Source organism: Bidens hawaiensis, unplaced genomic scaffold (assembly GCF_021521415.1).
Source record: "Bidens hawaiensis isolate Kalapana, Puna unplaced genomic scaffold, B.hawaiensis_p1.1 tig00012786_1, whole genome shotgun sequence".
Classification (NCBI taxonomy): Eukaryota; Viridiplantae; Streptophyta; class Magnoliopsida; order Asterales; family Asteraceae; genus Bidens; species Bidens hawaiensis.
In genome coordinates this window covers 462,583-534,671 of record NW_027492062.1, presented here as the reverse complement: position 1 = coordinate 534,671, position 72,089 = coordinate 462,583, and the positions used below count along the sequence as shown (strand labels likewise).

Here is a 72,089-nt window from a genome sequence, read left to right as displayed (position 1 = left end):
AGATATTATGAGGGTCTAGTCCCTAACATCTCAGATATTATGAGGGTCTGGTCCCGAACATCTCAGATATTATAAGGGTCTGGTCCCTTCTGTCTCGAATAACCATACCTTTATCATACGTGCATACTTTACATATCTTCTAGTTATAAATATATACACATACTCGTTCATACAATCATTATGTAACAATACATTCAATACACAATCATACACGTATCTTACACTTACCAACCAAGTAAGTGTATTATCTACCACATAGGAGTATGCACACAGCCCCGAAAATATAACAGTTAAAGGGGCTAGAACTCACCTGGAGTCGGTTTCTCTCGCTGTTAACGGTAATGCCCTTCCTTAGTTGTGCACGGCTAACTGTACAACACATTAAGCGTGTCAATTATTACTATTACTTCCTACATCTAAGTTAATGAAACCCTCAACTAACGGGGGTCCGGGGGCAGCGCCCTTGGTAGCGGGGTCTAGGGGTGGCAGCCCCTAGTAGGGTCCAAAGGGGGCAGAGCCCCTGGCTGGGGTTGAGCTGCTAGGTCAGTCGGAAAAATTTTATTTTCATTAACAGTTCTTTAACAAAAATGCATCAGAAAATGAATTTCATGAAATTTCGCATGGAAGAATTTATCTTCGCATGGAATTTCGCTTCGCTTGACTTTTTCGCTTCGCATGACTTTTTCGCTTCGCGTGACTTTTTCGCTTCGCATGGCTGTGCGATGCGAAATCGACTTATGCGAAAATATCTCCTTTTCTTCATTTTTGCCATTTAAGCCAAATTACTCCATGACTCTTCCTTACGACCGGATTTTACCCCTTTTTATGGGTTTTGAGTTATACCAACTTTGTATACCCGTGTTTTATGAGGTCCGAACATCACCTTTTTGTCCTATATCATACCTATGAGGTTATAACTCACCAAATTTATGTTTTTCTTACATCTTACAACCCGATCTATCGTTCTATCAGTTTGCATGTCGAATTCGACAATAATACTTAACCTTTTTAACCAAAACTCACCTTTTTCTTCGGTTTAGGTTCGGAACTGAACACTACGTAGATCTGGACGTGTTCTTGTTGTTTGAAGACACTTGAACACCAAGATCTTCCTTGCTTTATCCCGGATTCGGATTCGAGTCTTGAGAGAAGATGTGTGTTCTAGTGTGTGTGTGTGAAAGGAAGGAAATGGTGAAAGGGTGGAGGGGTTGGGTTTATATAGGGGGCTTACGGGCCCTACAACCCACTCACAATTCCAATTCCAAATATTATCCAAACACTTAACACACAACTAATTTAACGACACACAGTTTATAACAAAACTCTCTGTTATTTATTAATTAACAAAAGTCGGGTGTTACAAGAACCCCCAGGTTTCTGCGTCCAAGGATTGGGAAGAGGCGTGTTGGCGCCAGAATGCCTCACTCGAAGCCGCACGCACTCAAACCCGTGCCCGCGAGGCTGACCTTGCGAAGACAGAGGAGGCGAAACAGGCCTTAGAGGCTCGTCTCGTCTCCCAGGAAGAGACCATCGATGCGCTCCGAGCTGCTGCTGCAAACAAGGACCAGCTGATTGAGGACCTGCACAAGGAAAATGTCCGTTTTCTTGGTGAGCAAGGTACTCTGAGGTTGGAAGCTGAGCATGCGTCCGCCGATCGACGTGGTTGATGGCGAAGGGTCTTACCAAGGTAATGGTTTAATCACAAGTACATTCCTGTGTTATCTATTGGTCTCATGATTTTACCTATATAGGTTATCTCGCACATTCATGGAGGATCCACCTTAGGAGACTGTCTCGCCGATCTTCTTGGCACGTCAAGCGACTCGGGGCGTAAGGCAGGCTTCCAGGAGGGCGTAACCTTTGCCAGGGAAGGCCGCTCCATGGAGGAGTTTGAACTTCATGGAGAGGATGTGGATGGGAAATATGATGCGCAGATGGATGCCTTTGATGATTTGCATTTTTCCATCCAGGAAGCTATCCAAGATTTTGCTAAAGCATCGGGTGGCGTTCAACAACTCCGTGACTATCTTCGTGAAGAATAATTGTTGTATATATTTTTTCTTTTGTTTCTTTAATCCCTTTTTTGAATGTATATATGACATGGATTTTACATTTTGTCTTGTATGATTACAATATAAATGTGTGTAAGCTAAATCTGTCATGTATCCAAAATATAGGATTAGGACAATTATTGACACGCAGGCCTATCCGCACAGGAACTAACATTCTAAAAATTTAAACACGAGTAACTGTGCATCAACTATATTTGCATTAATCATTAGTTCAGGATAAACGAAATTTGGTACGCAGACCGAAATAGAAAGGGCACGCAGGCCAGTGGAGAGGCACGCAGGCCTAAAAGACAATTACGTAGTTTAGATATAGCACCTTCATAGTTGTGCAACATTCCAAGTCCTGGGAATAGGAATACCGTCCATTTTTTTCAATTTGTATGCACCCTTTCCCAATACTTCATCAATTTCGTAAGGGCCTTCCCAAGTTGGTGCTAACTTTCCTGGTGATTCAGCATTCGATGCTTCGTTACTTCAGAAGACATAGTCTCCCTTCCGGAATTCGTATATCTTTACTCGCGCATCATAATATTTTTGGAGTTGGCTCTTGTATTTGTTTTCACGTATAGCGGCCAACTCTCTTCTTTCTTCTAAGAGATCCAGGTTTAACCGGAGCTCTTTTTCATTATCAGCAATCAAAAGCATTCGTGCGGATGGGACACCAATTTCAGCCGGAATTACTGCTTCCGTGCCATAAGTTAAGTTGAATGGTGTCTCGGAGTTGCTCGTCTTTTTACTGGTGCGGTGTGCCCACAGCACATGGGGCAATTCTTCAACCCACCCAGTTCGTTTGGTTCCCAGTCTGGCTTTGATGCCTTTTATGATGCTTCGATTGGCTCGTTCGACTTGTCCATTGGCTTGTGGGTGGGCAACTGATGTGAACACTTGCTTTATTTGCAACTCAGATAACCATTCCTGGAGGCTGCTATCCGCGAACATTGTCCCATTATCGCTGACTAACGTCTGGGGGAGGCCAAAATGACAGATAATATATTCCCATAAGAATTTCTTCACATTCGTTGCCGTTATATGGGCCAGTGGTTTGGCCTCCACCCACTTTGTGAAATAATCTATAGCGACCAACAGGAACTTTACTCGTCCTGGAGCCTTGGGGAATGGTCCCATGATGTCTATGGCCCACTTTTGAAAAGGCTATGCTCCAATGACTGGGACGAGTTCGTTTTGTGGCCGCAATGTTCGCGGTGCATGTCTCTGGCAGGCGTCACATTTTTGGATCTCTTTGAGTGCGTCCGTATGCATGCCTGGCCAGTAGTATCCCGTGTTCATAATTTTTGCCACTACCATTCTTGGTCCGGCGTGTAACCCGCAGATGCCTTCGTGGATTTCTTGAATTACATAATTGGCATCTTCGGCGTCTACACACCAGATCAGCGGACCAAGGAACGATTTCCGGAATAAGATTCCATCATGAACTTGGTAGCATAGTGCCTTGTGGCGAATCTTTCAAGCCTCTGCTTTATCCTCCGGGAGGATGCCAGAGGAAAAGTAAGCCTTGATTGGTTCCATCCAAGATGTTGCTCCGGTTTGGATGACCAAAACTTGGTGCTGAGGAACGGACGAAGCATCCAGAACCTCAATTCTAACGTCTCTGCCCATGTGTTCGAAGCTGGTGGATGCCAGTTTGCTTAAGGCATCCGCGGGTCGATTCTCACTTCTTTTGATGTGCACTACTTTACATGAAGTGAATTGTTGCATAAGGTCTTTAGCTTGGGACAGATATGAGGCCATGACATCATTCTTTGCCTCATAAGTCCCTGAGACATGTCCTGCAATAAGCATAGAATCGACCCGAGCCTCTAGAAATTTCACGCCCAGCTTCTTTGCAATCCGCAGCCCGGCCAAGAATGCCTTGTACTCAGCTTCATTGTTTGTACTCTTGAAGTTTAACTTGATGGCATAATTAAAATCTTGGTCGTCTGGGTTGATTAACTTCAGACTCGCGCCTGATCCCTCCCCGCTTGATGCTCCGTCCGTAAACAGAATCCATTGTTGACTTTCATCGGAGGGGATCGAGGGTGTTGTTCGAACAAGCATTCCTGGACTTTGCTTGTGGGTACCTCTGTGACAAAGTCTGCCAAGACTTGGCCTTTGATCGCGGGTTTAGGTTTGTATTCGATGGAGTGTTCACCTAGTTCGATTGCCCATTTGGCTAATCTCTCGGATAACTCAGGTTTGGCCAACACATTCTTCAGCTTGTAGTCTGTCAAAACTTGTATTGGGTGGCCATGGAAGTACCTTTTTAACCTCCGTGCCGCATAAACCAACGCCAGCACCAGCTTTTCAAGCATCGAATATCGATTTTCGGCATCCACTAGCATTCTGCTGACATAGTATATTGGCGTTTGGATGGCTTTACGATCTGTCAGGAGAACTGCCCCAATTGCAATATCCGAAGCAGATAGGTACAATATGAGAGGTTCTCCTTCTCGGGGTGCGGTCAATGTTGGAAGCTCCATAAGGCATCTTTTTACTTCTAGGAACGTTGTTTCTGCTTTCGGTGTCCATTTGAAATGTGCCTTTTTAAGGCAATTTCGTAACGTTGACACGAATGGGTAAGATTTAGCCGCATGATTTGCCAGGAATCTGTTTAGAGCCACTAATCTTCCATTCAACATTCGGACCTCTTATAGCGAAGACGGGGAGGGCATCCGGACAATGGCCTGTACCTTCTCCGGGTTTGCCTTGAATCCCTCCCTAGTGAAAATTACACCCATAAACTTTCCTTCCTCCATGCCGAAAGAGCATTTCGAAGGGTTAAGTTTCATGTTTATCTTCGTGAGTGTGGAGAAAACGTCTTCGATGTCTCGAAGTATTTGAAATTCCTCCACACTCTTGATGACCAGGTCATCCATGTACACTTCCAGGTTCTTCCCGATCTGACCCCGGAAAGTGTTGTCCATCAAACGCTGATACATGGCTCCAGCGTTTTTTAATCTGAATGGCATCATCTTGTAGCAGAATGTGCCCTGGTCGGTTCGAGAAAAGCAGTTTTATCTTCATCGCGGGCCGCCATACGTATCTGGTGGTAACCCTTGTAAGCGTCTAGAAAACACTTGAATTTGAAGGGTGCCACTGCGTCTACTTTGAGGTCGATCTCTGGAAGCGGGTAACAGTCTTTGGGGCAAGCCTTGTTCAGGTCCTTAAAGTCAATGCACATCCGCCATGAACCGTTGCTTTTAGGGACCATCACCGGGTTCGCGACCCAAGTTTAGTACTGAATTTCACGGATAATCCCTGCGTGCAACAGATCCTTCACTTGCTCGTTCATGGCTTTCATCTGTTCGGGACCCATCTTTCTCTTTTTTTGAACGATCGGTGTATACGCCGGGTTGACCCGCAGCCGATGTTCTAAGATATCCCGCGAAATGCCTGTCATATCTGAAGGCTTCCAGGCAAAGATATCTGTGTTTTTTATCAATAATTGTTTCAGAAAGACACGTACTATTTCTGAGATAGTTGCCCCAATTTTGACAGTTTGTTCCGGGTATTCTGGATTGACAACACATTTCTCAGGTTCCGTTTGTAGTGCCTTCTTGGGTACCTTTGCGGGCTTTGATCCCTCTGTTTTGTAGCAATGTTAGTTGACCCGGATAATTGCTATCCCTGTCCACGTGGGGACACCCACTGCACCGTGCGCTGTGGAAGGATTAGCGTTGAAGTCGCCAATTGCATCCCGCCCCAGGATTATGTCATGTCTGGATCTCGCGGGTAGGACGAGGAACTCGACGTCCTCGATCCTTGTATGAATCCCGTCACTCAGTGTGGCTGGGAATGTTATGACACCTTTGGGGTGCATAACCTCGTACCCGAACCCTGATACTGGGCCGTGCACGAGCTTCAACTTGGCTTTATCTTCCTCATCTAACTGCTCGAAACACTGTTCGTACATTATGTTGGACGTACTCCCAGTATCGAAGAAACGTACTACGACCGATAATGACCGAATAGAGCTGTCTGATGTTCGGGTATTTTGTATATATATTAGTGTGTTAATTATGTAGTTTTGTTTGGTATATTATTGGAACTTTAGTACCTCATACGTGCTTTAGTATTTCAGGTCATTGATCGTTAAAGATGCTAAATTGGAGACGTGTACGAGCATGGAATGATATCTCGGGAATACCGGAGCATAAATTGAAGTCTTAGGAAGTGTTAGAAGGATTCGGGAGGATTTTGGATGAGAAACCTAAAGCCGATGCTAAACTGAACAAGATGGGTTCACAAAAAGCGATCAGGAAGTAAAACGAGCATATCCTAGGCTAGAAAATGAATTTTTGGTTTCTAGGACGAGAGGAATCCAAATATGAAGTTATCTTGGACCATCTCGTTTCCTAGACCATCGCGCTACGCGACGGTCCCCATAGACGGGAAAGTTAGGGTTTTTGTTTAAAACATGTTTTGACGATCTTAATGGATATTATTCAGTTTCCAGAGTTTTTTTAGAGAAGGAGAGCAACCTACCATCACTTCCATTCATCTCAAGGCCATCTACATGTTCTATAACATCATAACCGAAGACCGAGAGATGCCGAGACGCGGCTAGACCCTTCGAGTCATACCCGGGATGTATAGTTTGTAATCTTTCAGTTATTTTCTCATGTACTAGAACGATTGATTGTAATTATCTTGATGTTAATCTATGAGTATTGACGTCTAGTATTATTGTGCACAACGTCAGTTTAGGTTTATTTCGATCAGAACGATTAGTGTGCCAGTTGCTATGATAATTGCTTATAGGATTGTTTTGACCTGTTAATTGTGAGAAAGCATACGTTTGCCCTTAGTTGAGTCACACTGGCAGGGACCTTTTGATAAACAGTGTCGTGTTAGCGAGCTTGGATGCCTAAAGTTTAACCGGTTAGTCAGTCTGTAGTTGACACAAGATAGTTTATCTGTTATGTGCATGAGTTTGCTTACTTGAATTCTCGGGTGTGATTTGCTTTATTTGATTGATTGAATACTTGATTATTTGTTTGTTTACTATAAAACCAAACCGTTTGCTAGTGTGATCAGCACTTTACTTGAATTACTTCATAATGCTAGGAATTGATTTCACTTCACACTGACCACATAATCCTCGTGTTTGACACCCTACTTACCCTAGCTTGCTTAGGTGATTGGGACACTGAATTAATTGTTTTCGACTAGATAGAGACAGTCTAGCATCAAAATGGCGCCGTTGCCGGGGAGTTAGTGTGCTTAGTGTTTTTGTGATTAATTGATTTCTTTGTTTATTTGGTTTAATTTAGTTGTTATTTTTATTTTTAGTTTAGTTTTATTTTCCCATTTTACGCGGGGTGTGTTATTTGTGCAGGTAATAGGTTTATGCACACCCGCCATTCAGGAAGAAATTCTTCGCTGATTTACGAGCCAGAAATCAAACGGTTAGCTCGGCAGAACCGAGCTCAGATCAGACAGTCAGACATGGAAAGTCAGAACCAAAACCATAATCAAAACCAAAACCCACCACCCGAGATCAATGTTTTCCAACCCGAGCCTAACCCACCAAATAATTAAAATTCACCAAATAATGACCTACCACCACCAATAAACACCAATCCACAAACACAAAATACAGCCTGACAATCCAGAAACCGAAACCTTGACAGACCCAGGCCATCAGCCCCAAACAATACCCCTCGTCACCGACAACCGATTATACGGGATTCTGATCATGTCAGTATTCATATTGAAGACGAAGAAGAGGGAGATGAGGAGGAACAAGAACCGAGGAATGATGATAGTAACGGGGATGAATGGCGAGTTAGAAGGAATGACGACTTTGAGCCGAGAAACGCAGATAAGGAGGTTGAGGAACCGGTTAGGGTGAGAGGTAATAGGTGGAGGAACAGAAATCTAGACAGAGATGGTGTTGGAAGATATCTGGAGGAATGAAGACATCCGATTCATGTTAACCGGGGAGGTTTTGACGAACTGAGGGCCAGACGAAGGAATTTTGGGCCTCCGGTTCGGGGTGTACACAGTGGGTTTAGACCGGCTATCTCAGATGGTGCCTCACCGTTTGTCCCAAAGGTTCACGTACAGGGACAACCGACATTTAAATCTCGTCCGTCCTACATCAACATAGTTCCCCACTTTCACGGACTGGGATCTAAAGACTCGTATTCACATTTATCAAATTTTTCAGCTATTTGCGGGTCTATCGGTGACGGTACGTATGATCAGGATGAGGTTCGGTTGCGGTTGTTCCAGTTTTCACTAAAAGACAAAGCCAAACACTGGTTCAACTCGCTACCGATGCACAGTATTGAGAACTGGGGTGATATGCAACAAGTTTTCCTTAACGAGTATTATTCACAGTCGAAGACCATCGAGGCCCGAATGGAGATTAGACACTTTTCACAGTTACCGGGTGAGTTGTTTCACGAGGCCTTTACTTGTTACAAGGAAATGATTAGGAAGTGCCCGCACCATCAGATTGAGTTGTGGGAACTGGTTAAGTATTTTGTAGACGGGTTGACGTATGAAGACAGAAAACATTTGAAAGCCTCTTGTAACAGTCAGTTGTTGAATCAACCCGAGGAAGATGACTGGGAGTTTTTGGAGTTTATGTGTGAAGATTCCAAGTCAGAGGAAGCTGCAGATCGAAGACAAAAACACGGAGCTACCCGGTCGGTTAAATCAGCCACGAGCGAGTCAGAGAGAATTGCTGAGTTAGAACGAGAACTTGCGGGTTATCGAAAATAGAAAAAGAAAGAGGTTGGTAAAGTCGGGGTGAAATTCTCGGTTTGTTCAGATTGTGGGGAGTTGAGGCATAAGGTTGAAGATTGCCCCGGGTTTGATGATGACGAGTATAGTCAGTTACGCGTACGGGGATTCCAAGGGCCAAGGGTTCAATTTGAACACTTATCACCCGGGCCGAAGGAATCACCCGAATTTCAAATACGGGAACTCGTCGAGTCAGTCGAACCCGAACTTTCAGGGGTTTAGTCAGAACCGACAGCAGAACAGCTACCGCCAGGGCAGTTATCAGCAGGGTTTATACAATCAGAATAGCAGTCCGGAGTATAACAGAGATGGTTACCGGGGTAACAGTTCATTGGTTAATCAGAATCAGGACCAGAATAACAATAATTCAGATGAGTCGGTACATTCGAAGTTAGATACGTTGTTGAAGTTGGTGACAGATAATCAGAAAGAGACTCAGAAGGTCAACTCGCAGCAGATGTGGCGAGATTACAGAAAAACGTGGGTTAGTTACCGAGCGATACCACAGTAAACCCGCAACACTTCAGTTCAAGTTCAAAAAAAGGAAACAATGTGCACATCAATGCGGTAAGTCTTTTATTTCATTTTGAAATTACTAGTGTTGAAGTTGATTCACCACAGTTTGTTGAGGGGGTGGTGAAAGAGTTTAGTGATGAGAATGATTTTGTTGGTCAAAATAAAACAATTTTCCAAAATGAATCGAAACTAAAAACGAATGAAATGTCTTTTTGTGAAAATTGTACTTGTGAAAAATGTTTAAATGGTAAATTCTACCAAGAGCAAAGATGAGGAGGTGGAGGATAATACCACCTCAAGTAAACTCCAAGACCCGGGAGTGTCATTTTTATCAATTCAAATTGGGGAGTTTAAAACTGATCTGGCACTTCTAGATCTTAGAGCATATGTTAGTGTCATGCCTGGAAGTTTATATGATCAGTATGAGTTCGGCCCGTTAGAAAGTGTAAACACCACCGTGGTGTTGGCGGATCAAACTCATACACTCCCTCGGGGCATGGTTACTAATGTAATGGTGCAGGTGGATGGATTTAGCTACCCAGTTGACTTCCTTGTACTTGATTATGCGAAAAGGAATATTAAACAATCTGAAGTCATACTGGGTAGGCCATTCCTTGCCACAACATATGCGGTAATTGATTGTGCTACGGGAGTTTTGGGAATTAAATGTGGGAACCGTGATAAGCGGTTATTATTATTTGAAAATGCTACTAACCCTTTTATTGACAAGTGTGAATCCTTGAGCAAGGATCACACACAAGAGAAATGTTTTGTGATTGATAGGAATGAGCTGAAGGGTAGCATGGAGGTGAAAGAACATAATGAGATATTGCATGGAGTTAGAGATGGTGAGGAAGTAACAACAAGAAAGGGAAAGAAGAAGAAAATGAAAGAGGTAAAGAAACCACCTGAATGTGATGCGAAATGGAGGTTGGCAAGGCTTGGGCCGGATTATGGTGTGTCAAAAAGTTGGAAGCAACCTCTTGAGGAGGACCGTGCAAGTAATGAAACGGCTGCACGGGAACGGGTCAGCCGCCCACCTTGAATGCCAAAAAAATTGTCAACACGGTGGTAATTGTACATTTTGTATATTTTTAGTTTGCATTTTTTTTACTAATTGTATTTCAAGCGTACCATCATAGCAAAAGCTAAGTGTGGAGATACCACAAGGAAAAAGTTGGGATTTTGATGTGTGCGGTAAAGTTATGTCAGAAAACGAGGTTTCAGTTAAGCTACCTAAAGTGCTTTTGTGTTCTTTTTTGTTGTGGTTAATCCAGGTACGTGCATATTTTGTTGTATTGGAACTTTGTGGGTGTAGTTCACTATAAACTCTCACGAGACCTCACTCGTCCAACCGGGCTACCGGGGGGTTTAAAGGGCTTGTTGCATACGCTAAATGCAACCGTGATTCCTACGAAAGTGAGTTAGGTCTTTTAACATTGTAACTCATTTAACAAAATTATTATGAAACTTAACTAATTTGGCTCGGTAATAATTTTTAATAAAATGAACTACCACTTCATTTTTTGCAAAATTCTTAAAAGACCTATGTCTTACACACGGTGAGAAGCTTGCTTCTACACGTTTTGAGATTTTGTAGATTCAGTTTTAGTCTTTGGAGAAGACGAGTTTTCACGAGGGTTTGCGAGCCATTTTTTAGTATTGTCTTATCAGTCATATCAGGTGATTTTAGTTTCATAATCTATTTTGTTATTTTAGTTTACGTGTTGAGAGTGTAATTGTAGATTTTGTGTTAGAACTATCACATTAGAGCCCGATTTTTAAATTGTTAAACATTCAATTTCAACCCGTCCCTCAAATGTTCGTTATTTGTTTTAAAATTTTAACATTGAGGATAATGTCAACCTCAAGTGTGGGGATGGGAGAAAATTGAAAAGTTTTAGCCCAATAGTACCTCGAAGAGTGTTCAGAAACCAAAGTTGTTAACTGTTAATTATTGCTATTAATGCCAAGTTAAAGGTTTTTGGTCATGGTTGGTTTTTCAACTTCTCGATAGTTTTCCTGACAAATGTTTTTAAAATGAGAAGTTGAAAATGGAATCGTTTAGGCGGGGATAACGAGTCAATGGGACGGGTATACATGTTTCATATCGGAAGCCTTTATTTCCAAACATATTGTGAGATTAGCCCCTATACTTAATACACATATTATATAATAGATAGAAAAAACATGTCTTGGCATTGACTGAGGGAAACCAGTATGTTTTACAGAATTAGAACTTGCTTGTCACATGCTTTTCGAAATCTTAATACCACCACCTGTATGGAGATTAGGACTTTAGAAAACCCGTTCCGTACATATTTTCCTCACTAAATAAATTCCTTACCCGACATTATCCTCTAGGAGCCCGTTTGGACCTTATCCTTTTTCGTTTGCTAAACTGAACATTACACACCATTTTAGCCTTGGCCTTTATTTTATATTAACTAGTGTGATGAAATCCAATTCGTTATCGAGTTGTATCCGAGTTGTAAAGTTGTAAAGTTCTGAGTTGTAATTATCAGTTATATCAGTTATTGATGTCTAAAAAAAATTGAATAATCAGCAAAAAGACAAAAAGAAGTTATCTGTTTAGCAGTTGAGTATGTAAATAGCGGTTGATTGTGTATTTAGTTCGTTTGTATTCGTGAGTCTGTATATTGGTTTGTTTATCTGGGTTTCATCCACCTGAGTCACTAAATAAGCCCAATCCGCACCCGAACCTAAGCCTCAGCAAAACCTTAGTCCGAGTCTTTATGCAACCGGTGGTTAATGGGTGGAGATAAGACTGACCTGCAAGCGTATTAAGTTGTAACTCATATTAGGTATTTTGAGGGCAGAGACATATACTAGCACATCTTTTGCTAGTCCAGATATTAAACCGAGAGGAGTGTTGATAGTGTGAGGGGTGTGAACATGTATGCCCTAACAGGAAACAAAGTACACTTGTCTGGGCGATTCTAGAGTTTTATTGTAACATTAACTTTATTTGTGGGTTGTTAATCTAGAAAGTGTCAGTCTGGGAAACTGGGTATGACCTTAAACCTTTCTAGTATTAATGGTGATAATTGATATACCTATGATGGAGGTTGATGTTTGCTTTATAGTTTTGCTTGAGGGAAAGCAAAAGATAAGTGTGGGGATGTGATGTTCGGGTATTTTATATATATATATTAGTGTGTTAATTATGTAGTTTTGTTTAGTATATTGTTAGAACTTTGGTACTTCATACGTGCTTTAGTATTTCAGGTCATTGATCGTTAAAGATGCTAAATTGGAGACGTGTACGAGCATGGAATGATATCTCGGGAATACCAGAGCATAAATTGAAGTCTTAGGAAGTGTTAGAAGGATTCGGGAGGAGTTTGGATGAGAAACCTAAAGCCGATGCTAAACTGAACAAGATGGGTTCACAAAAGGAGATCAGGAAGTAAAACGAGCATATCCTGGGCTAGAAAATGAGTTACGGGACCCATAATATATGAATTTTTGGTTTCTGGGACGAGAGGAATCCAAATATGAAGTTATCTTGGACCATCTCGTTTCCTAGACCATCGCGCTACGCGACGGTCCCCATAGACGGGAAAGTTAGGGTTTTTGTTTAAAACATGTTTTGACGATCCTAATGGATATTATTCAGTTTCCAGAGTTTTTTTAGAGAAGGAGAGCAACCTACCATCACTTCCATTCATCTCAAGGCCATCTACATGTTCTATAACATCATAACCGAAGACCGAGAGATGCCGAGACGCGGCTAGACCCTTCGAGTCATACCCGGGATGTATAGTTTGTAATCTTTCAGTTATTTTCTCATGTACTAGAACGATTGATTGTAATTATCTTGATGTTAATCTATGAGTATTGATGTCTAGTATTATTGTGCACAACGTCAGTTTAGGTTTATTTCGATCAGAACGATTAGTGTGCCAGTTGCTATGATAATTGCTTATAGGATTGTTTTGACCTGTTAATTGTGAGAAAGCATACGTTTGCCCTTAGTTGAGTCACACTGGCAGGGACCTTTTGATAAACAGTGTCGTGTGTTAGCGAGCTTGGATGCCTAAAGTTTAACCGGTTAGTCAGTCTGTAGTTGACACAAGATAGTTTATCTGTTATGTGAATGAGTTTGCTTACTTGAATTCTCGGGTGTGATTTGCTTTATTTGATTGATTGAATACTTGATTATTTGTTTGTTTACTATAAAACCAAACCGTTTGCTAGTGTGATCAGCACTTTACTTGAATTACTTCATAATGCTAGGAATTGATTTCACTTCACACTGACCACATAATCCTCGTGTTTGACACCCTACTTACCCTAGCTTGCTTAGGTGATTGGGACACTGAATTAATTGTTTTCGACTAGATAGAGACAGTCTAGCATCAAAATGGCGCCGTTGCCGGGGAGTTAGTGTGCTTAGTGTTTTTGTGATTAATTGATTTCTTTGTTTATTTGGTTTAATTTAGTTGTTATTTTTATTTTTAGTTTAGTTTTATTTTCCCATTTTACGCGGGGTGTGTTATTTGTGCAGGTAATAGGTTTATGCACACCCGCCATTCAGGAAGAAATTCTTCGCTGATTTACGAGCCAGAAATCAAACGGTTAGCTCGGCAGAACCGAGCTCAGATCAGACAGTCAGACATGGAAAGTCAGAACCAAAACCATAATCAAAACCAAAACCCACCACCCGAGATCAATGTTTTCCAACCCGAGCCTAACCCACCAAATAATTAAAATTCACCAAATAATGACCTACCACCACCAATAAACACCAATCCACAAACACAAAATACAGCCTGACAATCCAGAAACCGAAACCTTGACAGACCCAGGCCATCAGCCCCAAACAATACCCCTCGTCACCGACAACCGATTATACGGGATTCTGATCATGTCAGTATTCATATTGAAGACGAAGAAGAGGGAGATGAGGAGGAACAAGAACCGAGGAATGATGATAGTAACGGGGATGAATGGCGAGTTAGAAGGAATGACGACTTTGAGCCGAGAAACGCAGATAAGGAGTTTGAGGAACCGGTTAGGGTGAGAGGTAATAGGTGGAGGAACAGAAATCTAGACAGAGATGGTGTTGGAAGATATCTGGAGGAATGAAGACATCCGATTCATGTTAACCGGGGAGGTTTTGACGAACTGAGGGCCAGACGAAGGAATTTTGGGCCTCCGGTTCGGGGTGTACACAGTGGGTTTAGACCGGCTATCTCAGATGGTGCCTCACCGTTTGTCCCAAAGGTTCACGTACAGGGACAACCGACATTTAAATCTCGTCCGTCCTACATCAACATAGTTCCCCACTTTCACGGACTGGGATCTAAAGACTCGTATTCACATTTATCAAATTTTTCAGCTATTTGCGGGTCTATCGGTGACGGTACGTATGATCAGGATGAGGTTCGGTTGCGGTTGTTCCAGTTTTCACTAAAAGACAAAGCCAAACACTGGTTCAACTCGCTACCGATGCACAGTATTGAGAACTGGGGTGATATGCAACAAGTTTTCCTTAACGAGTATTATTCACAGTCGAAGACCATCGAGGCCCGAATGGAGATTAGACACTTTTCACAGTTACCGGGTGAGTTGTTTCACGAGGCCTTTACTTGTTACAAGGAAATGATTAGGAAGTGCCCGCACCATCAGATTGAGTTGTGGGAACTGGTTAAGTATTTTGTAGACGGGTTGACGTATGAAGACAGAAAACATTTGAAAGCCTCTTGTAACAGTCAGTTGTTGAATCAACCCGAGGAAGATGACTGGGAGTTTTTGGAGTTTATGTGTGAAGATTCCAAGTCAGAGGAAGCTGCAGATCGAAGACAAAAACACGGAGCTACCCGGTCGGTTAAATCAGCCACGAGCGAGTCAGAGAGAATTGCTGAGTTAGAACGAGAACTTGCGGGTTATCGAAAAGAGAAAAAGAAAGAGGTTGGTAAAGTCGGGGTGAAATTCTCGGTTTGTTCAGATTGTGGGGAGTTGAGGCATAAGGTTGAAGATTGCCCCGGGTTTGATGATGACGAGTATAGTCAGTTACGCGTACGGGGATTCCAAGGGCCAAGGGTTCAATTTGAACACTTATCACCCGGGCCGAAGGAATCACCCGAATTTCAAATACGGGAACTCGTCGAGTCAGTCGAACCCGAACTTTCAGGGGTTTAGTCAGAACTGACAGCAGAACAGCTACCGCCAGGGCAGTTATCAGCAGGGTTTATACAATCAGAATAGCAGTCCGGAGTATAACAGAGATGGTTACCGGGGTAACAGTTCATTGGTTAATCAGAATCAGGACCAGAATAACAATAATTCAGATGAGTCGGTACATTCGAAGTTAGATACGTTGTTGAAGTTGGTGACAGATAATCAGAAAGAGACTCAGAAGGTCAACTCGCAGCAGATGTGGCGAGATTACAGAAAAACGTGGGTCAGTTACCGAGCGATACCACAGTAAACCCGCAACACTTCAGTTCAAGTTCAAAAAAAGGAAACAATGTGCACATCAATGCGGTAAGTCTTTTATTTCATTTTGAAATTACTAGTGTTGAAGTTGATTCACCACAGTTTGTTGAGGGGGTGGTGAAAGAGTTTAGTGATGAGAATGATTTTGTTGGTCAAAATAAAACAATTTTCCAAAATGAATCGAAACTAAAAACGAATGAAATGTCTTTTTGTGAAAATTGTACTTGTGAAAAATGTTTAAATGGTAAATTCGACCAAGAGCAAAGATGAGGAGGTGGAGGATAATACCACCTCAAGTAAACTCCAAGACCCGGGAGTGTCATTTTTATCAATTCAAATTGGGGAGTTTAAAACTGATCTGGCACTTCTAGATCTTAGAGCATATGTTAGTGTCATGCCTGGAAGTTTATATGATCAGTATGAGTTCGGCCCGTTAGAAAGTGTAAACACCACCGTGGTGTTGGCGGATCAAACTCATACACTCCCTCGGGGCATGGTTACTAATGTAATGGTGCAGGTGGATGGATTTAGCTACCCAGTTGACTTCCTTGTACTTGATTATGCGAAAAGGAATATTAAACAATCTGAAGTCATACTGGGTAGGCCATTCCTTGCCACAACATATGCGGTAATTGATTGTGCTACGGGAGTTTTGGGAATTAAATGTGGGAACCGTGATAAGCGGTTATTATTATTTGAAAATGCTACTAACCCTTTTATTGACAAGTGTGAATCCTTGAGCAAGGATCACACACAAGAGAAATGTTTTGTGATTGACAGGAATGAGCTGAAGGGTAGCATGGAGGTGAAAGAACATAATGAGATATTGCATGGAGTTAGAGATGGTGAGGAAGTAACAACAAGAAAGGGAAAGAAGAAGAAAATGAAAGAGGTAAAGAAACCACCTGAATGTGATGCGAAATGGAGGTTGGCAAGGTTTGGGCCGGATTATGGTGTGTCAAAAAGTTGGAAGCAACCTCTTGAGGAGGACCGTGCAAGTAATGAAACGGCTGCACGGGAACGGGTCAGCCGCCCACCTTGAATGCCAAAAAAATTGTCAACACGGTGGTAATTGTACATTTTGTATATTTTTAGTTTGCATTTTTTTTACTAATTGTATTTCAAGCGTACCATCATAGCAAAAGCTAAGTGTGGAGATACCACAAGGAAAAAGTTGGGATTTTGATGTGTGCGGTAAAGTTATGTCAGAAAACGAGGTTTCAGTTAAGCTACCTAAAGTGCTTTTGTGTTCTTTTTTGTTGTGGTTAATCCAGGTACGTGCATATTTTGTTGTATTGGAACTTTGTGGGTGTAGTTCACTATAAACTCTCACGAGACCTCACTCGTCCAACCGGGCTACCGGGGGGTTTAAAGGGCTTGTTGCATACGCTAAATGCAACCGTGATTCCTACGAAAGTGAGTTAGGTCTTTTAACATTTTAACTCATTTAACAAAATTATTATGAAACTTAACTAATTTGGCTCGGTAATAATTTTTAATAAAATGAACTACCACTTCATTTTTTGCAAAATTCTTAAAAGACCTATGTCTTACACACGGTGAGAAGCTTGCTTCTACACGTTTTGAGATTTTGTAGATTCAGTTTTAGTCTTTGGAGAAGACGAGTTTTCACGAGGGTTTGCGAGCCATTTTTTAGTATTGTCTTATCAGTCATATCAGGTGATTTTAGTTTCATAATCTATTTTGTTATTTTAGTTTACGTGTTGAGAGTGTAATTGTAGATTTTGTGTTAGAACTATCACATTAGAGCCCGATTTTTAAATTGTTAAACATTCAATTTCAACCCGTCCCTCAAATGTTCGTTATTTGTTTTAAAATTTTAACATTGAGGACAATGTCAACCTCAAGTGTGGGGATGGGAGAAAATTGAAAAGTTTTAGCCCAATAGTACCTCGAAGAGTGTTCAGAAACCAAAGTTGTTAACTGTTAATTATTGCTATTAATGCCAAGTTAAAGGTTTTTGGTCATGGTTGGTTTTTCAACTTCTCGATAGTTTTCCTGACAAATGTTTTTAAAATGAGAAGTTGAAAATGGAATCGTTTAGGCGGGGATAACGAGTCAATGGGACGGGTATACATGTTTCATATCGGAAGCCTTTATTTCCAAACATATTGTGAGATTAGCCCCTATACTTAATACACATATTATATAATAGATAGAAAAAACATGTCTTGGCATTGACTGAGGGAAACCAGTATGTTTTACAGAATTAGAACTTGCTTGTCACATGCTTTTCGAAATCTTAATACCACCACCTGTATGGAGATTAGGACTTTAGAAAACCCGTTCCGTACGTATTTTCCTCACTAAATAAATTCCTTACCCGACATTATCCTCTAGGAGCCCGTTTGGACCTTATCCTTTTTCGTTTGCTAAACTGAACATTACACACCATTTTAGCCTTGGCCTTTATTTTATATTAACTAGTGTGATGAAATCCAATTCGTTATCGAGTTGTATCCGAGTTGTAAAGTTGTAAAGTTCTGAGTTGTAATTATCAGTTATATCAGTTATTGATGTCTAAAAAAAATTGAATAATCAGCAAAAAGACAAAAAGAAGTTATCTGTTTAGCAGTTGAGTATGTAAATAGCGGTTGATTGTGTATTTAGTTCGTTTGTATTCGTGAGTCTGTATATTGGTTTGTTTATCTGGGTTTCATCCACCTGAGTCACTAAATAAGCCCAATCCGCACCCGAACCTAAGCCTCAGCAAAACCTTAGTCCGAGTCTTTATGCAACCGGTGGTTAATGGGTGGAGATAAGACTGACCTGCAAGCGTATTAAGTTGTAACTCATATTAGGTATTTTGAGGGCAGAGACATATACTAGCACATCTTTTGCTAGTCCAGATATTAAACCGAGAGGAGTGTTGATAGTGTGAGGGGTGTGAACATGTATGCCCTAACAGGAAACAAAGTACACTTGTCTGGGCGATTCTAGAGTTTTATTGTAACATTAACTTTATTTGTGGGTTGTTAATCTAGAAAGTGTCAGTCTGGGAAACTGGGTATGACCTTAAACCTTTCTAGTATTAATGGTGATAATTGATATACCTATGATGGAGGTTGATGTTTGCTTTATAGTTTTGCTTGAGGGAAAGCAAAAGATAAGTGTGGGGATGTGATGTTCGGGTATTTTATATATATATATTAGTGTGTTAATTATGTAGTTTTGTTTAGTATATTGTTAGAACTTTGGTACTTCATACGTGCTTTAGTATTTCAGGTCATTGATCGTTAAAGATGCTAAATTGGAGATGTGTACGAGCATGGAATGATATCTCGGGAATACCAGAGCATAAATTGAAGTCTTAGGAAGTGTTAGAAGGATTCGGGAGGAGTTTGGATGAGAAACCTAAAGCCGATGCTAAACTGAACAAGATGGGTTCACAAAAGGAGATCAGGAAGTAAAACGAGCATATCCTGGGCTAGAAAATGAGTTACGGGACCCATAATATATGAATTTTTGGTTTCTGGGACGAGAGGAATCCAAATATGAAGTTATCTTGGACCATCTCGTTTCCTAGACCATCGCGCTACGCGACGGTCCCCATAGACGGGAAAGTTAGGGTTTTTGTTTAAAACATGTTTTGACGATCCTAATGGATATTATTCAGTTTCCAGAGTTTTTTTAGAGAAGGAGAGCAACCTACCATCACTTCCATTCATCTCAAGGCCATCTACATGTTCTATAACATCATAACCGAAGACCGAGAGATGCCGAGACGCGGCTAGACCCTTCGAGTCATACCCGGGATGTATAGTTTGTAATCTTTCAGTTATTTTCTCATGTACTAGAACGATTGATTGTAATTATCTTGATGTTAATCTATGAGTATTGATGTCTAGTATTATTGTGCACAACGTCAGTTTAGGTTTATTTCGATCAGAACGATTAGTGTGCCAGTTGCTATGATAATTGCTTATAGGATTGTTTTGACCTGTTAATTGTGAGAAAGCATACGTTTGCCCTTAGTTGAGTCACACTGGCAGGGACCTTTTGATAAACAGTGTCGTGTGTTAGCGAGCTTGGATGCCTAAAGTTTAACCGGTTAGTCAGTCTGTAGTTGACACAAGATAGTTTATCTGTTATGTGCATTAGTTTGCTAGTTAGTTTGATTACTTGAATTCTCGGGTGTGATTTGCTTTGTTTGATTGATTGAATACTTGATTATTTGTTCGTTTACTATAAAACCAAACCGTTTGCTAGTGTGATCAGCATTTTACTTGAATTACTTCATAATGCTAGGAATTAATTTCACTTCACACTGACCACATACTCCTCGTGTTCGACACCCTACTTACCCTAGCTTGCTTAGGTGATTAGGACCCTGAATTAATTGTTTTTGACTAGATAGCGACAGTCTAGCATCACTGTCACAATGAGGGGTTGCTTCATGCACGGTCGTCCTTTCATTCTTGGAAAAATTACGGGCTCGCTTTTCCACTCATCTTTATCCACCTCCATCCGCTTGGACTTCTGAGGGGGTCCCCCTTGGATCATGTGCATGTTTAAATCTTTGATCTGCTTTCATGGGGGACCTTTTTCCGCGGGAGCTACGTTCTTCCGTGGACCCTGTCACACGTTTTTTAGTATGTGGTCCAGTTTTCCAGATTTTATGGCGGACTCGATCTCATTTTTCAGGCTTATGCACTCATCTGCGTCGTGTCCAATATCTTCATGGAACATGCAGTGCTTGTTCGGATTCAAGTTCACCCGCTTGTTCAGTGGTTGGGGCTTCCTGAATTTGATGTTCTCTATTGTTAAGATTTCAGACGGGGTCTTCTTCAAGGGTGTCCAATGTTGTTGGTCGGACTTGCCTGCTGCTCTATCTTTTTGTTTTTGCCCGATCAGTGACCTGGCATCAAATTGTTTGGAAGAGCTTTCCGGGGGCTGAATTCTATACCAGATTGAACCCTTCTCTTCTTTCTTTGCCTGAGTGTTCCGCAATTCATTCCTTGTGTGTTGCTTGGGTGCCTCTCGCCCTAACAATTTTTCTGTAGCTGCGAAGACCTTGGCTGCGGACATGATCGCGTCCCAGGTCTGGGGCATTCCGTCCCGACCTGTCAAACATCTGACCATTTCAGGACTCCTTGCGTTTACCCGGAATGCTCCTCATAGCATGTCTTCACTGATTCAACCAATATTCAAACTCTCGTTATTGAATCTAGTGATAAAGCTTTCCAATGATTCATTGTCTCGGCGGATAACACTCAGGATCTCTGACGCATCCCGAGTGTGCTTACGTTGTTGACTGAAATGCTGTGAAAACTTTGCTACTAAGTCATCCTAGCTCTTAATCTGACTGTCCGGTAACTTCTCAAACCACTCTCTAGCTGATCCTGTTAGTGTCAATACGAACATGTGACGCCAATAGCGCAGTGTCCATCTGCTCACTCCCCCGACTGCTGTGAAATTCAGTTGGGAAAGGAGCGGTTGCAATTCGCGGGATGAATTTTGACTTTTCCGCAAACACAACGGGACGGTATTTCTTGGTGAAATCTTCTTCCGCATTGCTGAAGTATTCGGCATGTTTGACTAATGGCTTGGGACGACTGGAGGTTTCCCTGCTGTAGTCCCAACTACCATCACTCGCGTAATCTTCCTCTTGAAATGTTTCTTTCTGTCGAGTATCCCAAGGAGTTCTGTGGGATAGGGTACGCTGAGTGTGGTAACTTCTTTCGCGGCTCTTTGCCAGTGACCGACCAGCTGATCGAGAGTTGTCTTCCAACTCTAGATCTTGCATGCGTCGGAGTACCGGTGGTGGAGACGAAGATGGCGAGTCGTACGTCAGCGTCCTGGCTTGGACCTGATCTCGCCTCACTCTTCGCTCATACTCCTCTTTTAGCCGGTGTTTCTCTTGCTGATACCACTCTTCAAGGGTGAGAATGCTTTTACCAGATCTGGCCTGATAAGTTCTCGTTTCGTCCCCGTCGAATCTTGGAAATTCTCCGGCTCCGTCTTCCAGAGCTGGAGTTTGAGTGGTTCATTGGATCTCAGTGACTCTATGCCTCGGGAACTCCTCTGGCCGGTCTTCCCGGGCCGGGGTTCTAGTGTTCCTACGAGGTGCAAAGTCTTCAAACCTAGGAACTTCTCTGGTTCTATTTTCGAAGCCGGGAGTTCTAGTGCTCTGGCGAAGGTCATCCGACACCTGTCCTTCGTGGACTGGGTCGTCCAGAATTTTAGTACGACGGGACCTCATCGAAGCAGCAGATGGCTGTTGGTTCTGACTCATCTTCAAATCACAGTGAATCGAAAAAACCGTAAAAACCGTGTATCTAGCTGAAACCGGATGACGCCAATGAAGAAACACTAAACCGCACTGGATAGTCCGATCGGGTATTTCCCCAGATGTGAGTATACTGAAGCGTTATGAGACAGATCCAAGCTAGTGCCTGCAAAACAGAACACTGTTGAATCTCGTTATGGGAAAGACAGAGTTCCAGTAACCACCCTCCGGCGTGAGAATCAGTACTGTATCTTAATCGGAAATAATACGAGTACTGGTATATTACGTAAGGCGTGAGAGTGTGAATGAATACCTTGAAGAGATGATCTTCATATTTATAGCCGAAGGTGGAGGGAAGGTGATTGGTGGAGTTGGCACTATCAAGTTATTCCTTTTCTGCCTGAATGGACACGTGTCAGGCCTTTATTGGATGTGACAGCCTGGACCCGTTTATGGTGTAGCCATTATCTGTGCACGTCGTGGGATGATTATTACGTGTCCATGTGTCTTCTTTCCATTGGCCGATGTCGCTATCAGGAGGTTTTGAGGGAATCTTCTAGAAGTAGTTTGTTACAACTGCCCTTCCATATCACGTAGGGATCATGCATATGATGAGTCCCTTGAGTTATTTGTGGATTCCTTCCGCGGATGTTCGTGTGACCGTCCGCGGGTTATAATGGAATTCCACGAAGTGTCTTTGGATTATGGATGGCTTTACCAATCCACTTGTTCCCTGCGCGGATGTCTTTTGGCGATCCGTGGGTTGGTTGATGGATCTGTGGGAGGCGGATGTCTTTGACGATCCACGGGTCGGATAAGGGATCCGAGGGTAGCTTTGCTACCCTCCCTCTATTAGCTAGATTCCTTAGGCCTTAATAAAGTTATTCATCATAAGTTGTTTGTGGTGTACTTACGTTCAGGTTCGGTTATTCAGGTTAACCGGAAATCAAATTTTGGCATTTAAAAAACAATTTTAAATTTCAATTTGAATTTGAATTAAATAATATTTGAATAACTCGATTTGGGTGGGAGGGGCTGCATACGTTGCCCTTAACCAATTAGAGGGTGTTTGGGTGAGCTTTTAGAATTGTTTTTTGACAGAATTACAAATTTTGTCCTTTAAAAAAAGCCAAAAATCGGTTCGTGTCCTTTTCTAAGTTTCCTTGCAGGCGGTGTCCTTTAAACTTTTTTTTTCTACACGTTATGTCCTTTACGCTAACTGGGTTAGAAAAACTCAGTTAAATGCCCTCACGTGAGACGCATGTGAGGGCATTTTTGTCTTTTTGCCTACCCTGCAACAACAACTTCTTCTTCTTCTGCTGTTTCTATACCTTCACTAACATCATCACCTGCCATCACCCTTCCTCAACCACCACCCAACCTTAACCATCACCTGCCACAATCGAATCTAGCACCACCCTCCCATCTCCGATTAACCACCACCGGTATGCATCGTGACCACCACTGATTCACGGCCACCAGAACACCGGAGCTACCAACCACCGTCACCTAGGGTTTCCAAACAGAAACCCGACCCAAAATTAATCCCCAAAATTCCCCAAAATTAACATGTAACCCTTAAATCCCCAAATTGGACTTACTCGTAAGTTGTTAACGGAAGCAGTGGTGGTAGGTAGTTGTCGTCGGAAGTCAGAAGTGGCCGGCTATGGTTGTGGTTGGAATTAAGATGGATTTCGACGATGGTGGCAGAATCATTTGGGGTTTTCACGGCCACCAGAACACCGCCGCTACCAACCACCGTCACCTAGGGTTTCCAAACAGAAACCCGACCCAAAATTAATCCCCAAAATTCCCCAAAATTAACATGTAACCCTTAAATCCCAAAATTAGACTTACTCGTAAGTTGTTAACGGAAGCAGTGGTGGTAGGTAGTTGTCGTCGGAAGTCAGAAGTGGCCGGCTATGGTTGTGGTTGGAATTAAGATGGATTTCGACGATGGTGGCAGAATCAGTGGTGGTCACGATGCATACCGGTGGTGGTTAATCGGAGATGGGAGGGTGGTGCTAGATTCGATTGTGGCAGGTGATGGTTAAGGTTGGGTGGTGGTTGAGGAAGGGTGATGGCAGGTGATGATGTTAGTGAAGGTATAGAAACAGCAGAAGAAGAAGAAGTTGTTGTTGCAGGGTAGGCAAAAAGACAAAAATGCCCTCACATGCGTCTCACGTGAGGGCATTTAACTGAGTTTTTCTAACCCAGTTAGCGTAAAGGACATAACGTGTAGAAAAAAAAAGTTTAAAGGACACCGCCTGCAAGGAAAGGACACGAACCGTAATTTGGCTTTTTTTAAAGGACAAAATTTGTAATTGGGCCTTGTTTTTTTGCTTATTTGCTTTTAAAAAGCAAAAGTAACTTTTGAAAAACTCAAATTTGAAGCTTTTTGAGGAGCTTTGCCGAACATCTTTTGCTTTTCAACAAACAAATAACAAATAAGCAAGTTTTAAAAGTTCACCTAAACACACGATAATAAGCATGTGACACCACCAACCAATTATAATAAGCATGTGACACCACCAAACAATAAAGTTGTTAAATAATTAAAATCAATAAATTAAATAAATCAGTAGTAAATTTATGTTTAGCTTGGGTCCAGGGGTTCTAATTTTGACCCAAACCATTTTTACATGTGTTAATTTAGGTTGTTTTAAAAATTATATGGGTTGATTTGAGTCATAGATTTTAACTAAATGGGTCATTTAAAATTCCACATTCTTATTTTCGGGTCAAAATGGGTCGACAAATTTAAGAAAATTGATCGATGTGGATTAGTGTCTTAAGAAAAAGTAGCATGTTTGGGTCGAAACGGGTTTTGGATTGGAATGAGTTCGGTTTAGGTTTTGGCTCGGATTAGGTTTCGAGCCGACACGAGTTTTCGCACTAGACGGGTTAGGTTTCGGTTTCTTTTGTTTCTTTTAGGTCGCTTTCGGATTTGTTTTCGGTTTTTTGGGTTGGGTTTCGGTTTCTAATTTTGTTTCTTTTTGGTAGATTTCGGATTCGTTTTTGGTTTTTTTTTTTCGTTTTGGTCGGGTTTTTTCAGTTTCATTTATGTTCGGTTTCAGTTCGGGTTGGCAAATGTGACCCATAGGTTGAATGGGTTATATAAAATATATATAATGGGTCAAACTAAAAAAAGAAAATGATGGAAACGAGTCAAAACGGGTTGACATTTCTTAAGTTGGTGTTTTTTTTTATGGAACGGGAAAAATGGAAGAAACCTTTTAGTTCTTTTTAATTTTTTAGTTTTTGATATATATTTCAAGATATGATTTTTTAATTATTTTTTATGAATATTTTAGTGAGGGTTTCTAAAATTTCAACTATTTTGACCCATTTCAAAAGCACATCATTAAAAAATTCAAAAAAATAATTAAAAAATCATAACTCGAAATATAAATCAAAAACTAAAAAGGTAAAAAAAACTAAAATGTTTCCTCCGTTTTTCTCGTTCCATAAAAAACTCAAGAAATATCAGCCCGTTTTGACCTGTTTCAATCCTTTTCTTTTTTTAGTTTGACCCATTATATACATTTTATTACAACCCATTCAACCCATGGGTCACATTTGCCACCCCTAGTTTTAGTTTTTTAGTTTCGTTTTGATCGATTTTTTCGGTTTCGATTAGTTCGCTTCATTTTTGGTTTTTTGTTTTGGTTTCGGCTAATTTCTCGTTTTTTTAACAAGGACAACGTAGAAAACATTTATGTTTTTTTTTACATTTTTTGTTTTTGATTTATTGAGTTATGATTTTTTATTTTTATTTTCTTTTTGAATTTTTTTAGGGATTTCGGATCTTGATAAAAACCTCTCAAAAAAAATAAAAAAAATCATAACTTAAAATATAAATCAAAACAAAAAATATAAAAAACACATAAATGTTTCCTATGTTGTCCTTGTTAAAAAAACGAACCGAGCCGAAACCCGTTTTGACCCGTTTCGACCGAAACCTGTTGACCCTAACCCGTTCCGACCCGAACCAAAACAACCCCTCTTTTTAATTGGCCCATTCTGACCCTAACCCATTTTGACCCTAATCCGTTTCAACCCAATCCATTTGCCACCCCTAGGTCCGTAATATCGTATGACTTTATTCATAATAACGCCCAATCATATTATTTATTGTATAAAAAAGCAATTAAATAATAAGGGGAGGCAGTGAGCTCGCTCAACCCGTGCTAGCTCGGAGGCTTCGGTTAGATGCCCATCCATCCCTAAGAACAAAAATTATGAAATGAAATTTTCTCTAGAAATGAAATGAAATGAAATGAAATTTTGCAATAATAATATTTTCTATGGGTGGAAAGGCCTCCCCCTGATTCATAGAATGTAGCGTCGGTCGGGAATGCATGAAAGATCTTCATTGGAATTAGTTCAATATTGACCGCCTTTCCACGTTTGAGTCGTAAACTAAATACGTACATTCTATGTCTTTGTTATAAATTAATTAATTAATTATCAATCTTCTTCTAGGCTACTGCTTGTACTCTTGTAGTATGATGACAGGGATAGTTTATTAGCATATCACGTGTTAATTTTTATTATTGATGCGAGTTGAGTCTTACAAAGTAAGGATTATATGAATCTGAAAAAAAAAATTTTAATGCATGTGTTTATTCTTAAAAAATAGGCATTTCTCATCATAAATTAGGGTTCGAGTTCCATATAGATAGTAGTGTATATTAATAGACGGAGAATTAGTGAGGGTATGAGTTAATCTTAGAAAAAAAGTAAATAATATATTTTTTAACTAATTAACTAAAATCAACCGTGTATTTACTTGCTAATAACTTATATCTTAAATCTTAAATATATAAAAATGAAACTTTTAAAAGCTCTATGATTCTACCAACATTCTCTCAAGCAACCAGATTGTTTTATTTGTAAATAACGACTTCTAATGCATCTGACCCAAATTCACGGGTATGTGTCTCACTAAACCCAGATAACCCTTAAACGGATTACAACATCTCATTAAATTAATAATTAATCTTATCAAATATTTGATATGAAAAAATCCTATAAAATAGTGATATACTAAAAATTGATATCTGATTTAAAAAAATATATATTATTTATAACTAAAAAAAATATAGTAAAAAAATAAACAGACCATTGTTCTCACTAAACCAAGATAGCTTTTAAATCAAGTTATAACATCTCATTTATTTTTGAAACCATTTCATCATCAAACCTTATATATTTTTAACTTTCTTAAAATAAATAAATTAAAATCCAAAAGAATATATATAAATATAAGAAACAAATAACATAAAACAACCCTAGTAATACCGTTGAGAGAAAGAATATGCACACTTTAAAAATTATGAGAAAACCATTTTGAAAAACAATTTTTATTTCTCTATTCTATTTATTATTTTTCTATTTTATTGCCAAGACAAAGCAAGACTATGTACAGCTAACGATATACATATAGTAAAAGAAAAAAAAAAGCAGGCTAAATGATAGTATAAACACTTGTAACTTTATGATTTTTAACCCTTAAAAGAATAAATATAAATAATATAGCTAATTAGTTGCAAGAAAATAAAATATAGAGATCAAGTAACATTTGTACTTTCATGGCTCTTGCTCCATGTTGTTGATCGAGACCATGTGAGGTGTTAAGTCTTTGGTGGATTCCGTGGTCATAATACCGTTGAGCTATCTTACTTTCCCGTGGAATCAATCCCACAGATTTGTTTGACTTGCAAAAGCTTTCTTCCATGATTTTCGTTTGTGATTTAATATTTGGGAAGAGGCCTTAAAACGAACCAGACATTATTCAAGAGTCATTTTGGTGTATGTTTATTTAGCTTTAAGTGATTAAACGAGTGAATGGAAAGACTAAATAAGCGGTTTCTTTGTGTGCTCATTTGTTAAGAAAATAAAAGTGTCTATTTATGTCCGTTCGTCAATATTATTATATATAATAATTATAAACTTTGGTGCCGCTAATTGCCGATTGGTCACTTGGCGACACCGTATTGGTCCTTGGATATTGTTTTTTTAGTTTCCGGTACCATGACAAACATAGCGGAAACCGAATTTGTGTAGTCTCGCTGCATTTTGTTTTAATTTTGTTACCATAACCAATGTGACAGAAATCAGCTGAATTTGCGTAGACTCGTCGTCTCAACTTCCGGGATTGGCAATACTCGGATCTTCCCAACACTCGAGTGTTACCGACAGACACCACTCAATTGATCCACCTCTACGTTTTTGTTTTATTTTTGGTTTTTAGTTCCGGTATTATAACGCACTTAACCGAAACCGACCGAATATGCGTCGACTTACCGCCTCAACACTACCGACAAAGTTTGTGTTTATCATCGCCCAAGTTTTACCAACCTGTCTGACGCAACGCACGGGGTATAATACTAGTTTAAAACAAATGGTAAAAACATAAACGGATGAAAAAAAAAGGCACACGCTACAATGATTAGTTAAAAACATGTTTGTGACAAAATGTATTTACAACTTGAAAAAGTTACAAATTTTGTCCTTTTGAATTAGCAAAATTATGGAATGGGTCCTTTTTCAAAATGAACTTCACTCTTAGTCCTTTATTTGCATGTTTGCTATGATTTTCGTCATTTACACTAGCGGGCGTTAAGTTATTCAGTTAAGTAAGCCCATGTGCAGTGCACATGAAGGCATTTTCGTCCTTTTACCCATCAAGGACTATTACAATAAACTAAATTTGTAATTAAAAAAATACATAAATATGATATATCTTAAATACTAAATATATTTACATAAATACAAAATACATATTAATACTAAATCAATAACGTTTAACCTAAATTCAATGAACCACCCACCACTTTGTTCCCCACCAAAACTCCGTCTTCCTGGCCAATCTCCTCCCCCACGCACCATTGTCACCTACCAGCAACAATTATCACCACCGCCACCCTACGAATTTCCGGCGGTGGCCAACGACCACCATCAATTCAAATCTGAATGGGGTGTTCTAAATCGCAGATCGAGAGAGAGAGCATCACAGAGGGTTAGATCGTTTTTTTTACGACGATGACTCCCTGACTCTGACTTCCAACAATAACCCCTATATTCCCTCTCCCTCTCACTCTCGATCTCTCTCTCCCTCTATAATTACCGATATTTGAAATCATTTTCACCCAATCTGAAACATAGGTAATTATTTGCCAAGGAGACCGCTCCGACACGACCCTTATAACGTGATCCTACACGCTTACCGGTCTGTTCGGCCTTTCTCTATTGCCTCTCTCTCATACTCTCCGCCCCAGACCATGGTGATGGTGGTATTCATGACGGCAGATTAAAAGGGTTTAATGGTTTTGAGAGAGAACAGGAAACCCTATATCTGAATAGGGGGATTAGCTGGAGAGGTGGAGATGATGGTGTTTCCGGTATGGTGGTGTTGGCGGCGACGTGATGGTGGTGGTGGTGGATGTGGGTGATTAGAGGATATGGTGATGGAGGCAGATTAAAAGCGATGAATAGTTTTGAGAGAGAAGAGGAAACCCTAGATCTAAAGAGGGGGGTTAGCTGGAGAGGTGGAGATGATGGTGTTTCCGGTATAGTGGTGTTGGCGGCGGCGTGATGGTGGTGGTGGATGTGGGTGATTAGAGGAGATGGTGATGGAGAGAGAGAGAGAGATAGATAAGGATAATATATATATATATATATATAGTTAATTTAATTGTAAAGTGTCTTTAAAAAAATTAGACAGAATTACAAATTTTGTCCTTTAAAAAAAGCCAAATTACGGTTCGTGTCCTTTTCTAAGTTTCCTTGCAGGCGGTGTACTTTAAACTTTTTTTTTCTACACGTTATGTCCTTTACGCTAACTGGGTTAGAAAAACTCAGTTAAATGCCCTCACGTGAGGTGCATGTGAGGGCATATTGGTCTTTTTGCCTACCCTGCAACTTCAACTTCTTCTTCTTCTTCTTCATTTTCACTGCTGCTTCTTCTTCTTCTTCATCACCATACCTCCCACTCTTCTGTGCACGGTTGTCGATACTAGATCTAGAACAATCGATAACCGATAATAAAACATTCATCAAATTCAAAACCCTAAGGGTGCAATTAACATAACAAATAACAATTACACATAACAAAACCCTAACCATTCAAAACCCTAAGGGTGCACGGCATCCACAGTTGAGTTTTCCTCCACCTTCACACCACCGTCACCGGCGGCTTCACCGCCGTCCTTCACCGCCGCAACAGATCTAGACTTGACAAACTCCAGCATTCTCTTACTGATCTCCTTCGAGTACGCCTGCAGGATCTCAACACCGTCATCACCGTCAGCAACCGAACCGGGAACGGCGTTAAACGCCTCATCCTCGATGCTGCGAGCGAATCCGGCGGCTTCGTCGGACGGTACGGTGCCGTAGCGATCGGAGAGTACGGATTTGTTAGTTAGGGTTTCGATGAGGCGTTTGATGACGGCGTCGCGAGTGCGTTGCGACGGCGGCCAAATGAGGATCCGGTTTGGCCGGAATTACAGCGGATGATGCTTTTACGGTGAAATTAGGGTTTCGGTTAAGTGATTTGAGTTTGAGTAATGGTAATTGAGAGGTTAAATTCGAACATGATCGGAGATGGTGTTGACTGTTGGATCTACGATTTAACGGGTGAGATTGATTTGAGAATAAACGAGTTGACCGGAACCCTAGGTTGACGTTGACGGAGGTGGTTAAAGATACTGACGCCATCGTTGGATTAAAACGATGGCGTTTTGCGGCGGAATACGGGATCTTGATTCCGGTAGTGGTTGCTGGTGGTGGTGAGTTGGTGGTGGTGGTGGGTGATTAAGAAAGAAAGAGAAGCAGGGAGAGAGAGTAGAGTTTGATAGAAGAGAGAGAAAGGGTTTTATATTTTTTTATTATGTAAGACGAAAAGACAAAACTACCCTCACATGCGCCTCACGTGATGGGATTTAACTGAGTTTTTCTAACCCAGTTAGCGTAAAGGACAAAACTTGTAGGAAAAAAAAGTTTAAAATACACCGCCTGCAAGGAAACTTAGAAAAGGACACGAACCGTAATTTGGCTTTTTTTAAAGGACAAAATTTGTAATTCTGTCAAAAAATTACATAAACAACCCCTCATGTTAATTGGTTTGACTAAATTACAAATTTAGTTAATTACACAAATAGTCCTTAATGGATAAAAGGACGAAAATGCCCTCATGTGCACTGCACATGGGCTTACTTAACTGAAAAACTTAACACCCGTTAGTGTAAAGGACGAAAACCATGGCAAACATGTAAATAAAGGACTAAGAGTGAAACTCATTTTGAAAAAGGGCCCATTCCATAATTTACGCAATTCAAAGGACAAAATTTGTAATTTTTTCTTCCAACTTATAAAAGAGACCTCAACAATTAGAATACCCAACGATCGGTTTTATTAAAACATTAATCTACATAAGTGAAAGTGTCTTGATAAGAATAAAAATGTACTATTGCTAAATATGGTGCTAATTAATAAGACCATCCACATCAATTCTGAGTAATTTTCTCTACAAATAGTCTAGTCAGGATGCCACATCAATTTTTCATATATTTTTTCTACAAACACTTTGTCTACAAAAATAACATATTCAATCTTCCCACAAACAACCTCATAACATCCACATCACTAATATGAAGGACCCACAAACCACCATCCTTCACCATCCATGATAAAGGATCTTCAAGAATGGATGGCTTCCACAACACTTGTCTTTCCCATCCTTCTCACAAATCTTCTCCACATAAGCTATGGATGGTCCTAATGCGAAAGGTCTAATAGATCAAACTTATTTGTTAGACTGTTTTAAAAGCTCATAGGTCAAAGCTCGTTTAGAAAAAAAAAACTTCCTTTAAATAATGACAGTGTAAAACCGAGCTGAGTTTACTATAACCTAGCAGAGCTTGAACCTAGAGTGGCTTGGTTGTTAGGTCGGCTCGGTTTGGCTAACTTGTTCTCTCTGTTTAGTTTGGCTCATATTAATTTAGTTTTAGTTTATGTGTGTTTGACCTCATCTTGTTTAGTTTCGCGCTCTTTGTATTTTGTATATTTTGTTAAAGTTATTTATATTCAATTGAACTTGATTCGACTTGATTTATGTACATTTTATGAACTATTAAATCATATTTTGAAGTCTTGACCTATTAAACTTAAATGTCTTCATTAAATTTCTTTTTAAAATCGAGCTAAGCTTAGGCTCAAAATTTTAACTCCGTTTACATACGAAACATGATGAGCGAGCTTGATTTAAAATTGAGCCAATCCCAACTCGCTCTAACTTAGCTCGACTTGGATCTCCCTAGAAATTATGGAAGCAACAAGCCATACAAACTCGCCTCGCGTGATGTGGAACCAACCGATAACGCCCAACCATAGACGACCCTGAATCATTGCTCTATTGCTAATTTATTTTTAAAAATTATATTTATCTGTTATAGATAATATTTTAACTTAGAAAAAAAAGTAATAAAATCAACACCTTTTAAAAGATAATTTTTAACTTATAATGTGTCTTGCGAGAATATACAAAACTTATAGGTACAAAAATTTAACAATTTTATTTTGAAACTTAAAAATATATTTTAGCTGTAATATTCAGAAGAATAAAAGAAAATGTTATAATCAACCATTACTTTTAAGAACTTAATATTTTGTATTTATTAACACCACACTAAATATTGAAATTCAACTATTTTATAATAATAATAATTATTATTATTATTTATAAAAATTGTATCTTTTGGCCCAAGTTTAGTCTAATTTTGTTAAACAAAATCAAAATCATTTCAGTAAACATGAATATAAATACACCGATTTATAAAGTTTCCCATTTTACAATATTCCAAAACTAGTTTCTCTCAAAACCGCCCCTGGATTTCCCCTCTCAACTATAAATACACTTCAACTTCATTTTCAATTTCCACACCAATTTCAACTTTCAAGTCAAAAATATTATTATTGTCATGGACACCAAAATCAGTACTGCTTCTGACGTCACCGTGACTTCCAACGGCAACGTCGGTTGTCCACCAGAAATCTCCGCCACCTCCTGCCTCCACTCCTCCGCCGTGCCTTTCAACTCCGGCGACGCCACCCTCGGCCGCCACCTCGCTCGCCGCCTCGTCCAGATCGGCGTCTCCGACGTCTTCTCCGTTCCCGGTGACTTCAACCTCACGTTGCTCGATCACCTCATCGCTGAGCCTGGGCTCAACCTCGTTGGCTGCTGCAACGAGCTCAATGCCGGATACGCTGCCGACGGTTACGCTAGGTCTCGTGGCGTTGGTGCGTGTGTTGTGACGTTCACTGTTGGTGGACTTAGTGTGCTTAATGCTATTGCTGGTGCATACAGTGAGAATCTGCCGTTGATTTGTATCGTTGGTGGACCCAACTCTAATGATTACGGTAAGGATAGGATTTTGCATCATACGATTGGATTGCCGGATTTTAGCCAAGAGCTTCGGTGCTTTCAGACTGTCACTTGCTATCAGGTATATATATAAATGTTTAATCATTTTAGTTATTGATTAGCAGTTTTTGTTACGTAAACTATTGGCCTAACGCAGCCTTTATTTTATAAAAGCAGTTGCATTAGCGAAGTTGCATTTGGCTCCTGATGCAATAGTTATTAAATACGATAGGCGTGAAGTGCATTTAAATCAAAAAGTTAAAATATACGACATTTAATATCATCTGATTAACACCAAAAGTTCTAAAATAGATGAGATTCAAATGTAATTTCGAAACTTGAATAAACAAAATATTGAATGTATAGCACTCCTTGTTTAATTTACTCGGCTTTTGTCTTATGACGATCCTGTCCTAGACAATACCGTAGCGCTCGCCTAGAAACTAGAAGGGCATTTACTGAGCATCATTTGAAAAATGTGCCTAGTCTCAAGAAGCAAAGCTTTTTTAATAACCATGTCTGATGCAATTTTTTATTTTTTTTTTGTAAAATAAAGTTCTTTTTTTCTTTTATAGTACCTACTTTACTAGATATTTGATTCTAGCAATCATAAACAGTATGAACTCATTAGCATTAATACATTGATATCCGGCTAAGCTTGTTAATTATTATTATTATTATTATTATTATTATTATTATTATTATTATTATTATTTATAAACGTAGGCTGTGGTGAATAACCTGGAAGATGCACATGAACTGATAGATACTGCGATCTCGACTGCTCTGAAAGAGAGCAAGCCTGTTTACATCAGCATAGGATGTAATCTTGCTGCAATTCCTCATCCTACTTTCAGCAGAGAACCAGTTCCATTTTCATTAGCCCCCAAGTGTGTAATATGCTATGTTATGCTTGTAATTTATCATACATTTATACATGCTTTGAGCTTATGAGGTTTGTTTGTTTGTTTGGTTATATAGGCTGAGTAATAAGATGGGTTTGGAAGCAGCTGTAGAGGCTGCAGCAGAGTTTTTGAACAAGGCAGTGAAGCCTGTAATGGTTGGTGGACCGAAACTGCGTGTTTCACGCGCAACCGAGGCGTTTGTTGAATTGACAGACACTTCCGGTTATGCTCTTGCGGTTACACCAGCAGGGAAAGGGCTAGTTCCTGAGCACCACCCACACTTCATTGGGACATACTGGGGTGCTGTAAGCACGGCATTTTGTGCCGAAATTGTTGAATCAGCTGATGCTTATATCTTTGCTGGTCCTATATTCAATGATTACAGTTCTGTTGGTTACTCTCTCCTTCTGAAAAAGGAGAAAGCGCTAATTGTTCACCCCGATCGGGTCATAGTCGGAAACGGACCGACTTTTGGCTGTGTTTTGATGAAGGATTTCTTGCAAGCTTTAGCCAAGAAGCTTAAGAAAAACACCACTGCTTATGAAAACTACCACAGGATCTTTGTCCCTGAAGGACATCCTTTGAAATGCGCTCCTCGTGAGCCGTTACGGGTTAATGTTCTGTTTGAACATATCCAAATGATGTTGTCTAGTGAAACAGCTGTGATTGCTGAAACAGGTGACTCGTGGTTCAATTGCCAGAAACTTAAATTGCCAGAAGGATGTGGGTAAGCATCAAATAGGGTGCTACTTATTATTATTATTATTATTATTATTATTATTATTATTATTATTATTATTATTATTATTATTAAGTTATCATACACATAGATACATGTTTTGATTATTGAAAACGGTTATTGTAGGTATGAGTTCCAGATGCAATACGGGTCGATTGGATGGTCTGTTGGTGCTACTCTTGGGTATGCACAGGCTGCTACTGATAAGAGGGTGATAGCTTGCATTGGTGATGGAAGCTTTCAAGTATTTACAACTACTTAACCTTTATCTCATTGATCTAAAACAAGATTTTTTTAAAACTGATTCGTTTCCATCGATTGATAATAATATTATAGGTTACGGCCCAAGATGTGTCCACAATGCTGCGATGTGGACAGAACTCAATCATCTTCCTGATCAACAATGGCGGTTACACCATTGAAGTTGAAATCCATGATGGGCCTTACAATGTGATCAAGAACTGGAACTACACGGGATTGGTTGACGCGATCCACAACGGTGCGGGCAAGTGTTGGACTACAAAGGTAAGAGAGTTATTTTATTTATAAATGTTATGTTTTATGCTACTTTCGTGGCATTGCTTACAATATGGTTCTTGAATTTTGAAGGTGGTTTGTGAAGAAGATCTGATTGAAGCAATAGAGACGGCAACCGGAGCTAAAAAGGATTGTTTCTGTTTCATTGAGGTGATAGCTCACAAGGATGACACGAGCAAAGAGTTACTCGAGTGGGGTTCAAGAGTTTCGGCTGCTAACAGCCGTCCTCCGAATCCTCAGTAAATGGTTTTCTTTTTTTTTTTCCTCTAAGTTTTGCTTATTTCTACTATTCTAAACATCAAGCATTTGTATCGGTGACCTTATTACATGTATATGTAATAAGTATCTTTTATTCATATAATAAAAAAAGCTAGTGTGGCGGTTTTTTCTAATTAATGCGTTCATTTATATATTAGCTAATTATATTCAATAAATAAAAGTTATTCAACTTTAGTTAAAGATGCTATATGTTTATAAAGGTTTGAGCATTTATAAAGTAAGTGCGCATATATGATTAAAAAAGTGAAAGATACTAATTTGATGTGTGCAAACGACATAGATCTTAGGTTGAAAGTGACATAAAGCTCAGATCTTAGGAACGATTGGTTGTCAAAAGATTATAAATCTTGGGTTAAGACAAGTAATTGTTTTAATCTATTAATATACTGTGATGAATTGATGATTATATTCTTTTAGACAAAACTAATGACGGATCAGTTTACAATACTGAATAAAGTAATTTACATTGTTCCATAAAAGATTCTGTTTAAGAAAAATATTTTAATAAATATAGAATGTTTAATTTAGACATTTAGTATATACTATTTAGTGAAGGAACATAGATAAATTTATTAAAAAAATTATGGACCATAAAGGAGTTCTTTTTTTAACAACATACTCCTATATTACACCGTTTCTTAAAAAAGTGAATAGGATTTATGCCCTCGCCTTTTAAGAAAAATAAGTCTGTTTCTAACTCCTTGTGACCGTTAAATCGAAGACATTTTTATACGTGAAAGAAAGTTTGATTATCGTATATATGATGCTCACCACCACATGCAAGCTATATCATTGGGCGGTATAATGCACATGCATGAATGGCGCACCCAGGCCAATCTCATCAGACTATATCATTGGATGGTATACAAGCTATATGTAAAATCATCTTATACTTAAGCTCCTCTTATATGATGAACAAACTATTAATTTGTTATGACTGTATAAGGGTCGGAAATTTTTGCAGTTTATTTTCGTTGGTCCAGTTCGCTCATTTGGGTTGGATCAGATCTAGGGCCGTCATAATGGGCACCTGTTTAGACATGATAAGACCTATTTAGCAAAAAAGTGTTGTATGCAATTTTATACATTTTTAAAAATAATTGAAATTAAGACGCTCGAGTACATTATATCTCTTTCTTGGTACATAAACGTATAACTGCCATGCTCAAACCACTAAATTCAAATGTTAAAAGATTTGTTTTCATGTTTTATACTTGTGTTAATCGCGTCGTCTCTAACCTGTTAAACACGTTAAGACACGAACTGACAGCAATCAGATCATGCCATATAAAAATAAAGCATAATCAAACTAAATTTCATATAACCAAAAATGTACACGAAACATCATTACAAATGTATAGTGAAATTATAATACATCTAAAGTTGTTATATATATGTTTTTCACTTTTTGAAATATAGTCACAGCATCATCTAGAGAGACATGTTTAAGCATGTACTTATAAATATGCCAAATACAACTATCGATTAAATATTCTCATCACCAACCTGATTACGCAAATAAGACATTAAGTATTTCACTGTGAAAAATTAGCATCTTTCAACGGTTGCAATTGTGACGGATAACACGAGCATTAGCTTCAATAAACGATTCACCAATGTAAATATATGTGTTAATTTGCCTGAACTATTGATTGTACAAGACTAGATAAACCATTCATATTGGCAAATCGTGTGTATCCTTTCAGATAATAAATGTAGGTCGCAAGTTCAACCAAAAGGCTTCTTTAATCATTTTCATCATCATATGGATTCATCTAGGCTAATTATATTGTTTATGGAATATCGATCAAACCCGCCGAATTTACCATAACTCGACCCTCCGTAGTCCATTCTCCGTTCATTTTATTTTTGTTTGTTCGGTTAAATGTAAAATGTGGCCTTTCAAGTTTCAAGTTGGGTTAGAATTCGATTTGGGCCAGAGAAAAGAGTTGTATTTGACTTCAATGTTCCAATTCCAAATGGTAGATTTAATTGGGAACTATTCATATTAAATTTATATTTGTAAATATGTAAATTACATTCTCTTATATCAGGGGTACGTCTTGAAATTTTTATTGGAGAAAAGTGTCAAAATCGTCCTTTAGGTCTAATCGACTATGCGATTTTCGTTCAAATAGTTTGTTTTGTGCAACTGAATCACTGAGTTTTTGCCAATCACGTCCGAATCGTTAATTTTGTTAATTAATTAACGTTAAATGAAGGGCAAGCTTGTCTTTTTATATAGTTATTTCAAACAATAAAATTAACATTCTATCTTCGTCTTCCCCACCCCGAACACCATCAAACCTCCATCCGGCTAATATTCCAGCAACCTCACCCACTCACTGGATAAAAATGGTGACTTAGTGTTATCTCCTTCAGAGATATTTACAGCAACTCCGCCTAAATCCACCACCGCTTCCGCCTGAAACCACCACCATCCCTTCCCCGTTTTACCCTGATTTTCCGGCAACACGCACGCAAACAGTAACCCTAAATCTCACTTCGCAATTTCACGATACAACCTTAACGATTCCTTAAACAGACACACGCCTCACACCCCACCGTGTACGGCCGCAGCACACCGCCCACTGCTGCTCCGGCACTAGTAAAAACTCTCGGACATGATGTCAATCTCAGCCTCCTGAATCAAAGTTCGCCATGGATTTGTGTTCAAATCGTGTTTTATTTTGCCCAAATAATTCATGTTACAAATCATATGGTTTAATTCGTGATTTGAACCGGATCTGGTGCAAAATCGCCTATATGAACCACGATGTTATGATGAAACCAAGTAAGATCGGTGCGGCTAGTGGTAGATCGTCAGAGATATCAAATATGGGGTGGCCGGCGACACAGAATCAGGTGAGAGTCGTTGCTACTGTACTTTTGTATAATATATACACATTATCTTCATTTGCATAATAATAGAATATTGAGGATGTGCTCATAAAAATATAAATTAAAAAAAATAAAAAATAATAAATTAAACGGAGTTAACGATTTGGACGTAATTGGCAAGAAGCGGGAAACCTCAATGGTCCATTTGCACAAAACAAACTGTTTGGACGAAAACCGCATAATCGATCAAACCTCATGAACGATTTTGGCACTTTACTCTTTTTATTGGGTCGTTCACTTATTCTCAAAATTCTAGGGGTGTTAGTGTCAAAATTTCATGGTGTCAGTCCAGATTTTAATATATATATATTGTTAAAAAAGTTTCATATGATATAGACGCCGACCCCATACAAAACACTAGATCCGCCTATGATTATGAGTAGAAGCTCATGTAAATTCAAAATAAATCGTGACTAAAAAAATAAAGTGTGAAGTAATTCCAATGCCTTCGTTAAAGATGTGTCGATGAGGGAATGGAGCAATCAAATGGCTCAAGAAACTCAGTGGTTAAATCAAAAGCTTTAACGAACCAAATGACATTCAAATAAAACCTCAAATGTGTTCTTTACAAATTACAATAACAAAACATTGAAAGCGTTGTATGTGTGTATGTTTGCGATGTGAGAAAGTGATATGATCACCTCAAATTTTTTTTCAAGAATCAAGCTTTAAAGTCAGCAGAAAATCTTCCATCTAAATTCATTTAAGTTCTACAAAATCTTAAGCTTTCATCTTGGTAAGAGTATGCTCATTCATATTGTATGTTTATATGAATCTTCTAATGTGTGTGAGTATCGTCTAATTAATATGATGATTTATGAGATCAAGTGTAGCACACACGATCATATTGTTCCGCTTAATTCGTCAAAAGTTACAAACTTTACAAGATAATTAATACGAAGCCGATATGTATATCATACATATACATAAATGGCCAGAAACAAGTGTTCAAGAGAAGAATCCGAATGTGTCAAGGATGGTGGTGTGAAGTGGATCGCTCAAGTGTGTAACCCAGTTGTTGAGTGGGCCCTTTCCAGTGGCCGCTGCTTGGACAGCAAACCCGAGGAACCCCACCATGGCGAGACGGGCATGCTTGATCTCCGCCAATTGTAGTGTGGCTTTCTTCTCCGGGTCGCTGGCCAAGTTTAATGGATCAAATGGGCCACCAGGGTACAACCGTTTTTCGGGTTCAAGTTCCGCATTCCTTTGAAATTCAATGTACCCGATTACCAAAACCTCGATCCAGATCAAAGTGGTGATTGAGAATGGAAGTGGTTGGCCAAGGTATGATGATCCGTCAATTAGTTCCACCTAAGAACAAAAAAATCCAAAAAACAATCAATTTATTTGATTTACTAAATTCTTTTATATACCCATTTGGTAACATTCAACTTCCATTAATAATATTTGAGAACTAAGAGAAACACGTAACGCTGGTTCTTATAAATGAAACAATGTTTTTTCAGCCTTAGAATATTCAACTTAAAAAACGATAACTGCAACGTCTATTTTATGTTATAAAGAACAAATTTCATGTATACAAAATACACATCTCTAGTTAATAATATAATATAACATTCGCATGCATAGGAAAACGTTTTAAATTTTAAAACCATACAAAAGAATTAACTTAATAGCTCTTTATGTAAATAAATGTATGTGTCTTTTATGTAACTATAAAAATTAAAAAATATGGATACTTGTTAAAAAAAATATCTAAATATTTTATTTTATTCTTCGTAATTTGGTGTTTGTAGTCAAACTATATATATACTTTGTATAAAATGCATGGAATACGTATGGGTATGCATGTTAAATAACAACACCACATCAAAAACAAACTAGTCTTACATAAAACCGAAAACGTACAAAATCAAATACATAGTTGTATTAATATATAGTTCATGCAACATGCAATATGTATATTATATACCTTTCCGGCATCTTGCCATGTAACACCGGTGACAGACTCCACAGTAAGAGCACCAAGAGTAGCCAACATCGCCCAGCGTCCATGAATAAGCTCGCACTCCCTAAACCGCTGCAACCCAAATACCTCACTGTACGGCTGGAACGGAGTCGACTTCACGTCCGCACTCTCGAACCGAGTTCCAATCACGTCCCCAGCCACATTCTTAGCCAGGTTCTGGTCCAACGAGTCCAGATCAAACTGCAGGTACTCCGCGGGTTTGCCCAGCCCGAACGGGTCAAACCCATAGTCTCCAACGAGACTTCCGTCTAGGTAGTCCGGGGCTGTGGCCCCGGGTACCATAATGGACGGTCTGTTGTAACGCTTTTGGAAATTTTTTTAGGGGCGGGTTTGGGTTTTCCGAAGCCGAAGCGAGCGGAGACTCGGCCGGAGTTGGAATGTAGGTCCGGGAGACGGGTGCCGATGAAGGAGGAGGAGGTGGCAGCGGCGGTGGATGCCATTGTGTGTGTGTGTGTGTTAATGTTGGTGAGAGAGTGTGGTGTTGTATAGGGTTTGGTGGGTGTGAATGGATGAGATAAGTGAGGGGATTAGAGGCGTTGGATGAAGAGAGTGAATCCATCTGACGGATGAGAGAGTGTGTGGCCTTATCTAGGGCTTATCTGGTTGTGAATGTCTCGTCTCATATCTAGTGGTGGGTTTCGGTGAGGACGTGGATTATTTTTGTTTGTGGCTACGTTCTTAAACAATAATACAAGTTGAAATTCAAATAAAAGTATCACTAGCTGAACTAAAAGGTGGTTTGGATAATTTTGGTGTGTGAAAGGTTTAAGATTTTTTTTACTAAAATCTACTTCAATTGTTTTATGTTTAATAGATATTTTTTGAGGGTTTTGTTTTGATATATATATATATATATAGCTAGCTTACCATCAAGCCAGGATCCAAAGAAAATATCAAATATGTAATGTAACATAATTTATGAACTTATTCTGTGTTTCATTTTATAAAAGGGAAGAGATGTATTCTGCAAGGCCCGATAGGGCGGGATGAAACGGGTGCAGGCTCCAAGAAAGAGGCCCATGCAACTAAAACGAGAGAATAAAGTTTAGATATAACTTATAAGGGGGTGTTTGGGATTCCTTATATTAGCTTCTTATAGCTTATAACTTATGAGCTATAAGTTTATGGGTTACTGGATTTTATCCACCGTATTACGGGGGTTGTTTTATATTATTCGTTTTTGATATTTATATATGTATATTTGGATTTTAATTTTATTTATTGTAAGAAAGTTAGTAATTAATATACGTGAGCTTTGATGATAAAATGGTTTCACAAATAAATTATATGTTATAATCCGGTTTAAAAGCTATCTGGGGTTGGTGATACCCGTTTATTTTCTTTATTATAAAATTATTTCTTAATTATAAATAATATCTTTTTTTTAAATAAAATAGGATATTAATTTTTAGTATATCCGTATTTTATAGGATTTTCATATCAAATATTTTATGAGATTAAATTTTAATATAATGAGATGTTATAACCCGTTTAAGAGCAATCTGGGTTTGGTGAGACCTTTACCCATGAATTCGGCTCAAATGCATGAAAAAACCTTCATTTACAAATAAAGCAATCTGATGGCTTGAGAAAATGGTTGTTTTACATTTTTCGTTTTTTAATATTTATTTTTTGGATTTTAATTTTCTTTATTGTAAGAAAGTTAATAATATACTTAGAGTTTGATGATAAAAGGGTTTCATAAATAAATGATATGTTATAACCCGTTTAAAAACTATCTGGAATTGGTGACCCATCACCCGCTTATGTTTTTTACTATAAAATTGCTTATTAATTATAAATAATATCTTTTTTTTTAAAATTGGATATAAAATTTTAATATATCCATATTTTATAGGATTTTTATATCAAATAATTAGTAAGATTAATTTTTAATTTAATAAGATGTTATAACTTGTTTAAGAGCTATCTGGTTTTGGTAAGACCCATACCCATGAATTTGGGTTAAATCAATGAGATACCTCCATTTAAAAATCAAGCAATCTGGTGGCTTTTATAAAAGTGGGGATCGACCACATCGCGACACGTAGAATTTTAAGGGTTTCGTTTATATATATTATTATAGATAAGTTATAAGGTGTTTTGAAAATTTAGATTTTGTGAGTGTATAAGGTATAAGTTATAACTTCATAACTTATAATTTATGCCTTAAATAAGTTATAAAAAGGGAAAATAAGTAATCCCAAACACCCCTTAAATACAGTGAGACAAACCATGGACGATGCTGTATTTAGCAACAAAAAAAAATTATAAAATAACTAAGATAGCCATTTGCCACGCTGACCCTTATGATAATGGTCAATTGTTTTCATCCTGCCATGGGCTTGTGTGTTTCTGCGCACGAAACAAATGTTTAGCATGGTGAAGTTCATTCGTTTATACATTCAACAAACACATTTGCAAAATTACAAGTTTGGTTTTGAAACCCATCCTAAGACTTCAACTTCAAACTATTGTCAACTTGCGTATTACCTAAAAATATGTGTCATGCAATGATAGCAATAACTAATCAAATTACACATTATTAAACCCAAGTTAAAATCCTAAGCAGCAACTAACAAGACCGGACCCCGAAATACGAGTATACGACCATGTTTTGCCAATACTAGCGTACGCCAAATGTACCACGACCCTTTATACTCTTGCAAATTGGCGTGTCGAATGTGTCAATGGGTGTACCATACGCTACTTTCCGGTCATGCTTGTCATTATGTACATTCAAATATGCAACTCATCATAAATATTTAAACAAACTGATATGCAACATATTTCACGCCCCTCGTTTAATGTTGTTAGATTAGTTCAAGCATTTCACACAAGCACGAGCTACACCATAATCATTAGAGTTCAATGTTTGAGTCGCATCACCTGTTGTGGCTCATGAATCTCATTCCCACATGAGATTCGGTTTTGTGTTTACCTACCCGTGATGTAAACATGGTCTCGCTTTAAGATCACATGCCCATTTTGATTCCTTGGTAACAAGATTTTACCGTTTTGTAATATATGAACAAGTCCATAATAATGATTACACCTATATCGCAAAATAAATCAAATTCATTTCAACCAAATAATATACGCACGTACGCTTTCACGTCTTGGCTGTCTACTCACCTTACCTGACCTTCACCTGTCCGAGTCCTTTCTCATAGTGGTTGACCTCCTGAAGTCAACACTAAGCATGTCAATAAGAAAGTCTTTGGCATACACACATAATAATTTGATCAATTTAGCTCATCGCCCCAACCCATCAATGATGTTAAGTCTTGAATCTTGCATAACAGCATTTTAACACACACACACACACTTTTTTTTTTCTTTCTTGATTCTATGGCTCGTTTGTGTTTATACATTAAATAATTAAAAAAAATAATAACAAGTGGTCCTTAGATATCTTTTGTTTTTAAAATATGCATGTGTACGCGCATTTACTACATAAATTATATTCACTGATTGGACTAGCTAGTCGAGTTCAAAAACAAGAAGTGATCATATGCTAGAACTAATATATCACATATTTAATTTGTACTTTAAGTTAGCAATTATTAACATACATGTGTAATCAGAATGATAACGCATTTGTTTTGACATACTTATTATTGAGTTAATATTTATTTATTGCTAAGTTTGAAGTTTTGTGATCCCATATAGACTCGTCATCCGTGTGGCTTGTTCGCATACTATTGTGTAATCTTAGGGAGTTATGGATCTTGTGTATTGGTCTGCATCACTCAACTAATATCCATGGACAGTGACGGATCCAGAAATTGTTTTCAATGAGTTCACTATATTTTTTATGCTCAAGTTTCATAGAACCGGATATAAAAAATTTTGGTTCAGCTCAAGTCAGCAGGGGCGGATCATTCATTCTAAAAGCCTAAAACGAACAAAAAGCCTGAGCCTTTTATAAAATATGTATGTTTTTGTTTACAACCGTGCTGGTATTGAAACAAATATTGAATGGATTTCTATCCGATAAATCAGGACAACAATTTTTAGTGTATATTTACTTAAAGTTACCTCTCCCCGCAATATACTGTAAAATTTTTACATTTTTTTGTCACTTTTATACTATTAATAGTAGAGTAAGGAAGAAAAGAAAGATCATAATGCAAATACATAATACGTACCTCATAAAAAGTGACTTGTATGGACCTCTTATTGATGTAAATATTTTTTTCTAGGTTCCGAATAGTTTGTTCAGAGCTCGGCTTTTTAATTCCATTTCAAGAAAAAAAAAAGAAAAGAATGTGAACAAAAGCAATCAATAAATTAACTCCATGCAGTTTGTGTTTCATTATGTGTACTGTGTTGGGGTTCGACCCGTGTGTTAGATTTGAACTCGTGTTCCCATGATTGGAAGACAGGGAATTTACCACCAAACTACAATTTCATTTTGGTTATGGATTCACTCGTAATTCACATATGGGTTCACTATCGTCTTTTATATAAACGTTCTATATAAAATCCTAAATTCGGTGGGTTTCCGTGAACCCACATCCTTATATACAGATTTGCCCTTGTCCATGGATGCTGCTAACCAGCTTGTCATAGTTTAAACATAATAACATTTGAGTATATTTAACTAAGGATAAGCAAATAATACTGCGTAGCAGTACCAAATATTTTCAACACTGATACCAACTTTCTTTTAAGGATTTTCGGTACCGACTAGCGAGTGTTAATAATTTAATCCCAAACTAGAACCTTGTTGAAAGAGGAGGGTGTAAACGATACAACCCCCGATTCCCATACCACTAACTCTTCTTCTACTTTAGTCTGAAACCGGCTACTCCCGGTAACCCGATTCTCGAATCTCATTTTCAATTGAATATAGAAAAAATCTCGATCAAGTCAACCGGCTGGTCCGGTCACTCTTTGTAAAAGCCAGGCTCCTTGATTCTCTCTACTCAGCTCTCTCACTTCACCGATCACAGATCATTGTTTCTTTCTTTCTTTCTTTCGTCTAGCTTCAGGTATGCTTGTTCTTCTTCTTCTTCTTCTTCTTCTTCAGATTCAGATCTTTTTTTTTAATTATTTTCCTGTTTTGTTATACTCAAATTGAATAGTTAGAGCTTAACAATTGGTTTGATTTTTGCTGATCAGATTATTATTTGTGTTTAATTGTTCTTAAATATCAACAATATATGTGCCCTAATTACTTTGAACTCGATTAATTGTTTCGTTATTAGTTTGATTTTTGCTGATTTGATTGTTATTATGTTTTGTTTTTTAGGAAACTTAACTTATAAACTAAAAAAACTGTGCGAATCAAGTAGGGTAATTATATATATATATATATATATATATATATATATATATATATATATATATAACATAGTGTGTTAATTTGTATTTGATCCAAACCCTTGGTTTTGATTTTTTAATATTTGAATTTTTGGAATTTGGAGCTTGAAAGTATTTTGAAGTTAATATTAGGGTTTGTGTAGCTGTCTTCTAGAAGACCTTTGTTATGTTCTCTATGATTGATTGATTTATATTCTGTTTTAGTGGGTTTAATTATTCTTATTCCTTTACAAGGAAGAATAAAATTATTATTTATAAGATTGCAATGCTTGTCAAAAGATGCAGATTCAATTGCAGCAAATTATTGTTGCACCTGCTTTTCATTCATTCATCAAATTCAATGCTATTTTAAATTATACATTTTAATAAAGTTTCTGTAACTTGTTCGAGGCTTTCTAGATATGAAGGGTGCTAAAGGTAAAGGAGCCGCAAAGAAGGACACCTTGAAGCCTGTTGATGACAAGCTAAGATCTCTTCTTATTACTGTAGATCAACCGATAGATAAAAATTTGTTATTTTGGATGGTATTGAAAACCGGCATCTTTTCGATATTTCAGGAAGGTAGGGAAGAGAAAGGCACCTGCTAAGGCTGTCGGCAAAAGCAAAGCTAAGGCCGGGAAAGCAGTGAAAGATCCCAACAAGCCAAAGAGACCCCCGAGTGCTTTCTTTGTCTTCCTGTAAGTCTAATTTGCAAAGGGCTTATATGGTAAAATGCTAATAAGTTTATAATATGTTGAATCTGATTGGGTGTGTGCTTATGATTACAGCGAGGAGTTCAGGAAGACATTCAAGAAAGAGAATCCGAATGTGAAAGCCGTTTCAGCTGTGAGTACTTCATATAAGGGTTACATAATACATAACCTTTTACTTTTATTTTTTTCATCTTATAAATTTGGTTTTGTTCATATAGGTTGGGAAAGCTGGTGGAGAGAAATGGAAATCTTTGAGTGCAGCTGTAAGTATAAATAAAAATGTAAATAAATCTGCTTTGAACCTATAACAACAAGTCAACAAGGTTCAAAGACTTGATAATCTGGGGCTTATTTATTGTATTTACCATTGTCAGGAGAAAGCACCATATGAAGCCAAAGCTGCGAAAAGGAAAACCGATTATGAGAAACTAATGACTGCATACAACAAGAAACAGGTGACCATTTGACTCGTTAGCATAACCTGAACTGACCAATCAATAAATAAATGGGTCACTTCTAATCTTATGCATGCACAATAATAGGAGAGCGTAGCTGAGGAGGATGAAGAATATGAAAAATCCAAGTCCGAGGTTGACGAGGAAAGCGGACAGGTATTTTTTTCTTCTTCTCATTTTTAAGAAGCTTATTTAATAATTAAGAGTTAGGAATTCTTTTAATTTACGTCATGCTATGATGACAGGAAGGGGGTGATGATGAAGAAGATAATGATGAGGATGATGATGATGACGAGGATGATGATTGAGATCCTATGCTTTCAGCAACAAAATCTGTTTGATTCAGGCGAAATGTTTGCCAGATACTTGAATGTTGTTGTTGATAGATTATACTTTGTTGTGCTTGGAACTTTGCATTTTCTTATTCAGTTGCAGTAGCTTAGATTTACATAGTGTCCTTCCTTACTGTTATGTACCCTATGATTTCATTTAGTTTGAATCAAACTTTCAGTTTATCTTGTTGCATGGATATTGTTTCAGACCGTCTAATGTCAGTTTTATTGCCTTAGTTAACTGATAAAATAAATACAAACACATGCCTTTTTGACTCATTTAACTTTCCAACTAATAGCCCAACATATTTCTAACCAAAAACTCTGACAACCCTTGTAACTGTTGTGTGGCATTCACGGAGAGTTAACTTAGATGATTAGATCGTTGCCATGGTGGAGGAGATGGACTCGTCACACTTGGTCTTCTTTGTCATGCAACGACGCTATATAACACCATGAAAAGCTCGTTAGAAAGGATCTACGGACTGTAGCCTTGGGGACCGCTCTTATGCTCAAGTTAGTTTTCTCATCAGATTAAGCATATATCTAAGCGTATATGCACTCTACATGAGACAATAGAGAAGATGAGATGAGAGATCAATGAGTTAGTATGTAGATCTTATTTAAAGATTAATTTAAACAATCATTTTAACATATTACTTAAATCATAAAATTTAAAGGATTTCAAGGTATCGTTTGATATAGACGAACAAAATTGTCGGAATTAAAACCATTCATCCTTCTTGAGACCACGTTCTAGGAGAATGAAAATAAAAGAGAGGAAAAAAGATATCTGATAGGTGATTAATGAAATGCGATAATCTATTACACACGTAATCTCATTTCCTCTAAACACAATAAAGCCATTCATCCTTCTTGAGACCACCACCTAACAAGGCGGCTATGAGGTATTGAGGTAGGGCCAGGTGGTCGACCGATCCGGCCCAACACCTCGATAGGCCTGAATTTTTATTATTTTTTTAAATCATATGTTTAAATCCAATTACTCAACAAATTTTTATTCGCCTTCGGCCCAAAAACTTTTCACGATTCTTGAAGACCCCACTACAACCTGACCACCATTACAACCACCGCCACCGCCGTCACTATCATCACCGTTGTCTAGCCGCCACCACCACCACCATCACCGTCGCCTCCACCACTGTCACCACCATCACCACTGCCCATTACCATTTTTTTAATTTGCTAAATTTTCTTTAGTTTGACACATGTTTTTTTGTTATTCGCATTTCATTCCTTCATATTTTATTGTCTACCAAACAACGCAACATAATGATTCATTCAGTTTTCATAGGTTAACAAAACATAACAATAAAGTCATAACGAACTAATGATCCTTTCATTTTCTCGTTCATCCCATTACCCCCCATAACACTATACAACTACAATTAACACAAAATCACATTAAACGTAAGTTAAAGGCCAAATTTGCAAACCAAAAACATTCAGAGTATGGTTGTTGACGGGTTGAGCCAATGTGAGTTTGAGGTTGAGCTCGAAATTAAATGAGGCGGCTCAACTAGACTCTAGCTCGATTTTGCAGTTAAACGAGTGTAAGATCGAGCCAAGACCCGTTTGGTTCGGTTACAAAAATGAGCCAACTTGACTTAGGTTGTTCCAAATCAAGTTTTTTAGCTAATTTTATTCGAGCTAGTCACGAGCCCAAGCTTCGAGACGTGGAACAGCCCACCAGTGGAGTCTATAACTAGAGGTGGGCAAATAAACCGGTCAGAATCGACTCGAAAACTGAGCCGAAACCGAACCAGTTTGAAACCGATTATGTAGAAGCCGGTTTGAAACCAATGGTTTGTAATTTTCTCCATCAAAAGCGGTTCCAAACCGGTTAACCGAACCGAAAACGATCAAAACCCGAACCGAAACCGATCGTAACATGGTAAGAAACCGGCTTCAACCTGAACCGAAACCAATCATAAACCGGTTTTGACTTATTTTGACCAAACCAAATCAGTTTTAAACCGGCTTGCGATCTACAACCACCAGCCACCGGCGCCTGTTAACCACCGCTCGTCAAATTCCGTTCAATCCTTCACCATGCTCCTTACCAGATTCAGGTACACCTCTCAAATCCTCCATTACTCACTCTCATACCCAGCATATTCAACACAAACATTTGACCTAACGGAAACCAACACGAGCATTACTGAACGCCTTGTGTTAAGACCAATTATCCGTCCTGTTACCCATCCGCCATCAAACCACACCTTCAATTTCAAAATTAGGTCAAACTCAGGACCTGCTATTATCACCTGAAGACAAATTACGAGGCGTTTTCATTCAGAAACTCAACGGAACACATGCGGTCAAACGCGCCTTGACCGCAGCTTCCGTTGACCTTGAGGTCAACTCTGATTTAATTGCTAAAGTAATCAGTAAAGGTAGTTTAGATGGAACATCTATGGTTATGTTGTTTGACTGGGCAGCTGGCCGTAATAAGATGTTGTTTGATAATGTTGATACTTATAATCTGCTTCTTAAGGCGTTAGGGAGACGAAAGTGTTTCGATGTTATGAATAATGTGTTAAGTGATATGAGAATTAAAGGATTGAGTCCTGATAATCAAACTCTGTTTATTTTTGTCGATAGTTTTCTTAAAGGTAAACGTGTCTCGAAAGCGCTACGTATGTTTGGGAAATGGGATTATTTGGATTTGTTAACGTTAAAAGTTATGCTTCGTTGCCTTTGTCGTCGTTCGTATGTAGCTGCTGCGAGTACGCTGCTAAATAAAATGAAAGGGAAAGTGGGGTGTGACAGTGAGGCGTATAATATAGTTATTCGCGGGTGGGCTAGGTTTGGTAGGGTTAATGAGATCGAGAGGTTTTTGAAGGAAATGGTGGAGGACGGGTTTGACGCGGATAGTTTGACTTTTAGCTATGTGCTTGAGGGTTTGGGGAGGAACTGTCGTATCGATGATGCGGTTAAGATGTTTGAGAGTTTGAAAGAACGGGAAATGTGTGTGGTGAACGCTGCTGTTTATAATGCAATGATCTTTATTTTTATCTCGGTTGGAGATATTGATGAGTGTTTGAAATACTATGATGCTATGTTGAGGAATGGTTGTGAACCGAATGTTGATACACATGTGTCGATAATATATGCTTTTCTTAAAGCTCGAAGGGTAGCAGATGCGCTTGAAATGTTTGATGAAATGCTTGGTCGGGGTATTATGCCGACTACAGGGACAGTAACCTCATTCATTGAATCTTTATGTAGTTATGGCCCGCCACATGCTGCTATGATGATTTATAAGAAAGCAAAAGACGCAAAGTGTACAATATCGGCAAATGCTTATAAGATATTGCTTATGCGACTCTCGAGGTTTGGTAAATGTGGTATGCTTTTGAATGTATGGGATGAGATGGAGCAAAGTGGTTATGTTTCTGATGTAGAAATTTATGAGCATATTATTAACGGGCTTTGCAACAATGGTCAACTAGAAGATGCTGTGGTCATCATGGAGGAGTGTCTGAAGAAAGGTTTTTGCCCTAGTAGACTTATTTCTGCTAAGTTGAATAACAAACTGCTGGATTCAAATAAAGTTGAGATGGCTTATAAGCTTTTCTTAAAGGTTAAAAAGAGCCGTCATGGTGAAAATGCACAAAGATATTGGAGAGCTAAAGGGTGGCACTTTTGAGATTTCAAAATATTTGCAGTTTAAGCATTTCTTAGGTTCTTAAATTGCTTTCCTGGTCTCTGAGTTACACTGTTTCAGTTGCAATTCAAAAACGGGCCTAAGACATTCAAGAAAGAAAGCCTAAATGTGAAAGCTGTTTCAGCTGTAAGTACTTCATATCAAAGTTACACTTACACTGTTTTCAGGGTTTTAGTGCTTTTTTTTTTCTTCATATTGTGAATATGTTTTTGTTGTATAGGTTGGGAAAACTAGTGGAGAGAAATTTGAATCTTTGAGCGCATCTGTAAGTATAAATAATCATCAGCTTTGAATATTTCTGTTACATGATTTCTTTTTCATATAGATATAGGATCTAACTATTTAATATTTCTGTTAATATCTACGCACAAACGCTTATGTTATAGTTGTAAAAGTGATCACTAATAAAACGATTTGTGATCAATACCATCATTAGTGAGTTGTAACATGTAAGTGTGATCACTACCATCTTATTGAGACATAAAGAGATGATCATTGCCTTCTTAGTTAGAAGATTATAAAAGTGACCCCTACCTTGATTAGTGAGTCATTATTTAGGAAACATAAACTCTTGTGGATATCATGGAGTTGATGCAAGGTGGGTTACTTAATACCCATCCGAACCACTGTAAATCTTGTGTAGATACCCCCCCTCCTTTTTTTTACTTAGGGTTTAAGTATTAGCCCATTAGGATTGAATAGTATTAGTTCTATTTGTTTGGGCCCAAATCTAACATATATTTCCCCCTCTCCAATTTAGATGTTTAGGTTCCGCCATCGCACATGACATGCAATGAGACACCTCTTGTCCCTACATTTACTCGTTTAATGATGAAGAATACCAAAACAATGGTCAATTCTTGCTCCTATAAATGCTCCCTCTAGGGGGAATGCCTTTAGGCACTCTATAACATTTAAGACACTACTTTCTCGCTCTAAACGTACAGCCCTGACTTTTTTAATGCCAGAGCTTGGTCATGAGGGGGTGCGACATGCGGCCTCTTGCACCACCAATATTGTCCACTTTGCCCCTAAGGAGCTCACAAATTTGTTTTGGTCGTCCTGGTGGAGACTTACTAGGAGGTCACTCATCTTGGTATTGCTCTCACATGAGCATGTTTAACTGTGGGGTTCTCTCATCCACAACCATTAAGCCCAAAACACATAGGCAGGACATTTTCTATGAACCAAGAATCTCTTCTCTCCACAGCTGATGTGGGATTTGCCTTGGTGTTACATGGGAGGCATCCGAAACTTTCATGCAATTTTAATGCAACATCGTCATACCAACAACTACCTAAAGGTAGTAATTAAGGGCACGTTGGAAAGCTGACTAAATATTTTTCTAGAAAATTGTATTGAATGACCGACTGGCCGACCAATTCTACCTAAACCAATCAGAAATTGACAAATCATAGTGTCGTATACCATAATCAACTCATCAGTCAATGCATATTGTGAGTTTGTTGATGTCTGACGTGTGTAACCTTCTGTTTTTCTTATATGTATTTAATATTGTACCTATCTACTTCGTGGCATTTCTGATATTAAGACTTGGTTATGTCACCATTAGCTCTTTATATATCATGTGATTTTGCTTTCACTGAGAGAAAGATATTCTACACAAGCATAGTCAGAAACATATCATCTTAGTCTTCTCCTTGAGGTAATTTTTGATTCCGAGACTCCGAGTTCTATAAATCTGCCTAAGGTTCAAATCAATTCTGCTTTTAAATCTTAACAGACATACCGGTCATATTAGATTCTTTTCCTATGCTTAAATGGCAATCCTATTTAATGTCTAGGGTTTACTTTCTTTTTCTGTAAATGTACAATTTTTCGTGTTGTCGTAAAGCCTTCGTAAATTTCATCGAAGAATTTAAACCGATTTTAGTTGTTAAATGGAACTTTTAGACAATTGTAATTTCTAATTCTGATTTTTCCTCCAATTTATTGATTTTTTTTGTTCAAGGATATTTCAAGTATTTCTCTCTTCATTTGTTTTGAGATTAAAATTAATTGTTTCTTGTTCATTATGTTTTTTCATGTGCTTGCCGATCCAATAGAGGGAAGATGGTTTATTTTATACAGTTACCCATTGAAGTTCTGGAACTAATCCTCATGTTGTTAGCGGTCTCACCAAATGGGGCTAAAGAAATCGCAACCATTTCCTCGACGTAAAGATCCACTGCTTTTCTTATATTAATTTTTACAATGCTACTTAGATTGCTTTAATCAATGACTTCACTGGAAACTTTTTACAGATGTAAGCTGTTTAAACAGCTTGCAGCAGGAATCCACATCTTAAGGGAAATCAACTTTCGTTGTTTGTCTTCAATCGAGGACTTCTCTATGCATCATCATCCGAGGGACCTCATTTGTGTGTGTGCCCAAATGGGTAATATGGCTGCCAGGACCATATTTGCAAAGGTATTAATACTACAGGACCCAAAACTATTCATTTTAATAAAACAGGTTGAATTTACTAGTCTAAAAGTAATGCTGTTTTGCAGGCGCTCTTATATAATGACGCCTGGTTCAAGCAAATGATAGCAGTAAGCAATCAAGAGGCTCTTGATAATATGGTTTTGTATCACGAGCTTCTAGATTACCATTCGCTTATCAAGTCTTTTATCCGCTATGCTAGCTATGGTGATTTGATAAAGATGCAAGGGCATTTGCTCAACTATGTGACCTCGTTTGTTGGATTTAAAGTGGCTAATAGATTTGGTATCCTTAATGCTATTCATGACATGTGTTATGAAATGTCTAGGGTACTTCAACTACATTATGCTACGAGTCTTCATTTGACTGGAAGCGCCACTGTCTTGCCCGCTGCGTATAGGTATCATATGCGTGACGAGCGAAAGAAACTGGTTGACCTGTTTGATAAAGTTTTCCCATCTAAACCAGCTTGAGTTTTGTATGGGACTACAAATAAGTAATAATAATAAAATATGAATAAAAGCTGTTAGCAGCGTGTTTGTTATGCACTTGTGTGTTGGACTGTTGTAGACTACTTACTAGTAATAACTAATAAGTAATACAGGAACACTTTTGGGTTGGGTTGGGTTGGTTTTTCAGATTTCATAAATAAGTAATAGATTTGTACTTTGAATCAGGCTCAACGTGTCGGTCCGAGCTTGAATAGATTCGGTCCATCAGGCTTGATCCAGCCCTTGCTCTCTCACAAACTCTTATATGACTATTATGGTTTTTATATGAACACGGTAGAAGTTAGAACCGGCCTAACACGATTCCAAGCAACACTGGATGATAATGGTGACAACATGAAGTAAATTCATTTTATGTTTATAACCTTCAAAAATTCACATTTCTAATTGTAAAAGCTAAAATAAGGGGCCAAACCCATTAAAGTTAGTTTAAATTTGGGTTTGGTTTTTATATTTGTACTCTTCTATTTTTATTTTTGAACGAGCCTGTTTGAGACGAGATGTCAACCGTTCATATTGATTTATACGTTTCAGACCTGACTCATCCAAGAACACCATCAAGGAAGAGAATCAGTAATCCACCACTGAAAAAACTCATTTGAGTTAGGTTTTGAACATGAGACCTCAAATATATCAAAGCCTTGGCTATCACTCCTATGCCATGGAATTAGAATGCCAATTGCTATATTGTTATGTTTGATTAACTGTCAATATATATAAGCGTTTATTTAGTATAATATTAGTTTTTTTTAACAATATTTATGCATTCATGCTTTTTTTTTTAAAAACTTTTTTTAAGCAATTACAACTTTGACAACTAGTTTTAAAACCAATCCTACTAATGATTTTTATAGATGGCCGCTCAATAACCGATCCGATTATATCCTTTTGACTCACCTGATTATATCATTGGTTGAGATCGGACGTTTATAATCGAGTCGACCCGAGCTCAAGCCAAGTATAGCTCCCCTTGTAAGCTGGCTTGTTTGACTCGTCTAAATTAATCTAATTTTCAATATTTACAAGTTATAATCCAATACCATTTATAAATAAGCATACTTAATATAATCCATGACCAACTTAAATTAGGCTTTTTGGGTTTTGTTTGGCTTCGGTTCGGTTTTGTCATTTGAGCTCGAAAATTTTGGTTCAGGCATAAGTGTTTTCAGTGAGATAATAATTAATTAATTAATTGTTTTACATTTGGTCTCGGGTTATAAGTTTGATTGTTTGTTGTGTGTTATAGCAAAAGAAGATGAATATCTGGCGTTGCCCTAAATCAATCGATTCGGATGGTATTCATTCACCTGCAACTGCGAGCAAATTATTATCTACCAATTCCAATTCCAGATGAAACCAAATCAACACAGAGTTACGCTTCTGCTTTCAAATTATTATTTATTCATTCATGCATACAAGGTGTTTGATGATATGCCTGACTGATTATTCATTTTGACATAACATTTTTATTTGAATTACAGTACAAAGTTGGTTGCTTGTTGGGCCCTCAGATGGTTTCTCATATAGCAAAATCACAAGGCTTTGCTGCTAACACTGGGCACCTTGTCGAACCGTCCAACATTCGAAAAAGATGTGAGTTTAATCTCAATAACTATAAACTACTAGTCTTATTCTTTTAAGTTTTGTTCTTCTGTTTATTTCTGTATGGCCCATGATCCATAAACTAATTGACTGATACACATAATGCAATGCATACCATAGTTATCAAATGCGCTAGGCGCATAGGCCTCGCTTGGGACCTAGGCGCAAAAAAAGCAAGGGCCTAAGGAAAAAAAGCGTGCTTAAATAAACATTAAAAATATATTATGTATATGAAAAATAATACTAATCTTCAAATAGAATAAATAAAAAGCTATTATATAACATTTAATATCATCTACTTAGTACCAAAAGTTCTAAAACAGTCAACTAGTCAAGATTCAAATGTAAGTAGACCTCACCTAGACCTAAGTTTCAATGGCACTCCTTGCGTTTGTTTTGCTCGGCTTTTATCTTCTCATGTTCTTGGCATAGATAATGCCGAAGCACTCGCCTAGGAACTAGAAACGCATTTATTGAGCCTCGCCTAAAAATGGGCCTAGGCGCAAGAAGCGAGGACTTTTAATAACTTTGGTACATACAAATAACACTCGTCCCCAAGTTGGAGCATAGATGTTAATCATGCCCAATTCGTTACATAAGATGTTTAGTGAGGATATTTGCAAGCTGAAAGTCTTTCTTAAGATGAATCGACTGAATATATGGAGCGTTTGTTTGGGTGCCTACTGTTCGATCCTGATTAACTTTCAGCCTATATATGCTTCATCCTAATGAAAAAATTGATTCTTGGTTATATGTAATAATGAATATCACAAAAAAAAAATTCTAATTTAAAACCAATTAGGTAATTCACTGTTCCTTCCTAACTGAAAGACGCGAATTAGGTCGTTGTTTTCTAGTTGAAACATTTCAATTACGTTTATCGTTCATAATTGTCTTTTTCCTTTTAAGCTAACACTCTTATTTAATTTTTTTTATGTCATTTCCTAAATGTCAAATTGAGAAAAGGATTCTAATTTAATTTTAGTATTTATATGTTCTTAGTCAATGTTTATTTTGCATTGTGATAATTAAAACATAGAAGTTATGTATAAATGTGTTTTTATTGATCACTTTTATTTTGCTTTGTTTTATATAAAACAACCACAGTACCCAATAAAAATCCCACCCATAGCAAAGCTATTGATAGGGTATGGGGAGGGTGAGATGTAGGCATACCATACCTCTATCTCAAGGGATTTATACTGGGTATGCTTCCAGTGAGACCCTCGGCTTTATATAAAACCAGCATCAAAAGCATCGTACAAAAATATACAGTAGTTATTAAAATATAGAAATTGTTAACTTTTTTTTATTTCTTTTGTTTTTTTGTAGATTAATGGTGCTTAAAATTGGTTTTATATTAATAAGTTATGTGCACAGCCTTTTGTAATCTTATTTTTGGGTGCATAAGATTAACAAGTTAAAAATCTTATATTTTTTATATATTTTATAATATTTTTTGTCTGAGAGTTAATTTGTAAACAATATATTAAATACCTGGGTCGCCTCGCATTCGTGATGTTGTTGCCTTGCGCCAAGTGCCTCGGCTGTCTGGACTAAGCACCTTGGAATGGAAGTTGAGTTTGGCAATGAACACCCAGCGGCAACCAGCAATATGCGAGGCACTATGAACGAGGCGAAATCTTCACGTACGTGAGCGCTATATATTATGTAGTATATATAAACTACTTTTAGATTATATTTACCACAATTTTTAATCCTGAAGTAAAAAAAAAAGAACATTACTCACATTTTGATAACTCTATTTAATATCACACAATGTGAACCAACTAAAAGAGTCAAACAACTAGAAGGAAAAGGCAAAAGATCAAGAAAACAAATTAGTTAAAAAGAAAGAAAAAAGGGGAAAAGTAACTTGCTAGAAAAATATTTAACAAGTTTGACTATTATTTATAAATAATTTCATAGTAAATATTTTACACCCAACACCTCTTGTACTGACATACGTGAAGCTCATGTCTCGCACCTTGGCTTTTGAGACCTAAACGCCTTGGAGCGTCTCAATTTTTTTTTTAACCAAGGGCTAATCTAATTGGCCTAACCCTAGTGGCGGCTAACCGTAATACAGGGTTGATGGGTCAAACTTAACACGAATCCAAAAATCGTGTCAGATAGATGAATCTGAACACAACACGACTTGTTTAACCTGGTTTTTTTGTTTTATTATATATATATATATACACATATATATTTTTGCGTATTAATAGTGGATACTTCATAATAACATATTTAAAACCAAATATACAATTTTTGGATTCATGTAAGCTCCCCTTGTAAGCTTGCTTGCTTGACTCATCTAAATTAATCTAATTTTCAATATTTACAAGTTATAATCCAATACCATTATAATTAAGCATTCCTAATATAATCCATGACCAACTTAAATAAGGGATGTGCATGGGCAGTTCGGTTCGGTTTTGGCTATAACCGAATCAAAAACCGAAATTTCAGTTTACTCGGTTTCAGCTTTTCGGTTTTTGTTTGGCTTCGGTTCAGTTTTGTCATTTTAGCCTGAAAATTTGGTTGTCCAGAAGTAATATAATAATTCAGGCATAAATATTTTTCGTAAGTTAATAATTAATTGATTATTTTACATTTGGGGTGAGGTTATAAGTTTGATTGTTTGTTGTGTCACTGTGTGTTATAGCAAAAGAAGATGAATCTCTGGCGTTGCCCTAAATCAATCGATTCTTTAACGGGATGGTACTCATTCACCTGCAACCAAATTATTATTTACCAATTCCAATTCCAGTTGAATTCAAATCAACACAGAGTTATGCTTCTGCTTTCAAATTATTATTTATTCATTCATGTATACAAGGTGTTTGATGATATGCCTGCCTGATTATTAATTTTGAGTTACATTTTTATTTGAATTACAGTACAAAGTTGGTTGCTTGTTGGATCCTCAGATGGTTCCTCATATAGCAAAATGACAAGGCTTTGCTGCTAGCACGGGGCGCAATGTCAAACCGTCGATTCCAAAAAGATGTGAGTTTAATCTCAATAACTACTAGTCTTATTCTTTTAAGTTTTGTACACATAATACAATACATACTATAGTTATCAAATGCGCTAGGCGCACTCAAGGTGCATAGGCCTCGCCTGGGGCCTAGGCGCAAGGCGCAAAAAAAGCGTGGGCCTAAGGAAAAAAAGCGCACTTAAATAAAAAATAAAAAGTATATTACATATGTGAAAAATAATACTAATCTTCAAATAGAATAAATAAAAGCTATTATATAACCTTTAATAGCATCTAATTAGTACCAAAAGTTCTAAAATAGTCAAGATTCAAATGTAAGTTGACCTCACCTAGACCGAAGTTTCAACAGTACTCCTTGCGTTTGTTTTGCTCGGGTTTTATCTTCTCATGTTCTTGGCATAGACAATGCCGAAGCGCTCGTGATAGAACCCCGAAACCTAAACAAGAAATTAAAGGTTAGTTGGCCCGATTCGAGATGGGCTATTCTCCAATGAATCCTATTCGAGAAGGATTAGGTCTCTATTACAAGGATTTTAACCAAGTAAATTCATAAACATAAACATCGATGAAACATAAACCAATACATGAACATATAAATAGGCCTAGCTGCATTAATAATGTTGCGGTTATTTAGATCCTTTAGCATCCCACCCATTTATCTCCCTTGAACTCTTTAGCTTCCTTGAATCTGGCTCTAATGCCTACTCGTAGAGAATACGGGTTCGTATCAGCTCGCCTAGGAACTAGAAGCACATTTATTGAGCCTCGCCTCAAAAATGGGCTCAGGCGCAAGAGGACTTTTAATAACTTTGATACATGCAAATAACACCCGTCCTCAAGTTGAAGCATAGATGTTAATCATGCCCAATTCGTTACGTAAGATGTTTAATGAGGATATTTGCAAGCTGAAAGTCTGTCTTAAGGTGAATTGACTAAATAGATGGAGCGTTTGTTTGGGTGCCTACTGTTCGATCCTGATTAACTTTCAACCTATACATGCTTCATTCTAATGAAAAAATTGATTCTTGGTTATATGTAATAATGAATTTCACAAAAAAAAAAATCTAACTAAAAAACCAATTAGGTAATTCACTATTACTTCCTAATTGAAAGACGGGAATTAGGTCATTGTTTCTAACTGAAACATTTCAATTACGTTAATCGTTCATAATTGTTTTTTCCCCTTTAAGCGAACAATCTTATTTAAAAAACAAAATTATGTCATTTCCTAAATATCAAATTGAGAAAAGGATTCTAATTTAATTTTAGTATTTATGTTTTAGTCAATGTTTATTTTGCATTGTGATAATTAAAACATAAAAGTAATGTATAAATGTATTTTTATAGATCACTTTTGTTTTATATAAAACAACCGTACCCAGTAAAAATCATGGGGAGGGTGAGATGTAGGCAGACCATACCTCTATCCCAAGGGATTTACATACTGGGTATGCTTCCAGTGAGACTCTCGGCTCTATAAAAGACCAGCATCAAAAGCATTATACAAAAAATACAGTAGTTATTAAAATCTAGAAATTATTATAATTTTTTTTATTTCTTTTGTTTTTTTTTTGTAGATTAATGGTGCTTAAAAGTGGTTTTTATATTAATAAGTTATGTGCACATCCTTTTATAATCTTATTTTTGGGTGCATAAGATTAACAAGTTAAAAATCATATATTTTTTTATATATATTATAATTTTTTTGTTTATGAGATAATTTGTAAGCAATATATTAAATACATGGCGCCTCGCATTCTTGTTGTTGTTGCCTTGCGCCTAGTGCCTCCGCTGTCAGGACTAAGCACCTCGGAATGGAAGTTTAGTTTGACAATGAACACCCAACGGCAACCAGCAATATGCGAGGCGCTCTGAAGCGATTAGGTCCTAATAGTTAAGGGGCGAGGTACTATGAACGAGGCGAAAATTTCACGTACGTGAGCGTTATATATTATGTAGCATATATAAACAACTTTTAGATTATATTTACCACAATTTTTAATCCTGAAGTAAAAAAAAAAGAATATTACTCACAGTTGATAACTCTATATTTAATATCAGACAATGTGAACCAACTAAAAGAGTCAAACAACTAGAAGGAAAAGGCAAAAGATCAAGAAAACAAATTAGTTAAAAAGAAAGTAAAAAGGGGAAAAGTAAATTGCTAGAAAAATATTAACAAGTTTGATTATTATTTATAAATAATTTCTTAGTAAATATTTTACACCCAACGCCTCATGTACTGACATACATGAAGCTCATGTCTTGCACCTTGGCTTTTGAGACCTAAACGCCTTGGAGCGTCTCAATTTTTTTAACCAAGGACTAATCTAATCGGCCTAACCTTAGTGGCGGCTAACCGTAATACAGGGTCGATGGGCCAAACTTAACATGAATCCAAAAATCGTGTCACGTAGATGAATCTGAACACAACATGACTTGTTTAACCTGGTTTTTTGTTTTATGATTATTTTTTTTTTGCGTATTAATAGTGGGGACTTCATAATAACATATTTAAAACCAAATATACAATTGCATATAAATAACGTAATTACATTTAAACAATAAAACTTATGCTTGTTACTCTCTTTATCTTTTGAATTTTGGCATAAAATACTCAACGAGTTCAAGTTATGGCATAAAACACATTTTAGAAAAAATATAAATTTTAATGGGTTAAACGGGCCAACTCGCAAACTCACCATGCTCAGAGAACACATCCCATTTAGCTAAAGTTGCTTTTGGATTTCACCTGAGACTGACCTAAACCTGTTTAGACTAAAGTCAAGCCTAAAAACTTTGTGTTAGAATCATGTCGTGTTAGAAGTTCACACCCCTAATTGTATAGATACATACGTCACTACCTCACTATTTAAATTTTTCTTCATAAATCCCAAACCCAAATTCAATGAGCTTATTTATTACCGAAGACCAATTGGTCAAGTGGTAGCCCCATGACTTTCCTTATGGGAGGTCGTGGGTTCGACTCTTGTCCGGAGCATTTTGTTTCCGGTTGAGCTAGGGGGTTTTAGAGCATTCTCATCCCACTTCCTATCTCTAAACTAAAAACTACACTAAAACTCACTACATTTTCTCTCTCCATTTCAATTAAATAATACTTTTTTATACTTTTATCAGTATCTTTTCTCTTTCCCTCACTCACAACCACTTTCAAAAAATATTAAAAAATTATAGGGGGTGAACAGTAGCTTTTCAAATATACTGAAAATCATTGCGCTTTCTAAAATATAAAAACTCTTCACTCACAACACCTTAAATCACTCTCTAAATTATAAAAACATCCCTCACATAAAATATGGGGTTGGATGAGAATGCTCTTACTAGTTGTGGGTTTCCTCCTAGGTGGGTGGGCCGGGTCACGAAGTTCTGTTCCTCGGGCTGGAGGGTGATTCATTTGCTAGGGTGATTTCGGGTGTCCGGGCCTTTGCTATTAAAAAAATGAGCTTCTTAATTATTTGCTATGTTAGTAAATGCTCTAGTTGTGAACACAATAAGTTTCGTAAGAAAAACATCTTATGTTTCGCAATATAAAGGGATCTATAAAGCAATTTACATCACAAGTTTTATGCGAATTTGCTTTCAGATTTCTGATTTTGATCAAGAGGAAGAGCACCGCATCGAGTAACAATTATTTACTTTTTCTTGCTCTTTGTCTAAAAAAATACTAAAAGCACACGAATGAAATTGCTTCTTTGGTGCTTTGTGAATTGAGATATAAAACACTTTCCAAATTGTTTGATTATCAAATTTTCAAATCTAGTCATGTTTCAAATCGATCTTGCTTTTATATGAATTTTTTTCATAAGTAATCATAATATATGTGAATTTGAATGATTTTTAAATCGACTTAATGTTGCTATTCAAAAAGGGCTAGCGATACAACTTGTTCCGCGTTTGCCTTCCATTTTGATGTAAACACACGCTTTACTGAATGAAATTATCAATTTATGAAAGTTAAAAAAAATCATGAATAGATTTATTAGGAATCTTAATTTGGAATATCAGTTTATGTATCTATGCATCTGCTTAAAAAATCGAATAGATTTATTAGGCAGTAAAAAAAAAATCGATTATCAAATTTTCAAATCTAGTCATGTTTCAAATCGATCTTGCTTTTATATGATTTTTTTTCATAAGTAATCATAATATATGTGAATTTGAATGATTTTTAAATCGACTTAATGTTGCTATTCAAAAAGGGCTAGCGATACAGCTTATTGCGCGTTTGCCTTCCATTTCGATATAAACACCACGCTTTAATGAATGAAATTATCAATTTATTAGAGTTAAAAAAATCATGAATAGATTTAATGATTTATTAGGAAGCTTAATTTGGAATACCAGTTTATGTATCTATGCATCTGCTTAATATGGAATGTGATAAAGAGAATCACCAAACCAATGTTTTGGTTGAATACAAATTATACAGAAATTATAATCCACTGCATATGTATATGTGTAAAAAAAGTTCTTTTTGACCCTGTGTGTGTGTAATTATAGTCTTTTGAACATCATCCTTTTGAAGTTAAATTTATTTGATCATGTTTGCCAATCCAGAAAGCAGAGGATGGCAGCGTTTTCTCATCTTAGTGATGAAATATGGAGCTTTATCATTACGCTTTTGGCGACGTCAGCCAATGGGGCAACTGATCTTGCCCGCTTTGCAGCCACGTAAGCAACATGTTTTTTTATTCTTTTAATTCTGTTACAGCCGTTTTCTGTATTTTTCTCAGATAATAAGATATTTAAAATGTTTTTTTTTGTAGATCTAAAAACTTTCGCCGTCTAACTCGAAACACAGCATTGCTGAAGGTAGTAAATTTTGAGAGTATCTCGGTGGATGATTATTGGGCACACCGTCATTTGAAGGACCTTGTTTGCCTATGTGCTCGCGCTGGAAATCAAGCTGCTCAGTCCATGCTGGGAAAGGTTATCTTAAATAAGTGTTTCATGAATTTTTTGATCTGCCAACACGTTTTCTGTTTTGTAAATAATGATATGATATTTGGCAGGCTCTACTGCACAATGATGCTTTTTTTCTGGGTGATGATCTTGGAATACGATATGCCGCATCTTGCTCAAAATGCGTTAGCGAATGGGCTTCTACACCATCAGAGACTTGTGAGAAGGTTTTTTTCTGATGCTAGTGATGAAGATCTTTCTATAATGCGTATCCCGTTGTCCAGCTATGTGATCTCATTTTTGGGCTATCGCGAGGCATTTAAAAGTGGACTTCTCCTTGCTATTGCTGATATGTGTTCCTATTATCTTGAAAATCGAGTAAATGTTGTACATGATGTGCCTAGGCAACCATTGTTTGGGATTGATATGGCATTGAATTCACTCACACCACCATCCGGGCGGGCCCATCGTTCGCTAGTGCTTGTGTTATTCGACGCACAGTTCGGTGTTCATGAGTGAGAGTTTTGAGGCATTAAGGATGTTTGATAAAAATGTTATAAATAAAGTGTTGAAATCCTTTCTGGAGTATTTGTTTGTCATGCATAAGCTTACTTTTTATCTTGTGAATTTATGTTGTTTGGTTGGACTTGGAAGACTTAAAAGAGTATTGTTCAGATCCACCATCTACCCCTATATATTATTTTATTTTAATATGTTTTTAGTTCTTTTCATTATATAATACTAAGGTGTAGTTTGGTCATTTCACACACATTTATCGGAAATACTTGGCGTACATTCATTTTACTGTTTTAGATGCACACATGCCATTCTGACTTGACATGAAGTAAAGTTCATGGACCCTTGTAAGGAGTTATACATATGCTACAGTTTTCGCTCAAACACGATAGAAGTGAGAACCGGTCTAACCAGCAAGCTACTGCTAATAACTGTATAAACATAAAGTAAAGTCGTTTATATTATAACATTCAAAATAAAAACATCACGTTCTTTTTTGGTTCAAATTTGGGTTTGTTTTCTATATATTAATATTAATCTTTCATTTAATAACTTATAAATTGTTTTTAAGTATTTTTAGGTGTTAAAGTCCTGCCCCGCTAGTAAATCAATACACCTGTTTGTTGGATTACGAATCTAAATGTGAAAATGCTTGTTCAAAAATCAAATATGACTCATTCACCGGTTGTAAAGTTGTTTAAAATGCCTGTGGCCTGCTGATCTCAAGCCAAGGTAAGCTCCCTTGTTATATGACATAATATGGTCCATGATTGAGTTTGCCTAAAACATCATCATAATATTAATAAAAAAATTATTTTAATTTAAACTAGCTGGATGAAGCCAAACCGAGTTTATTTGATTGTACCCGAACCAGAACCCTAACCCCAACCCAAAAGTTGTAAAAGTAAAAGGGGAATAATAATCCCACCTTTGCGTTGCTCCCAAATCAAATCAATTAATGGAGTCCGTCAATTCCTTCGGATGATGCATAATAAGGGTAACATCTTCATTTCAACAATCTTTGACTTGATTTTAACATCCAGTTTATTTTATGAATCATTTACACTTATCTTTTAGTCTAACAATAATTGTATTCTTTCTGTATTATGAATCTTGTAAATTGCTTACATATCCCATATAATAATAATAATAATAATAATAATAAATACAAATTAAATTAGCGAGCTAACTGAGAATCAAGTACAACATAGTGTAATTGTAACATAGAGTAATTACACTGCTGTATAATTAAACTACTTGTATATATAACTACACTACTTGATTCTCACATTTAACACGCTAATTTAATTTGTGCATTAACTTTCCCCTAATAATAATACTAATTCTTTTTTTTTTCTGTAAATGCTTCCACTTTTTTCACCATATGAGTAGATACCAACTAAAGAAAGGAGAAACTATGTGTTGATTCAGAGTTTAGCAGCATCTTTTGAGTACTGAAATTTACCAATTTAAGACTAGAAATGTGTTCAACTTTCAACCAAGAAACCATTGCTAGTAGTTTCGAGTTTACACATGTGTCAACTCTAAAGCTCTAGGTAGCATAGCATAAGCATGTAAATTGTAGTTTCAACTAAGTCTTGAATGTCTGTTTTATAGAGATACCTAGCATGTTGCAATCTATTTAAGTTTTTGAGTTTTGGAAGCAAACGGCAATTACAAGGTTTAGGCCCAAATATTGCATTCAACATGCTTGTGGTGGCTGTGTAATTACACTTGCTGGAAAACAACTCGGAATTTGAAACAGGCTGCAGCGCTGAATTCATACACGGTGGAGGATGGTGACTGCGAAATCGATACAGGAGAACTTTAGTGTAGTTGCAAGCTGAAAGGGTATGTTAATGCGAATCGGCTGAATAGACTGAGGATATGTTTGGGTGCATATCGATGGCGACCGACCTCTATATGATTTAAAATTTTGATTCTCAGCTTTTTATGTATAGTTGATCGACTATCACAAAATAACCGCATCAAGTCGTGAAAGCTGAACAAACATGTGCCAGGAAACTACTAAGACCATGTAGAGAACGACATATTCTGCATACTTTCGAAACCTCTTCGACAAACCAAATTTGGCTTCTTCATACATACCTCCCTCATCTTGAAAAGGCTTGATTTGGCATGAAGTTGGTGGAGCATCTAATGATTAATGGCGACAAGAGCAATACAAATGCTTCAGTTTACAAAATGGCGATGAGGCGCGGAAGGCAATGGTGGGATTTCTTTAGAGGGGTGTGGCAAGGCATTTATAGAAAGTGTATTAAGGTGGCATTGCTTCTTGCACTTGTGGGAGTTTTCAAACAAAGAAGGCAATAGTGTTGCACTCTTGGTCGGGTGACTTGGGTCAAATATACTTTACCTTGCGATAGTCTTAGGTCAGCTAGGAGATGTAGAGAGACTGAGTTAAGGCATTAAGCTAATTGGCCGATGTTAGTTATTTGCTAGGGGGTCTGTGTCTCTCTTCAATGATTGTTATATGCTTTATGTCACTAGTAATTTTATACTGTAATAAACGACAGTTTTGAAGTCTAGGGTCTCGTTGGAAGTAACCTTTCTGGAGGTAAGGTTTGGCCCATCTCACCCTTCCCGGACCTTACTTTCTGAGTGGGATATTACTAGGTATGTTTTTTTGTTTGTAATTATAAATTTGAAACCAGATATACGAATGATTATTAAATAATTATGTTTAGACAATAAAATTAATGCTCGTTACTTTTCGTATCTTTTTAGTTTTCGTAAATATTCGCTGATTAACCTTTTCTTCATAAATTCTGAATGCAAATAACATATCCCATAAATGCGGTCATTTTCTTCTAAAATGAATAAAATAATTAAAAAATATATGCATATGGTTTCATGTCTTTTTGCCATTGGTTGAATTTTGTCAGATCGTGTCATCATCATTGACACGTGTAAATACACGTCAACATACTTATTTATTATTTCATGTTCAGTAAAAGCTCTACTTATGAGCACAGTTAAGTTGCATACCAAATGTGACATTCGTCAATTTCGGGTCTTGTTTGTATTCGTTTTTGTATTTGTTTATTATGTAAACCGACCCGATTTGTAAACCGAAGCTTATGTTATAATCAAAATGATGGATTTATGTTACAATATTGTTTCACACTTGTTGAGTCTTGAAAACATCCTATTTTTATTTTTATTTATTTATTTATTTATTTATTTTTTGTTGTTTTGTGTTTTTGTCTTGATCTATTTTGCATGAAAACTCTTGTGTCTCACACCCATATTTGACCACCAACATTACCCTATATATACACCACCTTTCCTCTTCATTTTCCCTTGCTACAACTCCAAAAAAAAAAACAAAACTCTCTCAAACATCAAAGATTCAAGGTTATCTTCTTAAGTGTTCTTGAAGGATTTTGGTCTTTCATCTTAATTAGTTTATGTAGCCTTATTAATACTTGTTTATGGTTGTGCAACATATATATAATATACACCCCTTGTTTACCTTTGGTAGTTACTTCTCCGATTCCGGTCGGTGAGGTTTCGGACCCCATAAGGCAAGGCTTCATGGAGGACTTCGTGTCCTTGATATATATACATCTATATAACTTGTTCATACATATTAATCTTGCTTATTTTAGTTTGTTGGTCATGTTTACAAGTTCCATGGTTATGGGTTTTTAAAAGTCTATGCTTCGGTTTAACCGTAAATAGCTCTAAACCGTAAACCGAACTTTGTTACTAGTTTTGTTTGTTTAAACATACTTAGTGTTAGATCTAAGTTTCTAAAATTATTTTTACAAATTCTATGGTTATGGGTTTGTAGAATCTTACCTCGGTCTTAACCCGAAACACGATCCGAACCGAAAACCGAACTTTTGTTTAAAGACTTTATTGTTAACTTTTGGTATTTTTTTATTTGTACATTATTATACAAGTTATTTAGTGTTTGGACATGTGGAAACCATCTATGAACTTGTTGTAAGATGGAAACCGAACCAAACCGATTCTTGCTCGCTTAAGACACATAATTGTGTTTTTTTTAGCCATCAAGACTTGTATATTTCTTTAAAAATAGTTACAAAATGATTTTTAAATATTTTCTTAAGTACTTGAAAATGTTGGATCCAACTTGATCTCATAACAAAGTTTGGACCGACAAAACCGAACACTCGCTTAACGTGCGTTGTTAGTTCTAAATAAATGGAACTACATACTTGGTTAAGTCTTATTAAATTTTATTGAGTTATCTCATAACATTCAATATTTTGGAAAGTTGACTTTGGGTTTGACCAATTATCAAGACCCGAACCGACAACCCGAACACTCGATAAAAAAAAAACCCGTCTTAGTATCTTTATTCCAAAGGGATTTGCATTCTTGCATTTTACCCACCTTATTACTTAACATAGGTTGAGTAAATATTAAGGTTAGATACTTTAACCCGGTTTCGAGCAAACTTACATTTTTAAAGGGTTATTATTATAAATTCTTAAATAGTCACATTTTAAACCTTGAACTTTAATTATTTACATTTCTCAACATTTATTTTGTTTAAAAACCTTCAAGACAACCTTTCTAAATTCAAGACTTCTTTTCTTTTTAGGCATTGTGCGTTAAACTCGTCGTTCCGACAAATCTCCAAATTATCATCTTTCAAGTTTACTACTTGAAGGTGAGTACTTCATACCCCATTTTTCATCTTTTATTTTGGGGGTGATATTTCATACTTATTCAACAAAATGCTTTATATTTGAATCTTAAACCACAAACGTAGTTGTATACTTTACCTAAATAATTGCTCGATTTGGTGTTCTATGCTTATATGCATATGTGGTTATCGCTTTTGGTTGGTGGAACTATAAAATCCTAGACTATTTGGCATTCCTTTATAGCAAGGTGTCGTTAACGTAATGCAATTAACGATAACTATAATATCCTAGACTATTTGGCATCCCCTTATAGCTAGGTGTCGCTAATGTGTTTAGCGATATCTATTTATCCAAATTACCACTTTTATTTATCGTTTCGTATGCAAGTTTTGTGGCTATCTTTATTATATACTAATATGATTAAACTTATGAATTGCTCACCAACCTTTGTGTTGACAAACTTTATTTTATGAAATGTTGCAGGTTTGCATCTTGGTTGATTTATGATTGTGAAGAAAACAACATCAAAGACCTTAGGATATTAGTAAAAATGAACACAATTTGCCATATTTTGTAATATCTTGTTTATGGTTATTTTATGGATAATTGTTATGTGACATTTTCGATGTTGTGAAATGAAATGAGTTTATTAAATACTGTCACTTTAATTAGTGTCATGTGCTTATGGACAATTGTTACACCTCGGCATGTTCCGCCGCCTTTGGTCGGGGTGTGACACCAAAGCACCCCTTAATTTTTACAATATATTGGAAGCTCTGAAGCAGTTTACATCATAAGTTTTATGCTAGTTTGTTTTCAGATGTCTGGTTTTGGTCAAAAGGAAGAGCACACCATCAAGTAACAATGCTTTACTTTAGCTTGCTCTTTGTTTTGAAAATACTGAAAAACTTTCATTTGGTGGTTTATGAGTTGAGATCTAAAATCCTTTTCAAATTGTGTCGATAGTGGCTCCTGATTTTTCAAATTTAGTCGTGTTCTGAGTTGATCTTGCTCAAGTGTGATTTTTTCCTTATAAAATCATGATTAGATTAATTAGGAAGCTTAATTTGGTATATCAGTTTATCTATACCTATGCTTAAATTTTAGTTGTCGTGTGATTTTCTCTCCTTTTTCTATATATAGTCTATTGTGTTGTGTTGCGTTGTCTTGATTCTTTGTAAATTTTGAATGCGATAAAGAGAATTCCCAAACCATTTTTTTGGTTTTTAACAAAATTATACAGAAATAATGTTTCATTACATACATGCTTTTAAATTTCTTTTTTTTTTTTTTCAGAACGGCGCGCATATGTATATGTGTGTTTGTGTTAATTAAGTTATGTCTTTTGAACATCATCTTTTTAAAGTTAAAGCTATTTGATTATGTTTGACAAGTTTTCAATGTGTTTGTCAATCCAGGAAGCAGAAAATGGCGGCATCCTATGATCTACCAGATGGCATTTGGAGCTTCATAATTACTCTGTTGGCGACTTCAGCCAACAGGGCGATTGATCTAGTCCGCTTTGCTGCCACGTAAGCAGCATGTTTCTTTCTATTCTTTTGACTCTGTTACAGTCATTTTCTGTATCTTCTGAGATAATAAGATATTTTAAATGTTTTTCTTGCAGATGCCACAAGTTTCGCAGCCTCTGTCGAGACACAGAGGTGTTAACTATTGTAAATTTTCAGAGCATGTCTGTTAATGATTATGGAGCGCATCGTCATAAAAATGACCTTCTTTTATTATGTGCCCGTGCGGAAAATCCTGCTGCTCAGGCCATGCTGGGAAAGGTTATCTCAAATAATAACATATATTAATTATGACTTAAAACACTATTTATAAAAATAATAATCTGATGATCTGATATTTGGCAGGCGCTACTGCATAATGATATTTTTTTCTGGCGCGTTATCCGGGAACATGATGAACCGCTTCTTGCTCAAAATCCATTAGCTGATGGGCTTTTAAGCCATCGGCAAATTGTGAGAAGCTTTATTAGTGATGCTAGTGATGACGATATTTCTATAATGCGTATGCCGTTGTACAGCTACGTGATCTCAGTTTTAAGCGATCATTGGGCATTTTATAGTGGACTTCTCTTGACTATTGGCAACATGTGTTCCTATTATTTGGAAAAGCGCGTAAATCCTGTGGATGATGTACTTGTGTCACCATTGGATAGAGTTAACAGAGCCTTGGCTGTGCTCAGACCACCACCGAGTCTGCCCATCGTGGGCAATTGCTTAGGTTATACGACGAATGGATCTGGGCCGGAGATCATGATTGATAGTTTATAGCATGCATTGTTGTTTCTTTAAAAAAGTTTATAAAATATAGTGGTTAAAATAAATCCTTTGGGGAGTATTTCCATTGCTGTTCCTTTATTATGTTGTTTTCTTGGAGTAGAGACACGCCCTATTTGCGGTGCGCGCATATAATGTATATATGTGTGAACCCTCGAGTGGGCAAAAGTGAAATTACACTAATTTTGACGTTAATTTTACTAATCTCGCGAAAATAACGTTAAAAGTGACGGAAGGTTAATCAGGCATCATGTGGTGGCGTTGATAGCCGAAAGACAAGGTACATGCACCAACTTACCGGTGTGCCGATGGTTGAGTGTTATGTGCCTTATGTCCAAGGCTTGATGCAAAACTACTTTCGATTCGGGGGTTTCACTGGAAGCAGCCTCTCTATTCCTACGGGGTAGAGGTAAGGCTGTCTACATCTTACCCTGCTCAGACCTTACCATAGCTCTGCTATTGATGGGATGTACTCAATACGATGATGTTGATGATTTCTTGGAGTAGAGAATGAGATAATGCATTAGCATGAGTTATGGGCCTTTCTTAGTAATTGGTTTTTTGTTATTTTTGTTTTCTTAAAATACATCATACTTTTAAATAAAATAAATTAAGTAAGTAATGCAATGAAATGCTTTACAAAGTTAATTGACCAAACTGACCAAATACATGGTAATTGTTTATACTATGATCATTATCTGTTATGAGCATTCATTATTCATATTACATTACATATATGCAATAAATATTACATATAGTTTTTTTTTAAAGAAATCCAATTAATGCTTTTGCCTTTATCTTGTTAATTAGTTAGCTA

At 37.3% G+C, this 72,089-nt stretch overlaps 3 protein-coding genes and 2 pseudogenes across 4 annotated transcripts; 4 read left to right on the top strand and 1 right to left on the bottom strand.

The window, feature by feature from the left end:
- The first annotated feature begins 33,035 nt into the window (after positions 1-33,035).
- LOC143542194 (pyruvate decarboxylase 2-like) lies at positions 33,036-35,913 on the top strand. Its single transcript, XM_077034839.1, has 6 exons — positions 33,036-33,560; positions 34,205-34,368; positions 34,460-35,110; positions 35,249-35,366; positions 35,459-35,647; positions 35,732-35,913. The coding sequence occupies exons 1-6, from the start codon at positions 33,036-33,038 to the stop codon at positions 35,900-35,902; spliced, it is 1,818 nt and encodes a 605-aa protein (XP_076890954.1). The 3' UTR covers positions 35,903-35,913.
- A 3,773-nt stretch (positions 35,914-39,686) lies between these two features.
- LOC143542193 (chlorophyll a-b binding protein CP29.1, chloroplastic-like) lies at positions 39,687-41,277 on the bottom strand (annotated as a pseudogene). Its single transcript, XR_013136863.1, has 2 exons — positions 40,773-41,277; positions 39,687-40,150 (listed from the first exon to the last, which is right to left on the bottom strand). The product of XR_013136863.1 is annotated as a chlorophyll a-b binding protein CP29.1, chloroplastic-like (transcript).
- Positions 41,278-45,787: 4,510 nt separating this feature from the next.
- Positions 45,788-47,729, top strand: LOC143542192 (high mobility group B protein 1-like). The gene is made up of 8 exons (XM_077034838.1): positions 45,788-45,826; positions 46,557-46,620; positions 46,715-46,834; positions 46,925-46,982; positions 47,068-47,112; positions 47,224-47,304; positions 47,392-47,460; positions 47,550-47,729. Exons 2-8 carry the CDS (start codon positions 46,559-46,561, stop codon positions 47,610-47,612), a joined length of 498 nt encoding a protein of 165 aa, XP_076890953.1. The 5' UTR covers positions 45,788-45,826; positions 46,557-46,558; the 3' UTR covers positions 47,613-47,729.
- Positions 47,730-49,709: 1,980 nt separating this feature from the next.
- LOC143542191 (pentatricopeptide repeat-containing protein At5g15010, mitochondrial-like) lies at positions 49,710-51,313 on the top strand (annotated as a pseudogene).
- Positions 51,314-53,258: 1,945 nt separating this feature from the next.
- Positions 53,259-54,253, top strand: LOC143542190 (uncharacterized). Its single transcript, XM_077034837.1, has 3 exons — positions 53,259-53,504; positions 53,592-53,757; positions 53,841-54,253. Exons 1-3 carry the CDS (start codon positions 53,401-53,403, stop codon positions 54,243-54,245), a joined length of 675 nt encoding a protein of 224 aa, XP_076890952.1. The 5' UTR covers positions 53,259-53,400; the 3' UTR covers positions 54,246-54,253.
- Positions 54,254-72,089: the final 17,836 nt, after the last annotated feature.

Excerpts from the sequence above, each read along its gene's own strand:
- LOC143542190 (XM_077034837.1), top strand. The coding sequence starts at position 53,401 with ATGGTTTATTTTATACAGTTACCCATTGAAGTTCTGGAACTAATCCTC. Across the intron at positions 53,505-53,591 it reads ATCGCAACCATTTCCTCGAC|ATGTAAGCTGTTTAAACAGC; the intron begins GTAAAGATCCAC and ends AACTTTTTACAG. Across the intron at positions 53,758-53,840 it reads CCAGGACCATATTTGCAAAG|GCGCTCTTATATAATGACGC; the intron begins GTATTAATACTA and ends GCTGTTTTGCAG.
- LOC143542194 (XM_077034839.1), top strand. The coding sequence starts at position 33,036 with ATGGACACCAAAATCAGTACTGCTTCTGACGTCACCGTGACTTCCAAC. Across the intron at positions 35,111-35,248 it reads AAATTGCCAGAAGGATGTGG|GTATGAGTTCCAGATGCAAT; the intron begins GTAAGCATCAAA and ends CGGTTATTGTAG. Across the intron at positions 35,367-35,458 it reads TTGGTGATGGAAGCTTTCAA|GTTACGGCCCAAGATGTGTC; the intron begins GTATTTACAACT and ends ATAATATTATAG.
- LOC143542192 (XM_077034838.1), top strand. The coding sequence starts at position 46,559 with ATGAAGGGTGCTAAAGGTAAAGGAGCCGCAAAGAAGGACACCTTGAAG. Across the intron at positions 47,113-47,223 it reads GGAAATCTTTGAGTGCAGCT|GAGAAAGCACCATATGAAGC; the intron begins GTAAGTATAAAT and ends TACCATTGTCAG. Across the intron at positions 47,461-47,549 it reads TTGACGAGGAAAGCGGACAG|GAAGGGGGTGATGATGAAGA; the intron begins GTATTTTTTTCT and ends CTATGATGACAG.